This window comes from Pongo abelii, chromosome 4 (genome assembly GCF_028885655.2).
Source record: "Pongo abelii isolate AG06213 chromosome 4, NHGRI_mPonAbe1-v2.0_pri, whole genome shotgun sequence".
Classification (NCBI taxonomy): domain Eukaryota; kingdom Metazoa; phylum Chordata; class Mammalia; order Primates; family Hominidae; genus Pongo; species Pongo abelii.
The window spans coordinates 2,027,686-2,099,774 of NC_071989.2; the positions used below are offsets into that span (position 1 = coordinate 2,027,686).

General features: G+C 43.7%; 1 long non-coding RNA gene across 4 annotated transcripts; it reads left to right on the plus strand.

The window, feature by feature from the left end:
- Positions 1 to 1,857: 1,857 nt before the first annotated feature.
- Positions 1,858 to 43,190, plus strand: LOC134761376 (uncharacterized). Of its 4 annotated transcripts, none has more exons than XR_010139906.1 (5): positions 1,858 to 2,658; positions 2,942 to 3,141; positions 34,081 to 34,315; positions 36,477 to 37,694; positions 40,041 to 43,190. It is a non-coding gene; the product is annotated as an uncharacterized LOC134761376 (long non-coding RNA). The 4 variants fall into 4 exon arrangements; XR_010139905.1 differs by having other exon boundaries at positions 1,878 to 2,658; positions 36,477 to 36,593; positions 37,189 to 43,190; XR_010139904.1 differs by having other exon boundaries at positions 1,882 to 2,658; positions 36,477 to 43,190.
- The last annotated feature ends 28,899 nt before the right edge of the window (positions 43,191 to 72,089 follow it).

Here is a 72,089-nt window from a genome sequence, read left to right on the forward strand (position 1 = left end):
CTAAAAATTTCACATAACAGATTTTTCTTTTTTAAAATAGAAAAAAATGATAATAAAGAATAACACATTCAGATGAGAAAGATTTTCACTTGGAGGAAACATATACAAAATTAATCCTTCTTAAATCACTGTTACCTCTAAGTCTGGAACCGCTGCCTTCACACATTGTCTGCTGCCGATCTTGTCAATGACCCTTGTTAACGCCTCTCCCGACAGGTGGACGGCATCCAGACGCGGAGGGAAGTTTCCTCCTGGGGAGCAGCGCGCGTGCTGCCTGGAGACAGAAGCGAAGACCAGATTGCACGTGCATGGAATATGGCCGCAGCACCAGTTCTGAGCTCCACGATTTGCCAGAGCATGACTCTGTTCTTTATGAAAATTTTTATAAAGAGTGCTTCCAGGAGGCTGAGGCAGGAGAATCGTTTGAACCCGGGAGGCAGAGGTTGCAGTGAGTGGAGATCGCGCCACTGCACTCCCAGCCTGGGCGACAGAGACTCCGTCTCAAAAAAAAAAAAAAAAAAAAAGTGCTTCCACGTTAAATCAAGAAAGACATACACACAAGTGAACTGGAAGAGTATCGCACCCTCTTAGGCCTCAATGTCCACAACATCACTGGCCACAGCTTTTAGTTTCAGGAGGTGAGATATGAAAACAAACCTAATGGGCAAAGGAGATCTAAACAGGGTAAGACCCGGAGCCCCGGCCCTATGCAGCCTGCAGAAGGTGAGTGAGGTCGGCCTCCCCTCATTCCAGAGCTGCCTCTTTCCAGAGAGCCCCGGATGTCTGGAGGGATATAGAGTGATGTGGCCAGCGGCTGTGCCCGGGGAAATGACATTAAAATTAGTAATAGTAGGGGAAAAAAAAGAAATACTTTCCTTTACAGACAACAGAATGCAACTTGAGGCAAACCAGTCTATACAAACAGTCTCAGAAACGATTCCAGATTTCCGACCTGCGTGTTTTGTTTGTTTCTTTGTTTGTTTATGTCAAGACTTTACAATTTGCCATGAATCAAAAACACACATGAGCTCAGGGGATAGAAAGAAATATTCAGAAAGGGTTTGAGTGGAATTTGGATTAGGATGGGTGTTTTTTGACTCCGAGTTCTGTGTCCAAGTAACAGCTGCTGTGCTATAATGATAGATCAGCTTACAATACGTAGATATAGACAGGCAGACAATAGACAATCTATGTATGGAACAGGCTGCCTAAAAATGCTTATTATCTAAAAGCTTGTGAGCCTACTTCATCAAAGCCATCTCACCAGGTAAGTGTTCACTCTTCCCTCATCGGGCCCTCCCAGAAGTCATGTTAAGCAGTTCCTGACGGTATTCATATTTTAATCCTCAGAAGCCCTGGAGGCTCTCACCTCCCACTTCCGGCTGCCCGAAGTCACACAGCCTGTGACTCCAGGACTCATCTTTCAACAAACGCTTTGGTCGGCCAGAGCTTCCTCTTACCGTCAACCGCCCCTGCCCGGGACAGTTGCAGAGCTGCTCAGGGGACTTTGTGGGGCTCATTGAGGCTGTATTTGTGGATTCATTTATGCATTTTTAATTCCGCAAACATTTACCACTGCGGCCTAACCTGGAGCCTGTGTGTCCAGATCCTTTGATCAAAAGCCGCCTGCCTGTGGGTGAGACCCCATGGTGAGTGGTGACAGCCCAGGGGTGTGGAGGCAGATCACCCTGCCGGGTTGCTGGGAAAGGCTGTGGGGAGGCCATAGGGTCTGAGCAATATACTAAGACCTAGTTAAAGATTTCCAGCGAGAGAATCCATGAAAATGAAACACGGAGGCTGTGGGGGGGGTCGAGTTAGGACCCTGGATGTCCACATCCTGAACCCCAGAACTTGCAACTGCCGCCTTCTATGGAAAGGGTGCATTGTGGATGTGATGGGGCTGAGGCTCCTGAGATGGGTGATTTTCTTGGATGATCCTGGTGGGCCAATGAAATCACAGGGTGATTCTGAGAGGGAGGGAGGACAGCAGAGAGGGGAAGGTGATGTGGCCACAGAGCCAGAGGTGACGGAAGGGGCTGCCAGCCCAGGGGTCCAGGTACCACCGGAAGAAGGAAAGACAGAGACATGGGGTCTCCCCGTGCCCAGTCCTGCAGAGACCCTGAATTCAGCGCAGGGGTACTGATTTGGGGGTTGTGGCATCCAGAACTGTGAGAGAATAAGTCTCTGTTGTTTTAAGCCACCAAGTGTGTGATACGTGTTATGGCAACCACATAGCAGGTGTGAGGAAGCTGGAGAAGGGACTGAAGATGGGGTGCAGCTGGGACCACCCTGCTGGGCTAAGGCCTGTTCTGGAAAGAGATTGGACAGCTCTCCCTCAGGCGCAGGGAGGGAGGAACCGGTGTCAGTGGAGGGTGGGTGGAAACGTGGGAGGAGCCTCTGATATCCTAGAAACGCCGGGGTACAAAAGCCGGCACCGGCCTGCGAAGGGGAAAGCCGGCCTCTTACGCCCTGGAAGAGGAAACTCATTGAGATTCCCACAACTACACCCAGCTGTGCAGGAGGCCCACGTCCTGTCTCGTTTCATTTTCTCCTCTCGGTGAACAAAAAGAGAAGAAAATGCCAGGAGCAGAAGGTCAAAGGGAAGCATCGAGAGAAAGAGGATGAATTGACACCTCTGGCTAATTGAAGTGAAATCAGGTGGGGGAAAAAAAGCCTACTATGAGCCCACTTTATAACCTCATACCCGTCCCCTGCTTCGGGCTTGTTCTCTGCTGCAGGGGTGCAGGGTCCTCTCCACATTCTCATACCCGTCCCCTGCTTCCAGCTTGTCCTTTGCTGCAGGGGTGCAGGGCCCCCTCCTTGTTCTCATACCCGTCCCCTGCTTTGGGCTTGCCCTCTGCTGCATGGGTGCAGGGCCCCCTCCTAGCTCTCATAACAGCTCCCTGTCTAAGATAACGCTGCTTTTCTCTGGGCTTTCCAGATCACAGAGGCCATGAGACCCATGTCCAGAGGGGCCTAGGAGGGAGCTGTGGGCTCAGTTGAGTGATTTACTCTGGCTTGGGTCGCTCCTACTGCTCTGAGGACAATAAGCTTGGCCATCACCAGACACCACAGGATGCTGAAGTCACAGCCGGCTGGACTATTTCATGGACTCTCTGAGCATGTCCTATTGCAGTCCAGGTACAAACTTTCCTCCAGAAATAGACAGAGGGATGCTGCTTCCCAATTTCAGCAAAGGCAGTGGAAAGATCCCGGTCAAAAGCAGAGACTCTGAGTCCAGGCCCTCCGGCTCACACCCACTCTGATATGGTTTGGCTGTGTCCCCACCCAAATCTCAACTTGAATTGTATCTCCCAGAATTCCCACGTGTTGTAGGAGGGATCCAGGTGGAGGTAATTGAATCATGGGGTGGGTCTTTCCCATGCTATTCTTGTGATAGTGAATAAGTCTCACCAGATCTCATGGGTTTATTAGGGGTTTTCACTTTTAATTCTTCCTCATTTTCTCTTGCTGCCACTGTGTAAGAAGTGCCTTTCACCTCCTGCCATGATTCTGAGGCCTCCCCAGCCATGTGGAACTGTGAGTCCAATTAAACCTCTTTTTCTTCCCAGTCTCAGGTATGTCTTTATCAGCAGCATGAAAACAGACTAATACAGTAAATTGGTGCCACTAGAGTGGGCACTGCTGGTAAGATACCTGAAAATGTGGAAGCGACTTTGGAACTGGGTAACAGGCAGAGGCTGGAACAGTTTGGAGGGCTCAGAAGAAGACAGGAAAATGTGGGGAAGTTTGAAACTTCCTAGACACTTGTTGAATGGCTTTCCCCCAAATGCTGATAGCGATATGGACAATAAGGTCCAGGCTGAGGTGGTCTCAGATGGAGATGAGGAACTTGTTGGGAACTGGAGCAAAGGTGACTCTTGTTATGTTTTAGCAGACAGACTGGCAGCATTTTGTCCCTGCCCTAGAGATTTGTGGAACTTTGAACTTGAGAAAGACGATTTAGAAATTTCTGGTGGAAGAAATTTCTAAGCAGGAAAGCATTCAAGATGTGACTTGGGTACTATTAAAGGCATTCCATTTTATAAGGGAAGCAGAGCATCAAAGTTTGGAAAATTTGCAGCCTGACTATGAGATAGAAAAGAAAAACCCATTGTCTGGTAAGAAATTCAAGATGGCTACAGAAATTTGCAGAGGTAGCAGGGAGCCTAATGTTAATCCCCAAGACCATGGGAAAATGTCTCCAGGCCATGTCAGAGATCTTCATGGCAGCCCCTCCCATCACCGGCCTGGAGGCCCTGGAGAAAAAAAGTGGTTCCATGGGCCGGGCCCAGGGCCCCTGTGCTGTGTGCAGCCTAGGGACTTGGTGTCCTGTGTCCCAGCCACTCCAGTCATGGCTAAAAGGGGCCAAGGTATAGCCCAGGCTGTGGCTTCAGAGGGTGGAAGCCCCAAGCCTTCACAGTTTCCACGTGGTGTTGAGTCTGCAGGTGCACCGAGGCCAGGAATTTAGGTTTGGGAACCTCTGCCTAGATTTCAGAAGATGTATGGACATGCCTGGATGCCCAAGCAAACATGTTTCGCAGGGGTGGGACTCCCTTATAGAACCTCTGCTAGGGCAATGCAGAAGGGAAATGTGGGGAGGGAGCCCCCACACAGAGTCCCTACTGGGGCACTGCCTAGTGGAGCTGTGAGAAGAGGGCCATTGACCTCCAGACCCCAGAATGGTAGATCCACCGTCGGTTTGCACTGTGCACCTAGAAAAGCCACAGACACTCAATGCCAGCTCGTGAAAGCAGCCTGGAGGGAGGGTGTACCCTGCAAAGCCACAGGGTGGAGCTGCCCAAAATCATGGGAACCCACCTCTTGCATCAGCGAGACCTGGATGTGAGACCTGGAGTCAAACGAGATTATTTTGGAGCTTTAAAATTTTACTGCTGCACTGGATTTCTGACTTGCATGGGGCCTGTAGTCCCTTTGTTTTGGCCAATTTTTCCCATTTGAAACAGCTGTATTTACAAAATACCTGTACCCTCATTGTATCTAGGAAGTAACTAGCCTGCTTTTGGTTTCACAGGCTCATAGGTGGAAAGGACATGTTTTGTCTCAGATGAGACTTTGGACTGTGGACATCTGGGTTAATGCTGAAATGAGTTAAGACTTTTTGGGAAGGCATGATTGGTTTTGAAATGTGAGGACATGAGATTTGGAGGGGCCAGGGGTGGAATGATATGGTTTGGCTGTGTCCCCACCCAAATATCAACTTGAATTGTATATCCCAGAATTCCCATATGTTGTGGGAGGGTCCCAGGGGGAGGTAATTGAATCATGGGGGCATCTTTCCTGTGCTATTCCTATAATAGTGAATAAGTCTCATGAGATCTGATGGCTTTATCGGGGGTTTCCACTTTTGCTTCTTCCTCATTTTCTCTTACCACCACCGTGTAAGAAGTGCCTTTCACCTCCCGCCATGATTCTGAGGCCTCCCCAGCCATGTGGAACAGTAAGTCCAATTAAACCTCTTTCTCTTCCCAGTCTTGGGTATATCTTTATCAGCAGCATGAAAACAGACTAATACATACTCTTTGACATTTCTTAGCTGTGTGACCTTGGGTAAGTTTCTTACCCTCTCTGATATGGCTTAAATGTTTGTTCCCTCCAAATCTCATGCTGAAATGTGATCCCCAATGCTGGAAATGGGTGCTGGTGAGAGTTTGGGTCATGGGGGCAGATCCTTCATGATGACTTGGTGCCCTCCTCACAATAGTGAGTTCACATCAAATCTGGTTGGTAAAGAGACTGGGACCCTTCCCCTCTCTCTTACTCCCTTTCTCATCATGTGTCTCTCCCTGTCTTGCTCGCTTTCTTGCCATGTGTTGTGTCTGCTCTTCCTTCACTTTCGGCAACGAGTCAAAGCTCCTGGAGGCCTCCCCAGAAGCTGAGCAGATGTTGGTGCCATGCTTGTACAGCCTGCAGAACTGTGAACCAAATAAACCTCTTTTCTTCATAAATTACCCAGCCTCAGGTATTTATTTATAGCAATGCAAAAATGGACTAACACAGAAAATTGGTACTGAGGAGTGGGGCATTGCTATAAAGATACCTGAAGATGTGGAAGTGGCTATGGAACTGGGTAACGGGCAGACGTTGGAAGAGTTTGGAGGACTCAGAAGAAGACAGGAAGATGAGGGAAAGTTTAGAACTTTTTAGAGACTGATAAGGTGGTTGTGACCAAAATGCTGATAGAAAAATGGACCATGAAGGCCAGGCTGATGAAGCCTCAGATGGATATGGGACGTTATTGAGAACTGGAACAAAACTCGTGCATGTTATGATCTAGCAGAGAGCTTGGCTGCCTTATGTCTCTGTCCTAGGAATCTGTGGAAGGTTGAACTTAAGACTGATGACTTAGGGTATGTGGTGGAGGAAATTTCTAAGCAAAAAAGCTTTCAAGATGTGGCCTGGCTGCTTGTAATAATCTAAATCAGACGTGGGAACAAAGGAATATCCCTAAATTGGAACGTACAATTAAAAAGGAAGTAAAGCACAAAGGTTTGAAAAATTTGCAGCCTGGCTAGGTGGTAGAGAAGAAAAACACTTTTTCCGGAGAGAAATGCAAGGGGGCTGCAGAGAAACTACTTTCTAGAGAGATTGTCTTAACTAAAAGGGAGCCAAGTGCTAATATTCAAGACAATGGGAAAAAGGTCTTGAAAGCTTTGGGACGGTCCCCCCCATCACAGGCCCAGAGGTTTGGGAGGAAAGCATGGTTTTGGGGGCCCGGCCTGGACCACCACTGCCCTTTACCACCTTGGGTAGATGCTCCCCATGTCCTCACTGCTTTTCTTCTAGCTGTGGCTCAAAGGTCCCCAGGTATAGCTTGGGCTGCCACTCTGGAGAGTGTAAGCTGTAAGTGACGACAGCTTCCACATGGTGTTAAGCCTGCCAGGTACATAGAGTGAAAGAGGTGAGGCTTGGGAGCCTCTGCCTAGATTTCAGAGGATGCATGAGAATGCCTGGGTGCTGCAGGGGTGGAGCCCCCACAGAAAGGCTCTGCTAGGGCAATACAGAGGGGATATGTGGAGTGGCAACCCCCACATAGAGTCCTCACCAGGGAACTGCCTAGTGGAGTTGTGGGAACAGGGCCACCGCCCTCCAGATTCCAGAATGGCAGAGCCACTGGCAGTTGGTAAGCTCAGCCTGGGAAAGCTACAGGCACCAGACTCCAACCCATAAGAGCAGCCTCATGGGCTGTGCCAAGCAAAGCTGTCAGGGTGCGGATGCCCAAGGCCTTGGAGGCCCAGCCGTTACACCAGTGTGCTCTGTATGTGAGACATGCAGTCAATGACTGTTTTGGAGCTTTAAGGTTTAATGTCTACCCTGCTGGGTTTCAGACTTGTGTGGGGCCTGTTGCTCCTTTCTTTTGGCCAATTTCTCCTTCTTGGAATGGGAATGTTTACCCAATGCCTATGCCACAACTGTATCTGGGAAGTAAGTAACTTGTTTTGGATCTTAACAGCTCATAGGTCAGGAATGAACTTGCCTTGAGTCTCAGATGAGGATCTGGACTTGGATTGAGTTGATGCTGAATGAGTTAAGACCTTTGGGGGGACTGTTGGGAAAGGAGAATCATATTTTGCAATGTGAGAAGGATAAGAGATTTGGGGGACCAGAGATGTAATGATATGGTTTGGATGTTTTGTCCCTCCAAATCTCCTGTTGAAATGTGATCTCCAGTGTTGGGCATGGGGCCTGCTGGTAGGTGATTGGGTCATGGGGTGGATCCCTCAAGAATGGCTTGGTGCCCTCCTCACAGTAGTGAGTTCACGTGAGATCTGGTTGTTAAAGTCTGCGACCTTCCCTCTCTCGCGTGCTCCCTTTCTCACCGTGTGACACACTGGCTTCCCCTTCTCCATGAGTAAAAGCTCCTGGAGGCCTTCCCAGAAGCTGAGCAGAGCAGGTGTCATGCGGAACCGTGAGCCAATTAAACCTATTTTCTTTATAAATTACCCAGCCTCAGGTACTTCTTTATAGCAATGCAAGATGGACTAACACACTGTCCCTACTGTCCCAACTGTAAAACTACGATAGTGATGCTACCTGCTCCATAGGATTACTGTGAGGATTAAATAATAGAAATACAGCTCTTGACATAAGTCTGACACACCATAGGTGCTCAGAGACTTTGGATGATGAGTGTTTTCCCTGGATGGTGCAGGAGGAGCTTGAATAGAAATGAACGACCAGAGTCAGAAGCCCCTGCTCTCCTCCCCAGCAGAGAACTTCGTTGCTGACACCAAGTCCACAGGCCCTGCATTCCCTACGAGGCCCCAGCCTGCCCTCATTTGCCTAAGCTTCCCTGTTGGGTTCCGTGTGAAACCCTCCTTTTACAAACAGTGGCTTCTCTGAGTGCTGCTGAGGAATGGACCCCAGGCTCTACGAGGAGCTTCCCAGAGGGCTTGGCTGCTTTCTGGGAATCTTGGTTGTGCTCCTTTGTTGAGGTCATGGGACCCACCATTAAACACACTTAGGGCCCTCCATAAAGCTACATTTGTTCATTGGTAATGAAGGGTTCAAAAACTACCCTGAGATGTTCTTCCTGGGCCTTTCATGCTGGGTCACACTTTCTTCATTTATCCAAGCGAGGCTTGTGTTGTAAAGATGCAACTCTGCTCTCAAAATAGACAAGAAGACGGGGCCCTTACCCAGGGACACTGTGGCAATGTCTGCATGTGCGAAGGTGGCACAGACATCTGTGCCATGGGTGAGGGGTGGCCTGGGCAGGCGTTCGCACTGCATCTGAAGTTTGTTCTGACTTTTTAAGCAATTCCTTGAAGGTCCTTGAATGCATGCTATTCCTAAGCATCTTATCTGTCTGATAAGCTGGGCTCCACACAAGTCCACATTATCTTCTTGGCTGTCAGTGAACCCAAGTTTGAGTGAATTTCATTTTGGTCATGCTCTTCAGCAAAGAAATGCACGTTGAGTCCTGTGGGGATAAATGGGTGTGAGGGAAAGAGCCCTCCCAAACCACCTTGGCCTTCTGTTTGGGAAAAGGCTGTGAGTGCAGGGAAGCCAGTGGACAAGGCCCAGGCTGACGGAAGGCAGAGCTGGGATTAGGGCTGTCTTCCTGATTCTGCCCTTGTGAGGCCTTCAGGGCTAAGCCAAGAGAAACTTCTCACCAGAGCTGGGCTGAGGTTTTCTGCGAGAAATGTAGCCACAAACATCTCTTATTTATGGTGATGTTAGATGCTTTCTTACGACTTTTATTAGAGCAGCGGGCACCTGCTGCCACCAAGCAGGAAGCCATGGGCTCTTGCTCCTGCACTGGCCCCAGGCTGGGGAGAGCTGGAGGACAGCAGCTGTGGAGCAGGGTGGAGGGGAGGGGGCCGCTGCTGATGGGACTCCAGGCACATTCTTCTGGCAGGTCCAAAGCTGTGGGCGTGGGGAGGAGACCCCTTCTTTCCTAGACACCCTCCCACCCACCAACCATGCGATCCCAGCACCCATCCTTGGTGAGAGCTCTGAGGGCAGGGTCCACACAGGGTCCGCTCACAGGGGCAGCACAGCTTGTTGGCCTTGCCTCCACTCAGCTCTCAGCAGCGCCGACTGCTGCAGGACCTTCTATAAAGATCACCAAGCTCCTCTCTTCCTAGCTGCCTGGGGTGATAGGCGTCGGCATGGCAGCTTGGTGTGTTTGTGACCAAGGGAGGTCTCGTCCCTGGTGTGGGAGGAGGTGGCCTGGCAGCCTGGTCCCTTTGCCTGTCAGTGTTCAGATCGGATCCACCACAGCATGTGGTCTGGGGTTCTGACCTTTTCTCTCCAAACAGCCTCACACATGCACTACACTTTTCTGCCCCATTAGCCAGTGTTTAGAGTAAGGACTTTGTCCAGCAAATCCTGAGCCCTTCTGGCTTCTGGAAAGATTCATCATCGTGCTGTCATGAGCCCTGCCAGGCCCTAGATCGATGGACGGGAGCCCCTTCTCCATGCATGTTCATGGCCTCCTCATCCTGCTGCTGTTCATGGACAGCCCACAGCACTGTCCTAGGCACTTGAGTGAGGGACACCAGCACCTGGGCGGTCCTGCCGAGCTGCCAGGCTGTTTCCTTTGGGGTCAGCCTGCAGAGTAAGTCTTCACTGCCCCAGTTCAGGCAGCTCCAGGTCTCCCTAGTTCAGGCAATTTTATTATAATAACTTTGCAATTTATGAATTTCCACAATTTATAGTCAATCATAAATTTATGAAACTATACTACATGTAATAATATGTAATCACACATAATATTTGTTGATCAATACCCTAAACCTAAGTTAACTCTCTGTAAGGTACATTTCAATAACCTGCTGCTGAATGGCTATCGAAAACAGGAAGACTATTTGCCAAATGATTCCTCTTAGTCCTGAAACCATCAGAGTTTTAGGACTAAAACTCTTGCATTGACTTGCATTTTAGGACTAAAACTCTTACATTTACCTTAAGAGTGCACTATTCTCATCAGCTTGAAATGACTTAGAGTGCCTTACTTATTTTAGAACATCATCCTCCTAGTTTTTCAGAGAAATATGACTAATTTTTATACCAATACTAATTTGTGGATTTGTAAGTATTTAAAAAGCAATATGTATTGCTTTTTAATTCATTGTGGAAAGCAGTTAGGCAAATTCCAAAAGAACTTAAAACAGAATTATCATTTAACTCAGCAATCTTATTATTGGGTATATACCCAAAGGAATGTAAATCCTTCTACCATAAGGGCACATACATGCATAAGTTCATTGCAGCACTGTTCACAACAGCAAAGACATGGAATCAATCTAAATGCCCATCAATGGTAGACTGGATAAAGAAAATGTGGTACATATACACGATGGAATACTATGCAGCCATAAAAAAGAATGCAATCATGTCCTTTGCACCAACATGGATGGAACTGGAGGCCATCATGCTCAGTGAACTAACACAGGAACAGAAAATCAATACCACATGTTATCAATTATATGTGGGAGCTGGACAAGAAGTACACATTTATGCAAAGAGGGAAACAACAGACACTGGGGCCTCCTGGAGGGTGGAGGGAGAGAAGAGGGTGAGGATGGAAAAACTACCTATGTATTGGGTACTATGCTAATTACCTGGATGATGAAATAATCTACACACCTAACCCCGAGACACACAATTTACCTATATAACAAACCTGTACATGTACCCCTTAGCCTAAAAGTTAAAAAAATAATAAATAAAAAACATGTAAATAGATATTTCAGTGTAAAAGACTTGGACTTCTATTGTAAAATTTATCTCTGTTTCTTTCTTTTAATTCTATTATTAATATAATTTATTTTTTATTTTTTATTTATGGAGTCATTTACTTGGAATGTTTCTAAAGGAAAGAAAATGAACATTTATTCTGCATATCAATAAATAAGCCAAAGCAATTCTTCATACAGAAAATTAGCTATAAATTTGCCTCTTAAATGTGCTAAAGTATAAGCAAGTATCTTTTTTAGACAGAATTAATATACTGGCTGTTGTTTCTCAACCAGTATTCAAAATATCAATACATTAATATTCAAGCATGCAAATAAAAGCTATTTAGTTGATTATGCAAACTCCACCAGACTTCTAAAAAAGCATCTCACATTTCCACACTGGTTGAAAATATTCAACTATAATTTCAGTTTTCTTATAGAACAATTTTAACAACTACAGGGAATATCCCCAAGGAATCATGAATATAAAGACCAAAGCTTTAGTTTTCTTTCTTTTTTTTTTTTTTTTTGCAACGAGAATTTAATTTTTATTTATTTATTTACTTTTATTTTTTATTTTATTTTTATTTTTATTTATTATTATTATACTTTAGATATATCTCCCAATGCTATCCTTCTCCCCTCCCCCCACCCCACAACAGTCCCCAGAGTGTGATGCTCCCCTTCCTGTGTCCATGTGTTCTCATTGTTCACTTCCCACTTATGAATGAGAATATGCAGTGTTTGGTTTTTTGTTCTTGCGATAGTTTACTGAGAATGATGATTTCCAATTTCATCCATGTCCCTACAAAGGACATAAACTCATCATTTTTTATGGCTGCATAGTATTCCATGGTGTATATGTGCCACATTTTCTTAATCCAGTCTATCATTGTTGGACATTTGGGTTGGCTCCAAGTCTTTGCTATTGTGAATAATGCCGCAATAAACGTAAGTGTGCATGTGTCTTTATAGCAGCATGATTTACAGTCCTTTGGGTATATACCCAGTAATGGGATGGCTGGGTCAAATGGTATTTCTAGTTCTAGATCCCTGAGGAATTGCCACACTGACTTCCACAATGGTTGAACTAGTTTACAGTCCCACCAACAGTGTAAAACTGTTCCTATTTCTCCACATCCTCTCCAGCACCTGTTGTTTCCTGACTTTTTAATGATCGCCATTCTAACTGGTGTGAGATGGTATCTCACTGTGGTTTTGATTTGCATTTCTCTGATGGCCAGTGATGGTGAACATTTTTTCATGTGTTTTTTGGCTGCATAAATGTCTTCTTTTGAGAAGTGTCTGTTCATGTCCTTCGCCCACTTTTTGATGGGGTTGTTTGTTTTTTTCTTGTAAATTTGTTGGAGTTCATTGTAGATTCTGGATATTAGACCTTTGTCAGATGAGTAGGTTGCGAAAATTTTCTCCCATTTTGTAGGTTGCCTGTTCACTCTGATGGTAGTTTCTTTTGCTGTGCAGAAGCTCTTTAGTTTAATTAGATCCCATTTGTCAATTTTGGCTTTTGTTGCCATTGCTTTTGGTGTTTTAGACATGAAGTCCTTGCCCATGTGTATGTCCTGAATGGTAATGCCTAGGTTTTCTTCTAGGGTTTTTATGGTTTTAGGTCTAACGTTTAAGTCTTTAATCCATCTTGAATTGATTTTTGTATAAGGTGTAAGGAAGGGATCCGGTTTCAGCTTTCTACATATGGCTAGCCAGTTTTCCCAGCACCATTTATTAAATAGGGAATCCTTTCCCCATTGCTTGTTTTTCTCAGGTTTGTCAAAGATCAGATAGTTGTAGATATGTGGCATTATTTCTGAGGGCTCTGTTCTGTTCCATTGATCTATATCTCTGTTTTGGTAACAGTACCATGCTCTTTTGGTTACTGTAGCCTTGTAGTATAGTTTGAAGTCAGGTAGTGTGATGCCTCCAGCTTTTTCTTTTGGCTTAGGATTGACTTGGCGATGCGGGCTCTTTTTTGGTTCCATATGAACTTTAAAGTAGTTTTTTCCAATTCTGTGAAGAAAGTCATTGGTAGCTTGATGGGGATGGCATTGAATCTGTAAATTACCTTGGGCAGTATGGCCATTTTCACGATATTGATTCTTCCTACCCATGAGCATGGAATGTTCTTCCATTTCTTTGTATCCTCTTTTATTTCCTTGAGCAGTGGTTTGTAGTTCTCCTTGAAGAGGTCCTTCATGTCCCTTGTAAGTTGGATTCCTAGATATTTTATTCTCTTTGAAGCAATTGTGAATGGGAGTTCACCCATGATTTGGCTCTCTGTTTGTCTGTTGTTGGTGTATAAGAATGCTTGTGATTTTTGTACATTGATTTTGTATCCTGAGACTTTGCTGAAGTTGCTTATCAGCTTAAGGAGATTTTGGGCTGAGACAATGGGGTTTTCTAGATATACCATCATGTTGTCTGCAAACAGGGACAATTTGACTTCCTCTTTTCCTAATTGAATACTCATTATTTCCTTCTCCTGCCTAATTGCCCTGGCCAGAACTTCCAACACTATGTTGAATAGGAGTGGTGAGAGAAGGCATCCCTATCTTGTGCCAGTTTTCAAAGGGAATGCTTCCAGTTTTTGCCCATTCAGTATGATATTGGCTGTGGGTTTGTCATAGATAGCTCTGATTATTTTGAGATACGTCCCATCAATACCTAATTTATTGAGAGTTTTTATCATGAAGGGTTGTTGAATTTTGTCAAAGGCCTTTTCTGCGTCTATTGAGATAATCATGTGGTTTTTGTCTTTGGTTCTGTTTATATGCTGGATTACATTTATTGATTTGCATATATTGAACCAGCCTTGCATCCCAGGGATGAAGCCCACTTGATCATGGTGGATAAGCTTTTTGATGTGCTGCTGGATTCGGTTTGCCAGTATTTTATTGAGGATTTTTTGCATCAATGTTCATCAACGATATTGGTCTAAAATTCTCTTTTTTGGTTGTGTCTCTGCCCGGCTTTGGTATCAGGATGATGCTGGCCTCATAAAATGAGTTAGGGAGGATTCCCTCTTTTTCTATTGATTGGAATAGTTTCAGAAGGAATGGTACCAGTTCCTCCTTGTACCTCTGGTAGAATTCGGCTGTGAATCCATCTGGTCCTGGACTCTTTTTGGTTGGTAAGCTATTGATTATTGCCACAATTTCAGAGCCTGTTATTGGTCTATTCAGAGATTCAACTTCTTCCTGGTTTAGTCTTGGGAGAGTGTATGTGTCAAGGAATATATCCATTTCTTCTAGATTTTCTAGTTTATTTGCATAGAGGTGTTTGTAATATTCTCTGATGGTAGTTTGTATTTCTGTGGGATCAGTGGTGATATCCCCTTTATCATCTTTTATTGTATCCATTTGATTCTTCTCTCTTTTTTTCTTTATTAATCTTGCTAGCGGTCTATCAATTTTGTTGATCCTTTCAAAAAACCAGCTCCTGGATTCATTAATTTTTTGAAGGGTTTTTTGTGTCTCTATTTCCTTCAGTTCTGCTCTGATTTTAGTTATTTCTTGCCTTCTGCTAGCTTTTGAATGTGTTTGCTCTTGCTTTTCTAGTTCTTTTAATTGTGATGTTAGGGTGTCAATTTTGGATCTTTCCTGCTTTCTCTTGTGGGCATTTAGTGCTATAAATTTCCCTCTACACACTGCTTTGAATGCATCCCAGAGATTCTGGTATGTTGTGTCTTGGTTCTCGTTGGTTTCAAAGAACATCTTTATTTCTGCCTTCATTTTGTTATGTACCCAGTAGTCATTCAGGAGCAGGTTGTTCAGTTTCCATGTAGTTGAGCGGTTTTGAGTGAGATTCTTAATCCTGAGTTCTAGCTTGATTGCACTGTGATCTGAGAGATAGTTTGTTATAATTTCTGTTCTTTTACATTTGCTGAGGAGAGCTTTACTTCCAAGTATGTGGTCAATTTTGGAATAGGTGTGGTGTGGTGCTGAAAAAAATGTATATTCTGTTGATTTGGGGTGGAGAGTTCTGTAGATGTCTATTAGGACCGCTTGGTGTAGAGCTGAGTTCAATTCCTGGGTATCCTTGTTGACTTTCTGTCTCGTTGATCTGTCTAATGTTGACAGTGGGGTGTTAAAGTCTCCCATTATTAATGTGTGGGAGTCTAAGTCTCTGTGTAGGTCACTCAGGACTTGCTTTATGAATCTGGGTGCTCATGTATTGGGTGCATATATATTTAGGATAGTTAGCTCTTCTTGTTGAATTGATCCCTTTACCATTATGTAATGGCCTTCTTTGTCTCTTTTGATCTTTGTTGGTTTAAAGTCTATTTTATCAGAGACTAGGATTGCAACCCCTGTCTTTTTTTGCTTTCCATTTGTTTGGTAGATCTTCCTCCATCCTTTTATTTTGAGCCTATGTGTGTCTCTGCACGTGAGATGGGTTTCCTGAATACAGCACACTGATGGGTCTTGACTCTTTATCCAGTTTGCCAGTCTGTGTCTTTTAATTGGAGCATTTAGTCCATTTACATTTAAAGCTAATATTGTTATGTGTGAATTTGATCCTGTCATTATGATGTTAGCTGGTTATTTTGCTCATTAGTTGATGCAGTCTCTTCCTAGTCTTGATGGTCTTTACATTTTGGCATGATTTTGCAGCGGCTGGTATCGGTTGTGCCTTTCCATGTTTAGTGCTTCCTTCAGGAGCTCTTTTAGGGCAGGCCTGGTGGTGACAAAATCTCTCAGCATTTGCTTGTCTGTAAAGTATTTTATTTCTCCTTCACTTAGGAAGCTTAGTTTGGCTGGATATGAAATTCTGGTTTGAAAATTCTTTTCTTTAAGAATGTTGAATATTGGCCCCCACTCCCTTTTGGCTTGTAGAGTGTCTGTCGAGAGATCCACTGTTAGTCTGATGGGCTTCCCTTTGAGGGTAACCCGACCTTTCTCTCTGGCTGCCCTTAACATTTTTTCCTTCATTTCAACTTTGGTGAATCTGACAATTATGTGTCTTGGAGTTGCTCTTCTCGAGGAGTAACTTTGTGGCAGTCTCTGTATTTCCTGAATCTGAATGTTGGCCTGCCTTGCTAGATTGGGGAAATTCTCCTGGATAATATCCTGCAGAGTGTTTTCCAACTTGGTTCCATTCTCCCCGTCACTTTCAGGTCCACCAATCAGGCGTAGATTTGGTCTTTTCATATAGTCCCATATTTCTTGGAGGCTTTGCTCGTTTCTTTTTATTCTTTTTTCTCTAAACTTCCCTTCTCGCTTCATTTCATTCATTTCATCTTCCATCGCTGATACCCTTTCTTCCATTTGATCGCATCGGCTTCTGAGGCTTCTGCATTCTTCACGTAGTTCTCGAGCCTTGGTTTTCAGCTCCATCAGCTCCTTTAAGCACTTCTCTGTATTGGTTATTCTAGTTATACATTCTTCTAAATGTTTTTCAAAGTTTTCAACTTCTTTGCCTTTGGTTCGAATATCCTCCCGTAGCTCGGAGTAATTTGATCGTCTGAAGTCTTCTTCTCTCAGCTCGTCAAAGTCATTCTCCGTCCAGCTTTGTTCCGTTGCTGGTGAGGAACTGTGTTCCTTTGGAGGAGGAGAGGCGCTCTGCTTTTTAGAGTTTCCAGTTTTTCTGCTCTGTTTTTTCCCCATCTTTGTGGTTTTATCTACTTTTGGTCTTTGATGATGGTGATGTACAGATGGGTTTTTGGTGTGGTTGTCCTTTCTGTTTGTTAGTTTTCCTTCTAACAGACAGGACCCTCAGCTGCAGGTCTGTTGGAGTACACGGCCGTGTGAGGTGTCAGTCTGCCCCTGCTGGGGGGTGCCTCCCAGTTAGGCTGCTCGGGGGTCAGGGGTCAGGGACCCACTTGAGCAGGCAGTCTGCCTGTTCTCAGATCTCCAGCTGCATGCTGGGAGAATCACTGCTCTCTTCAAAGCTGTCAGACAGGGACATTTAAGTCTGCAGAGGTTACTGCTGTCTTTTTGTTTGTCTGTGCCCTGCCCCCAGAGGTGGAGCCTACAGAGGCATGCAGGCCTCCTTGAGCTGTGGTGGGCTCCACCCAGTTCGAGCTTCCCAGCTGCTTTGTTTTCCTAAGCAAGCCTGGGCAATGGTGGGCACCCCTCCCCCAGCCTCGCTGCGGCCTTGCAGTTTGATCTCAGACTGCTGTGCTAGCAATCAGCGAGACTCCGTGGGCATAGGACCCTCTCAGCCAGGTGCAGGATATAATCTCCTGGTGCGTCGTTTTTTAAGCCCGTCGGAAAAGCGCAGTATTCGGGTGGGAGTGACCCGATTTTCCAGGTGCCGTCTGTCACCCCTTTCTTTGACCAGGAAAGGGAACTCCCTGACCCCTTGTGCTTCCCGAGTGAGGCAATGCTTCGCCCTTCTTCGGCTCACTCACGGTGTACGCACCCACTGACCTGCGCCCACTGTCTGGCAGTCCCTAGTGAGATGAACCTGGTACCTCAGATGGAAATGCAGAAATCACCCATCTTCTGTGTCACTCACGCTGGGAGCTGTAGACTGGAGCTGTTCCTATTCAGCCATCTTGGCTCCTCCCTATTATTAATATAATTTTTAACTTAATTTTTAGATTGCTCATTGCTAGCATATAAAACTACAATTAAGTTTTATATGCTGTTCTTGTATCTTGTGGCCTCATTGAACTTATCTATTAGTTCTAGTAGATTTGTAGTGAATACCTTGTAAATATAAAAGATTATTTAATCTGCAATAAGATACACTTTACTTCTTAAAAAAAGCAATACATACCTTTTTTCTATTAAAAAATATGTTCCCTAACGTTGAAACTACGCTAGTGAGCAATTGCTTGCTAAGCCGGTGGGCAGGGTCAGCAAAGGTCAAAGCTCTGGCTGGGTTCCCTACACTGGGTCTGCCCCTGTCTTCCTGGTATGTAGGAGATGGGGACACAATTTGTGCTTTTAGTTTGTCTGGGTCAGAAGGAGCTGCACTGAGGAGGCCCCTTCCACTCAGATAGGATGCAGATCACAATATCATGGGCTGCCAGTCTGATGCTGTGACTGATGAAATTTGGGGGCCAGAGGGATCTCCCTGTGTCTCACACCAAGCCAGGAGGAGACTGTTGTTGTTGCATCAGTGGTCCCCAGCGAACCACACCTCCAGGATCCAGGCCCTCCTGATCCTCTCTCTCGGACTCTGGGTTTGGCAGGTGCCTTGCTTTGGACAGAGGGTCATCAGTGAGCAGAACACAGGGAGAGGCTGGCTGGGCCCTGCACTCTGGGCCTTGACCTCTGAGAGTGCCCTGGGCTGCCGTGCAGGGCCTAGGCTGCCTCCAGGGTCTGGCCACCCCCAGAGCCTGACTAATGTGCCCCATCTGACCACGTGAGGCAGCCTGAGAGAGGCCAGCAGAAGAGTGGCCCAGACATGAATTCTCTCTGAATCATGTGGGAGAAATGTGCTTTGCTTTGATCCAAGTTCAAAGTTCTGGGGTGGTTGTTGATGCAGGAATAGATAACTGAAGTGACCAACGTCAGAACTGAGTGTGTTTCAGTAAGAACTGCTGAATTCAGGGTTCAATGGCATTTTATGGCCACTAGATAGGATAAATGCATTGAAAAATCTGAATAACATTGCAACAATCCTCTAAATGTGACTGAATAAAGTGCATATTGGCTGGTTTTTATGCAACCTTGACTACAAATCATAATAGGCAAAGAAAATTATGACTACCATGTCAGTGTTTTGAGAGTGGCTGAGTCAGTATTTTCGTCTTCAGCCCCTGGAGCTGGAAGGATTCTGTGGACTTTGCTGCATTAGGAAGGCAAAGACCTGTCACAGGTGGATCTGATTTGCAGCCAATGGGCGAGCAAGTCTTTGTTCACATCATGTATTCATAGATTGTCAATAACAACATTGTTTTAAAGATGATGATTTTTTTTCTGTTTCTTTCCCTGAAAACAATGTTAATTAAAACCAGAAGTATTAAAAATATATATTTGTTATATATTTTAATCTGCTACCAAGCTGAGGGATGAGATGAAAACTCTTCAGTTTTTGGCAATTTTTAAGGCTTAGAGATTATGGTTTGATATAGTTTGGTTCTGTATCTCCACTCAAATCTCATCTTGAATTGTAATCCCCACAATGTGTCAAGGAAGGGCCTAGTGGGACCTGATTGGATCATGGGGGTGGTTTCCTTCATGCTGTTCTTGTGATAATGGGGGAGTCCTCAGGAGATCTGATGGTTTTAAAAGTGGCACTTACCCCTTCTCTGTCTCTCTCTCTCCTGTCACCTTGTGAAGAAGGTGCTGGGCATGGTGGCTCATACTTGTAATCTCAGCACTTTGGGAGGCCAAGGCAGGTGGATCACCTGAGGTCAGGAGTTCGAGACCAGCCTGGCCAACATGGTGAAACCCCGTTTCTACTCAAAATATAAATAATTAGCCAGGCATAGTGGTGCATGCCTGCAGTCCCAGCTAGTTGGGAGGCTGAGGCAGGAGAATCTCTTGAAACCGGGAGGCAGAGGTTGCAGTGAGCCGAGACTGTATCTTTGCACTCCAGCCTGGGCAACAGAGCTAGACTCCATCTCAAAAAAAAAAAAAAAAAAAAAAAGAAAAAAGAAGGTGCCTTCTTCCCCTTTGCCTTCTGTCATGATTCTACGTTTCCCAAGGCCTCCCAATCTATGTGGAACTGTGAGTCAATTAAAACTCTTTTGTTTATAAATTACCCAGTCTCTTTATAGCAGTGTGAGAACTAATACATGGTTCATCAACTTCTATCCTTGTAACTGATACAAAAATTATACAGTTAAGCTGCTAACTTATTTGCATTTTTTAACTCCAACCCAATTAATTCAACTGAAACAAAAGTCCATTGTAAAAAGCCCACTGAAGATGAGAAGTAAATTGTCAGGAACTTTAAATCATAAGCATTTTTTTCTGAGTTATTAATTATAAAATGCTAACACAAGGGTGATAAATCTAGGGTTCTGGGATGCTGAGTGAGGCAGCTGTAATCTGTGTGGCAGAAACCTAAGAGGAGGACCTGCACAGGTACAGATGGTACCCCGAGAACTACTAAGGGGCCTCCTGGAGTCTTTGGCTGAGGTCTGACCTGCATGTGAGTGTGAGAAAACAATTACACTCTAGAGAATGAGGCTGGAGAAAAAACATCACCAAAAGCACTCATTCAGAAAAATCCCTAAAATTTACACGGGACCAGCAAAAGTTTGTGTTCCTGCAAGCCAGTGGAAAGTTGTCTTAATAGAAGGGAGGTTGGATAGAGCCCTTAAAAGGCTGTTCCCCCAGCAAGGGGGAAAAATTAGCCTTATGCTGACAGCTCTTCTAGACCAACCCTAAGAAAGCATTAAAGCAAAGCTCAAAGAATAAAACTGATGCTAGATACCTCCACCTAAGAGGAAAAAAAAGGAACTCTAAACCTAAACCATTAAAAAAAGTAATTAAAATAATTTTAGAAAATTGAACATTAACAATGTAAAAGTCCCATGCCTGGAATTTAATTACAAAATACTAAATATGTGAAAGAACAGGAAAATATGTTAAAATATCTGTAACTAAGAGATAAATTAGTAAATAGAAACAGACCGAGAAATGACAGAGATGATGGAAATAAAGGACCTTAAAATAACAATAATAAATATGCCACCAATGTTCACAAAGTCAGGGGAAAACATGAGGAAACTAGTTCCAGAAGCTAGAGGAAAACATGTAACGTATATGTCACCTCATCAAGTGAGATACGCAAGTTACAAAAGAAGTTTCAAGCACACCATCTAGAAATAAAAATTATAATACCTGAAATCAAATATATAGAATGGGGCTAATGGCAGAGTAGTAACAAGTATTCTTAGCAGAAGAAAAGGTTAGTGAACTTTAAAACAGCAGGAAAAAGTATTTTTACTGGGAAAGGATGAATGGAGCCTCGGTGAACTGCGGGAAAATATTTCATAGCTTAAGATGCATGTAAGACTGTGGGAGGATCGCAAAACACTTAAAAATTATGGCTGCAAATTTTCCAAATAGGAGAAAATATAAACCCACAGATGACAGAAGCTCAGTAAACATCAAACAAAATAACAACAAAGAAAACTACACTTAATCACATTATAACCAGATTGCTGAACAAGTGATGAAGAGTTCATTTTTAAAGCAGCCAGAGGAAAGAGATGCATTATGTACAGAAAATCCATGGTAAAAATGACAGCTGCAAAACACACAAGCCAGAAGACAGTAGGACAGTCTTTCCAGTTTTGAAAGAAAAATAAATTGTCAACTTAGAATTTTAAAGCAAAGTTTATATAAAAAATGAAGGTGATACATTGCAAATGTGTAAAACAACATTGCAAAACTGGTAGGGAGAAAAAAAAGCTGACCTAAGTAACTTTGGAAATGAGTCATGTCTGTAAGGCTAAATGCAAAATAAACTGTACATAAGCACTGTCCTCTAGTTGATAAAGTTTGCTCCAAGAGGGTTACAAATGAACAATTCTGATCCTGCTACTAATGTATGCAAGAATTTAATGATCCAGTAAATGGATGGCAGATGATCAGAGCCAGGTTTCTTACTGTTGGAGTGGGAGTTTACGAATAGGCAAGGGAGGAATAGGCTGGAATAGATGACCATGTGGCATCTGTTAGAGTTATAGACATCAATATAAACTCATGTTTAGATTGGCATAAATATGGTTATGTATAGCGATATTTACAGTTATGTGACTATAAATGGGTTAGTATCTGCATGAATATTTCCCTTCTTTGTCAGGTGAGAGGGGCCAGGAGCAATGATAACCCAGTGGCAACGAACACGCCTAAGCCCAGATCTTTATTTATAACACAATTCTCCAGTAAAACGAACCAGAGCTTCTTGGAGAAATGGCTGATTGGAGAGCTGGGGCACAAAATATACAGGATGAGCCTGGAGCATCTTCTAATGCCAGAAAGTAAAAAAGTGCTCAAAACAAACAAACCAAAAACCACCCACAATGATGGTTGTATGTCAGAAGGACACAGGAACCAACTGCAAGGGCTCCCGAAGACCACCCACAATGATGGTTGTATGTCAGAAGGACACAGGAATCAACTGCAAGAGCTCCCAAAGACCAAAGAGCAAAATGAAGAACAGGGTGTTCATTCTGAGAGCAAGGAAACATTTGATTGTAACCCAAAGGAGCAGTCATCACTCGCATCCTTGCACATCCACTGATCCTGTTTCTGCTTCCTACTCAAGGGCAACTCTCAATGTATTCAGAGTTTCGTCTCTACTCTCTCTCGTTCTGTGTGTGTGTACCTCATCTCTGCTACTCTATCCTTCAATTTCTAGCTGTGAAACTCTCATCTCCATATTCTAAGTCCATACTGATATCAGTAAATGACTGGATCAATAAGTAAATAGGGGAAAAGAGACAAACTTCCCTTTCAGAATTCAAATAACTAGCATAGCTACTTTCCCTTCATGGAGGTGAAGCATTATTCCTGAATCCCCCGCATGTGAGCTGTGCGTAGTGACCTCCTTCCAAAGACTATGGCATGGAAAGGGGAAAAAAAGATGAATTTTGGCTGGGCGCTGTGGCTCACGCCTGTAATCCCAGCACTTTGGGAGGCCGAGGTGGGCAGATCACGAGGTCAGGAGATTGAGACCATCCTGGCTAACACGGTGAAACCTCATCTCTACTAAAAATACAAAAAATTAGCTGGGTGTGGTGGCTCACGCCTGTAGTCCCAGCTACTTGGGAGGCTGAGGCAGGAGAATCGCTTGAACCTGGGAGGCTAAAGTTACAGTGAGCTGAGATCTCGCCACTGCACTCCAGCCTGGGCAACAGAGGGAGACTCTGTCTCAAAATAAATACATAAATAAATAAGATGAATTTTATAACAGAGAAACCTGACAAGCACCACCTCAGCCAGGTGAGGGAGGTCAACTTGAACAGTGACAAGTCACCGGGATAGTATGGATGCTGGAGATGGCGTGATGGAAATGGCAACTTACCTCTGTAGATGTCCCTTCAAAAACACATAATCGTTTAATTATGAAAACAAAATAAAATACCTGACCAGTGCTCCCCAAAACCATCAAGGTCATCAAAAACAAGTAGAGTTAGGGAAATTTTCACAGCCAAGAGAAGCCCAAGGAGACATAATAACTAAATGCAATATGATATCCTGAATAGGAGCCAGAAACAGCTGAAAGAGGTGAGGTAAAAACTAAGGAAATCTAAGTAAAGTGTGGACTTTCGTTAATGATAATATTCATCAATATTGTTTTATTAGTTATAACAAATGTGCCTTACCAAACTAAGATGTTACTAATATGAGAAGCCTGTGTGAGGTATATTAGAATTCTCTACACTATCTTCATAATGTTTTCTGTCTGAATTTGTCCTCAGAGAAAATATTTGTTTTTTTAAAAATGAAGGAGATTTTAACTTCCTGACAAACAGAAATAACATGGACTGGACTTTTTCTTACACTTTAGAAAAAAAAAAGCAGACAAAACATATAAAATAGAAGTTTCAACAAACATCAAGCAATGAAGACCATGGATGCCGACAGATGGGAGACAAAGGTGGTGAGCCCTGTAGGGGCCTGAGCTGCTCCTTGGAGGGTGTTCCACAGTGTGGTGCAGGGAGGGATACCCTGGCAGAGGTGAAGATGAGGGCTTAGCAACTAGAAATAGGAGGACAGAGTAGCAGAGATGAGGTACACACATAAAGAGAGAGAGAGGGAGAGAGAAGAGAGGAAACATCCAGGAGATACTGAATCACCCCTGAGTAGGAAGGTGATAATGATGAATGAATCTGTAAGAACATGAGTGAAAGCTGGGGAAAGAACCACCCAGAGGGTGGAGGAACGATTCTTAGAGCTCGCACAGTGCCTGTTCCCCCAGCCAGAGAGAAAAACCTTCACAGGACACTGAGTAGGGTCCTCAGTGTGGTGTACTCACACCTGTAGCAGGAAATAGTTAGACTAAGCACTGCTCCAATCCTGCCTAACAAATCTTAAAAGAAGACCCAAAAGGATACAACGTTTAAATAAATTTAATGTGGTCTCACAACAGTGTCCAAGAGTATTTATAGTAGCAATACAGAAATATTCAGCATCCAACAAGCTAAAACTCACAGTATCTGACATCTAATAAAAAAATGAGCAGGCATGCAAAGAAGCAGAAAAATATAACTCAGGAAAAGTGTTAATTATTTGAAACCAACACAGAACAGACTCAGTTAGAATTAGCAGATGAGGATATCAAGCAGTTATAACTGGATTCCTTTTGTTCAAAAAGTCAAGTGGAAATATAGATGATATGAAGAGAGACCCACATAAATCTTCCAGACTTGAAAGATACAATTTCTAAGGTGAAAAATATATGGAGATGGGATCAACAACAGACTAGACATTTCAGAAGAAAAGATTAGTGAGTTTGAAGATAGTAATTTAAGCTAGCTGAATTAAAACAAAGTCAATTAAAAAGACAATAGTGAACACAGCACCTGTGAATTCTGGAACAGATTCAAGCAGCCAAATATACATGTAATTGAAATTCATGAAGAAGAAAGGAACTGGGGCCAGAAAAAGTATTTAAGAAATTATCCACCAAAGTTTTCCATTTATAAAGAAAATTATAAACATACAGTTCTACAAAGATCAACAGACACCAATCACAAGAAACATGAGAACTACAAGGCACATCAAAATCAAAATGCTCAATAGTAGTGATAAAGAGAAAATTTTAAAAGCAGCCAATAACAACAAAAATATACATTTTGCAGAAAGAAATCAAGATAAGGATGACTGCAAATTTCTCATTGGAAACAATGGAAGCGAGAAGATAGTGAAACAACATATTGGAAGTTCTGGAAAAAGAATAAATCGATCTAGAATTCTATATCAAACAATTATATCTTTCAAAAACAAAGTTGAGGCTGGGCACGGTGGCTCACACCTGTAATCCCAGACCTTTGGAAGGCCAAGGTAGAGGATCACTTGAGCTCAGGAGTTTGAGACCAGCATGAGCAACAGAGAGAGACTTCATCTCTACCCAAAATCAACAAAAACAACCAGACAAACAAAAACCCAAAGGTGAAATAAAATTTCAGACATGCAAAAGTTGAAAATATTCACCACCATCAGACTTAAAATGCAAAAAATGTGAAGGTAATTCTTCAGACAGTAGAAAGTGATACTGGATGGCAACATGGATGGGATGAAGTGTGCTGGGAATGGTAACTATATGGATAAGTACGTAAGCTCTTTTCCTATTATTGAAATCTTTTAAAAGAATGATTGGCTATGTAAGCCAAAATAACGACAAGTTTATTACTCTTATATATATGAGTAAAATGTACAAAAACAATTGAACAAAGTTTAGAAGGTGAGAAGTGAAAGGATATTATCATAAGATTTGTATATTATACATTAAGTGGCATAACATAACTTCAGGGTAGACTGAATAAGATAAACTCTATACTACAAATTCTAATGACCAAAATGACGACAATAGCAACAAAATATTAAAAGCAATAAATAAGAAAACCAAGGAGGAAAAAATGAATCATTAAAAATTTAATTAATCCAAAAAAGGCAAAAGAGAACACAAAACAAATGAAATAGAGGAAAAATTAAAATGAAGAGAGTCTCTATAATGTTCATGAAAAACATGTACTATCAAAGAACTATGCATGGATTTAAATTTTTTTTTGCACCAAAATAACCTTGTACTAACTTGTTATCATGTGTCTGAACAGGATCTAGTCTGAGGCACTAAGAAGGGTAAGAGATTAGTTTGAAAAGAACCCCCATCAGAGCAACATGATTTCTGCTAAAGTTCTGTTCTTGATCCAAGAGAAAACATCAAATTTATGGTGAAGTTTGAGTGGGAGAATGGTGAAATCATTGGTGCTTTACAAAAAAATTATGCAGAAAAGGCCTCAAAGAAATCGGCTGCTTACAAATGAATTAATTCATCTTAAGAAGAAATGAGATGATGTTGAAGATGAAGTCTGCAGTGGCAGACCATCCACATTAATTTGTGCAGAAAAATATTATCTTGTTTTTGCCCTAACTGAAGGAGACCAACAATTAACAACACAAACAATAGCCAACACTATCGCCATCTCAGTTGGGTTGGTTTACACAATTCTGACCAAAAAATTAAAGTGAGCAAACTTTCCACTTAATGGATGCCAAAGTTATTGTGCCTAGATCAGTTGCAGACAAGAACAGGACTTTCAGTGGAAATCTCAAACAAGTGAGATCAAGATGCTGAGGCACTTCTTTGAAGAATTAGAATAGGAGATGAGCTGTGGCTTTACCAGTACCATCCTGAAGACAAAGCACAATCAGAGCAATGGCTACCAAGAGGAGGAAGTGGTCCAGTCAAAAGAGGACCAGTCAAGAGCACAGGCCATGGCAACAGTTTTTTGGAATGCTTGAGGCATTTTGCTTTCTGACTTTCTGGAGGGCCAAAGAATGGACATCTGTTTATTGTGAGAGTTTTGAGAAAGTTAGCTAAAGCTTTAGCAGAAAAACGCCTGGGACAATTTCACCAGACGGTCTTTCTTCACCACAACAATGCTCTTGCTCATTCCTCTCATCAAACTGTTAATGGCTGTTGTAATACCTCAGTTCTTGTCTTCTTAGTTTAAAAGAATTTAAACAAGAAACACACAGTAAAGGAGGTGCAACATAGAGTAATTTATTGCAAATGAGAAGGAATATTTTGAAAGTTAAGTGCAGAATAGACAGTACCCCCTGAGAGAGAAAGAGAATTCAGGGTGGGTGGCTCTTAAGAGTGAGACAGCAAAGACTGGCACTAGAGAGATTCCCTTTATGGGAGTTTTACATGATTATTCATAAGGAGGTGGGAAGAGGCGTTAACAGCAAGCATGTTCTGGGTGGTCCTCTGGGTGCCCATGCGCTGTAGCTGTCCGTGTTTGTTCATACATCACATGCCTCATTAACATCTTAAATCTCCACCCCAGGGCCCATTCTTTACTATTATAATGAGCAAAGGGTCAATTTGAGGACAGGTAAAATCAAAGTGTGCATGTTCTCTAGAGAGGAAGTTCCCTGCTGAAGATAGCTTTATTTGAATGAGCTAAATCACAATGTAAATGCTGAAGTTTATTGTGTTGACTGGTCACCACAGTTGCTGCATCCTGAGGACATGGTCCTTTCCTTGATTACCTATCCTTCCTCAAAACCAGGGCAATTTTGTGAGGGTTTTAATGGTAAATATCATTAGGTATTTGCTTTACAGCTTTGATTTCCCTCCTTTAGAGTTTTCCTTTTTTTTCTTTCCTAATTTTAAAAACATTTAAAGATCACCTGTTTGTCTTCAGTTAACAATGTTACAAAGACTACATTGACATGGCTAAATTCCTAGATCCCTCAGTTCTTTAGAAATGAATTAAATAGCTGATGTCATCACTTACAAAAATGTCTTAGACTTAATGTTCATTTTGAGAAATGAACACATTTGGATTTTTACTTTTATCTTTTAATTCTACTTTTTCACTAACATTTTGAAGTTCCCTCACAGCAAGTTGATGGATTTGAAACTAATTATATTAATAATCATATTAAATGTAAGTGGTCTAAATACTCTAATTAAAATGCCATCATTGTTTGATTGGATTAATCCAACCAGTTTTCTTGGTCAAATTTTTCTTAATTCAGTGATTCTTCTTAATGCAATGATTGGATTAAGAAAAGTAAGAACCAGGCAGGCGTGGTGGCTCATGCCTGTAATTCCAGCATTTTGGGAGGCTGAGGCAGGTGGATCATTTGAGCTCAGGAGTTTGAGACCAGCCTGTGCAACACAGCAAAAACCCATCTCAACAAAAAATAAAAAAATTAAGACTAGTGGTGTACACCTCTAGTGTCAGCTACTTGGGAGGCTGAGGTGAGAGGATTGCTTGAGCCCAGAAGGTGGAGGCTGCAGTAAGCGTAAGCTGAGATCAAGCCACTCTACTCCAGCCGGGTCAACAGAGCAAGACCCCCATCTCAAAAAAAAAAAAAAAAAAAAAAAGACCCAAATAGATCCTCTCTACAAGAAACTACTTTAAATATAAAGGCACAAGTGAGCTAAAAGTTAAAAGTTATACCTTTAACATGTGTAAGAGATACAGCAAAATAACAGTTTAAAAATTTAACAATGCTATAATGGCTATAGTATATCAGATAGACTTCAGAACCAAGGACGTTACTATTTCATAAAGATAGAAGCATCAATTTATCAACGGATGAAACACTCTTAAACATGTACATATAATAACAATGCTTCAAAAGAGATGAAGCAGAGCTAATAGAACTATAAGAATCAATAGACAAAACCACAAAAATAGTCAAGGTTTCAATGACTCTCTCTATATGATTGATAGTAAAAGAAAACAGATACTGTCATTTAAATAACCTAATTTACATTTATAGAGCACTCTATCTAACAATAGCACACAAATAATTTACCAAGGTGGACCATGCTCTGGGTCATAAAACAAGTCTCAATAATTTAAAAATGATTCAAGTCATACAAAGTATCTTCTCTGTCTACAATGGAAAGAAGTTAGAAATCTACAGTAGGAGTGACTCTTGAAAAACCCCTTCATATTTAGAAAATCGCACAAAAAAATCAAAAGGGAAATTAGAAGTAAAAACACAACATGTTAAAATTTGTAGCATGAAGCAAAAGCAATGTTAGAGGGTTATTTATAGCATTAGATGCCAATGTATGATAAAAACATAGTCTTAGATCAATCAACTCAACCTCTATGGAAAAGAAAAACCTAGAGGAAGAAGAAGTTAAACCAACAGTAAGTAGAAGAAAAGAAATAATGATTACAGATGAATGAATTCAAAGTAATAGAAAACAGAAAAAATAATAGATGAATTTAAATAAGGTCAAATTCTACTAAATATTTAAACAGGAAATAATACTAACCCTACAAAAGCTCTTTCAGAAAACTGAAGCAGAAAGAACATTTTTTTTAGTGTGTCCTGTGAGGTCAGCATTACCCAGACACAAAAACCGGAGAAAGACATTGTAAGTAATGAACACAACAGACCTACAATTCTCATGAATGTAGATGCAAAAAATTCTAAATATTATTTTAGCAAATTGAATCCAGCAATATATAAAAAGGATAATATATCCCAACAAAGTAGTGCCTATTCCAGAAATTTAAGTTTGGCCTAACATAAAAAATAGATGCAAGTTATTATACAGACACCCTAGGGAAAAAAAAAAAACATGATTGTCTCAACATTCCAAACCATTTTTTTTTTTTTACCAAAACCAATTTCATTTGCTAATTTAAAAAATGTTTTAGCAAACTACGAATAAGAGAACTTTTCCTCAATATGATAAAGGGCATATAACAAAAAAATTAAGAATTAAAAAACCCCAAACGCAAAAATATAATTAACATCTTTAATAGTGAAACATTAAATTCTTTTCCCCCAAGACAAGGATGTTTTATTTGTCACTTGTACTTGACATTGTACTGGACATTATAACTAATGTAGTAAATAAAAAAAAAATCAATCAATGAAACCCCAAATGACACAAAAAGAAATAAAAACAGATGTAAGGCATCCAGATTGTAAGTGAACAGGTAAGACTGTTTTTCTTCTCAGATGACATAATAATCATCTGTAAAAGAACACTTATGGAATGTACACAAAAGTTACAAAAACTCATGAGTTTAGCAGACTGCTTAATACAATGTAAATATACAAGTAGCAATCTTTTTTATTCTTGCAATGAATTATTTTAAATTAAAATTAAAAATGACTATTAACAATAGCATTGGATCAAAATGTGCAAGTCCTGCGTACTAAAATCCATAAAACATCACCAAGAGAAATTAAGAAATATCTAAACAAATGGGGAGATATATCATGTTCTTGGGATTAAAAATTCAGTATTGTTTTAATTTCTTCCAAAATTTACATATTCAATGTTATCTCAATGAGTACTAGCAAGCTTTTATTTTTGTAGAAATTGATGAACTTATTCTAAAATTAATTTGAAATTGCAAAGGGCTTTTAATTGTGGAAACAACTTTGAAAACAGAGAATAAAGCTGAAGGATGAACACTAGTTTAAGACTTAAAACTACAATAATCAAGAAAGTGTGATATTGGTATCAAGCTAGACAACTAGATAAATGGAATGGAATAGAGAGTCCAGAAAATGACAACAGCCTATAGAGATAACTGATTTCTAAAAGGAATGCAAAGGCATTTTAGCAGAGAAAAGGTAGCCTTTTAAAGAAATGGCGCTACAACAATTAAATAGCCACATGCAAAGAATAAACTTTGATCCATACATCTCACAGAAATAGGTTATTGCCTTATATGTAAAGGCTAAAACCATAACATTTTTAGAAGGAATTAGGAGAAATTCTTTGTGACCTTGAGTTAGGCAACGATTTCTGTCTTGTCTTGTCTTCTTTCTTTCTTTCTTTCTTTCTCTTTCTTTCTTTCTTTCTTTCTTTCTTTCTTTCTTTCTTTCTTTCTTTCTTTCTTTCTTTCTTTCTTTCTTTCTCTTTCTTTCTTTCTTTCTTTCTTTCTTTCTTTCTTTCTTTCTTTCTTTCTTTCTTTCTTTCTTTCCTTCTTTCTTTCTTTCCTTCTTTCTTTCTTTCCTTCTTTCTTTCTTCCTTACTTTCTTTCTCTCTTTCTCTCTCTCTTCCTCCCTCCCTCCTTCCTTCCTTCCTTCCTTCCTTCCTTCCTTCCTTCCTTTCCTTCTTTCTTTCTTTCTTTTTTTTGAGACAGAGTCTCGCTCTGTTGCCCAGGCTGGAGTGCAGTGACCCAATCTCGGCTCACTGCAAGCTCCACCTCCCGGGTTCACCTCATTCTCCTGCCTCAGCCTCCCGGGTAGCTGGGACTACAGGCGCCCACTACCATGCCTGGCTAATTTTTTTGTATTTTTATTAAAGACAGGGTTTCACCATGTTAGCCAGGATGGTCGCGATCTCCTGACCTCATGATCAGCCCGCCTCAGCCTCCCAAAGTTCTGGGATTACAGGCGTGAGCCACCGCACCTGGCCAATGATTTGTTAAATATGATAACAAAGGCATGGTCTATAAAAGCAAATATGATAAATATGACTTCAGAAAATTAAAACACTTGCTCTTTGAAAAACATGGCTAGCATAATGAAAAGACTAGCCATTGGCTGGGAGAAAATATTTGCTTATCTTATATGGCAAAGGACTTTTATCCAGATTATGTAGATAACTGTTAAAACTCTAAAAAATGAAAAGAGACAGCTTGATTAAAAATGAACTATTGTTTTGAATGGACACTTCCCCATAGAAAATGTGTGAATGGAAAATAAGCCCATGATAAGATGATCAATACCGTTAGCTCTTACAGAAATGCAAGTTAAAACCCCAATAAGACATCATTGCACAGTTATTAGATGGCTAAGATTAAAAAGACTAATGACGCCAGGTGCTGGTGAGGCTGTAGAGGAACTGGAATGCTCACATATCGCTGGTTAAAATATTAAATGTTACAACCACTTTGGAAAAGTTTTATGTTTTTTTTAGTTGTGTATTTTCTATTTTTATTTAAAATCTCTGAATATTATTTTTTGAGCCTATTAATGGTATAGGGACTTATTGCAAAATTATATAAACATTTTCAAACAAAAGGTAAGTAAGTTTGGATCATACAATAAATGACAAAACACTACTGTGTAATACTCAATATGTGGGTGTTATACAAAGTGTTAGACTTCATAGAATTTCTAAGGCACCTTTGTTCTGCCTCTCTTTTCTACACACATTTCACACGTATTTAACATGAGTTTTCCTTTTTCCCACTGACCTCACCTGGCAGCTTGCTTCTCAGTCTTCCACACAAGCCACACACAGCTGCTTGGTTGAGCACTTAAGTGGCCATCAGGCAGCAGTGTCCCTAGACGTTCCTGCTCCAAAGCACGTTTTTAAAGTGAGTAGCTGCATTCTGTCCTTGAAAGAAAAGTGTGAATAACATCACATCAGAAAGGACTGGAGAAGGAGAAGCAAATCTTAGCGCGTGTTAAATGGCTTCCAGTGTGCCTGGCAGACTGAGATGAGACCACAGCAGAAACCAGAGGCACGAAGCCCACCTCAGCCTATTGTGAAGAATCTTTTAATATAATACTCCACACTTGTTGGTCAAAATCTTGTATTGGGTACTTTCGTTGAATTTTCAGTTATATTATCTTTTGTTTCCTGTAAACTAGGTCAAATTTCCCTGAAGGTCTGATATAGTATATTTCCTTTTTAAAACATGTATAATATGTAATAGTATTTTAATACACAAAACAGTCAGTCAAATGAAGACAGTTTTTACTATTTAATACATGAGACAATCAGTCAAATGAAGACAGCTTTTACTATTGATCTAAATGCTTGATCATACTGTGATTAAAAAGTGAAATAGCTGAATTTATTTATCTAAGAGCATTTATGGATCTTCAGAAGTATTAACTACTTAGTAATAGATGCAAATAATGGATATTATGGCACAATGACTAGTCTAAGAGAGGCGACGTGTTGTTGTCATTAATTTTTTTCAGTCATCTATTTGCTTTATTTTTATTTTTAAAATTGTAGTAAAAATCACACAACATAAAATTTACCATCGAACCTATTTTTAAGTGCATAGTTCGGTGGCATTAAGTATATTCACAGTTATGAATATACTGCAAACAGTTTTTTTTTCAAAAGTTAAACACATAACTACCATCTGACATGGCAATTCCATCCCTATGTACTTACCCAGGAGAAATGAAAACATATGTGTTTATAAAGACTTGAACACAAATGTCCACGGAAGCTTTACCTGTAATTGCTAACAACCAAAAATGACCCAAATGTTAATCAACAAGTGAATGGACAAAAACTAAATACATCCATTCAATGGAGTAATATTTAGTGATATAAAGGTTAAAAAAAACCTGTTGAGACATACAACACGGACAAATCTCAAAATAATTATGCTGAGCCAAAAAGCCAGACAAAGAATAACACATAATTATGATCTTATTTTATAAAATTACAGAGAATGCAAATGAATCTCTAGAGACAGAGGTTAATCAGTGATTGCCTAGGGAGGATGGGGGAGAGGGGAGGAGTAAGAAGGAACAATTTCAAAACATCACAAAGCAAATTCCCAAGGAGATGGATAATATCCTGATTTTGATAGATTCAGTGTTTTCTATGGGTTTTTACATCTTTAAAAATCTATCCAATTTTAAATTTTAAATGTGTATAACATGTATATCAATTGTATAATTGTTATATAAATTCAGCCTCAATAAGGCTGTTAAAAAATAGAAGCAATGTGAAAACTGTCTCAGACATACAAAAGTAGAGAGATGCCACTGTCAGCAGCCGGCACCACGAGGCACTAAAGGACATTTTAGAGTTGGTTTCCAGACAGAGGGAAATGATAAGAAATAAAAATGAGGGTCTACACAAAGGAACAGGAGTGGGTGTAAAATGCATCAGCAAATACAAAGCGTGTTTTACCATATTTTGAAATCTCTTTAATTGAACATTGTTTTAAACAGTAATAATAATACATTCGGGGTTTATAAGTAGAAGCAAAATGTCTGCTAACAATAGCACAAGGGCTGGGAGGTGGGAAATGGAACCAGGCAGTTGTAAGATTATTAAATTACATGGGAAGTGATGCCATATTATTTGTTATTCTTGGGTATTCTTGATAAGTTAATGCTGTGTATTGTCAACTCCAGAGCAACCATTTATAAAAACAAGCATAATTCATACACCACTTACAAAGCTAACAAAAATGTAATATAAACCCATGCACACTGTGTTCCAGCAGAACTTCAAAACAATTCTTAAATGATGACTTGGTGGGAATTAGTCACTAGAATTTTCCTTCGTGACCTTGCAGACTGAGGACTTCAGCCAGCTTTCACATGAGAGAGCATCCTGGCATGGGGCGTCGTTGACGTGGGAAGACCGAGGACTTCAGCCAGCTTTCACATGGAAGAGCGTCCTGGCATGGGGCGTTGTTGACATGGGCTGTGAGTTTGCACCTTTTCAGATGGTGGGAAGCCACTCACGCTTGACAGAGGGTGTCACATGATACACAAAACCGAAAGGAAGCCCTAATCCCGGGAGGAAAGGTCTGTGTGAGGATTCACCAAGAGTGGACGTCTAGGGGTGTGTGACGCCGAAGCTGGTGTGCCCCACGCACGTGTGGGTGCTCACAGGCACACGCCTGCACGGAGGGGTGTCTATCCTGGCCGCTGCTGTGCTGTAGCCTCACTGCTGCCTTAATGGCTGATAACACTAAACTCTTTGACGTATCCAATTCCTTGCTTTATTTTAACTCAGATTATTCCTTACTGTGCCTTGGCCATAAAATATTGGCTGCATGAGAACACTGTACTTCGTTTCTGTTGTCAGCGCATGACGGTTTCCACTCTCTAGGGAGTTCCACTGCCAAGAGAACACAACTTATCACCAGAGGAGACAGGATCGGGGAGGAGGCAGCCAGCCCTGGCCCCGGCCACAGGAACACTGGCATCCCCTGGCTGGGAAAGGACATGGTGTGCTCCAGTTCTGGCCACATCTGTCTGGTTTCCCCATCAGAGGTGGTGGCTTGTGAACTAGGAGCGCTAGAGTCCCAGCGCCGTGGCCCAGTCACCAGACGGTGGGCAGGGAGCCGGGCTGGGCCCTTGCCCTGGCCACAGTCCAGCCCGCTCCACTAGCTGGGACCCAGCTTTCTGCAAAACCAAAGCTCAAGGCTGGGCAGGGCAGCCAGCTGTGTCCCAACTCACCCCAAGTTTCTACACTTCATGTCGGAGCAGATGGGCTTTCAGAGAGGAATCTGCCCTAGGGTTTCACAGCCACTTATGCTGAGTGATGCCCAAACCTGTAACTCCCAGTCATTGATCCTAGGATCCTTAAACCACAGGATGCTGACCTCATTTCCCCACCCATTGGTGGATGCGTTCATGAGTCTTCCAGAAACCGTGGTGGGGGATTGCCCAGGCTCCCACTCAGGAATCCTGCCGAGGGAGCTCTGTGAATGCAATTTAGGCGACCGCAATTTCTAATGTTTGAGATATTGCATCTAAGAAGAGACATTTCTCTTAATGTCACAGGAGACACATGCATATTTAAGAAATGTACATTAAGAAATGTACATACTTGAGTATATGCCAAATATGATGACCTAGCTATGATAATTTTAAAAAATGTAGCAATCGTATTGTCAGAAACTATTATTTTAGAAGTTAGAATGTTGACCACTCATTTTTTTTTAAAATTTTATTATTATTATACTTTAAGTTCTAGGGTACATGTGCACAATGTACAGGTTTGTTACATATGTATACATGTGCCATGTTGGTGTGCTGCACCCATTAACTTGTCATTTAGCATTAGGTATATCTCCTAATGCTATCCCTCCCCCCTCCCCCCACCCCACAACAGTCCCTGGAGTGTGATGTTCCCCTTCCTGTGTCCATGTGTTCTCATTATTCAATTCCCACCTATGAGTGAGAACATGCGGTGTTTGATTTTTTGTCCTTGGATAGTTTGCTGAGAATGATGGTTTCCAGCTTCATCCATGTCCCTACAAAGGACATGAACTCATCCTTTTTTATGGCTGCATAGTATTCCATGGTATATATATGCCACATTTTCTTAATCCAGTCTATCGTTGTTGGACATTTAGGTTGGTTCCAAGTCTTTGCTATCGTGAATAGTGCCGCAATAAACATACGTGTGCATGTGTCTTTATAGCAGCATGATTTATAGTCCTTTGGGTATATACCCAGTAATGGGATGGCTGGGTCAAATGGTATTTCTAGCTCTAGATCCCTGAGGAATCACCACACTGACTTCCACAATGGTTGAACTAGTTTACATGGCACGCAACTACTACTCGACATTCATAACCTTTTCTTCATTAGAAATGACCAATGGGAACTTTAAATTACATGACGCAGCAGTTTCCTTCTTAGAAAGAGGAAGGTAAAACTCAGAGAAACCTATCAAGCCTGAATAAAGGAGTAAACACAAAAATGAAGCAGTTCCAACTCTTCTATGGGGCTCGCTACCTGGGGTCCTTCATCCTCATAATATTATTTTCTGAATGGCCTCTGACAGCCACGATTTCCCCAAATGACTAATGTCGTCAAATTATTCAGCATAGTAGATCCGGAAAATTGTCAGATTTATTTTAGAAAGAATTTTAAAGGACAGGTGGACTGTAAAGGAATGTTGTGCTTAGCTAGATATTCAAAAATGCAATTAACGAACACATTCCTTCTCCAGATACACCGAGTTTTCCTGTGTGTTCAGGTGTTTGTTCCGAGGGTGTGTTAGTGGACCAATTCCTCCACCTGCGCATCTGGAGACCTGGGGATGTCTATGCTCTTTGCCGCCTGCCAGGTAAAAGAGTAAACTTCTAATAATCAGCTCAGATTCCCTTTTGTTGGGTTAGGAGATGAAAATATGTTGTACTGGATTCTCTTTGAAATCTAAAATGTCCGTTGGTTTTGGAGTTTTCTAACAGAACCACCTTTCAGGTAAACATCCAAAACCTTCCTGTGACCCCGTGCAGAAGCGCCTCCCACAGCCCCCAGCGGAGACAGGTGACCTCGGCAGATGCTGAGACCAGGGAGCCACCTCTCTTGGGCTGTGCTGGAAGCATCTCTGAGCTCTGCTCAGGTGGGAGTTACTGACACGCATATCCGTGCGAGGGCTGGCGTTGCCTTCTTTCATCCAACTGCCCATCCCCTCTGCAGCCAGTGCGGGGGTCAGGGAGTGCCACCTTGGCTCCGGCCGCCTGAGGCCCTGCCGTGCTGGAGAGCGGGTCCAGGGGTTGACATCTCTATTCTTTTGTCTGACAAATCTGTGCACTGGCTTGTAAAAAAATCAATACTGTTTTTCCTTGGTTCTCTCTCCACAGGTGAGCTGATGGATCGTAGCGGCTCTCCCCATTCCCGCCTCCATTTCTGTTCTCAGTTTGTTTCTCTTGCTTCAGGGTTGAGCATGTGATCGTATCTCCAGCGGACGACACCAAAAGAATGTCTGTGACCTCGTCCCCTGGCGACCACGTCTACAGTGACTGAGTGCTGCCGTGGCTGGAAAGCCAGGGTCTGCATCTCCCAGGACCTCAGGACCCGTGATGAGGTGTTGTGGGGCCAGGAAGAGGAGGGGGTCCATGGTGGGCTCTGCCGCAGGCGACCCTGTGCACTGTCCTAGCACCTGTGTCTAAGGAGATGCCCTCTGTGGTACCAAGCATCTCCCAAAATGTGATTTGCTCTTCCTGTGATAAAATGGGGTGGGCTGAGGGGGCGATGGGTGCTGGAAAGCCACGAGGCTGCCATTGATCTGCCAGAAAAGGCACCTGCTCACCTGGCAGGAATAGCAAATTTGCTAGAAAAATGCAGGTCCCCCTGCTCTGGGTGATCTGTGACTTCTGCCACTCTGGGGATCCAGAGTGCGAGGATATCCAGAGAGCTGGAATGAGGATTTTGCTGAGCTGAGGTGGGTTGCTTTCCTCTCCTTCCCTCATGAAATCACAAACCCCATGCTCATCTCCCAGATGACCTAAGGGTGGCAGTTCCTAGAGGCAGGCGATAAATGAGGCACAGTGACCTCATGTCCAGCCTAGGTTCCTGTGTTCATTCCTGAAGGGACCTGAGTGTGGGAACAGAGTGCTCTCCTCTCTCACTTTCTCTCTCATTCTTTTTCTCTCTCTTTCTCTCTCTTTCTCTCATTCCTTCTTTCTCTTTCTCTCTCTCTTTCCCTTTCTCTCTCTCTCCTCTTATTCTCCCTCTTTCTCTCTCTCTTCCCCCAGCCCCCACATTTGTCTTTCTTCCTTGCAGTCTTGCTCTCTTTCATCCATATTCCCTTTTTCTATAAACTTGCTCATCTTCACTGAGGTTTAACCATGACCCAAGTTCTGGATCTTATGGGCTATTTATTATGAAGACCTAGGACTTCCTGTTTGCAGGTGAACGCAGAAAGGCTTAGGATTCTTAGAGAGCCTAAGCAGTCCAGATGGGAGACGGGCATTTAAGGAGAGAGATCTGATGGCCGCTCACTGGGGATGACGCCCTTTTTGGCCCACGATCGGCCCCTGGTGCCAGGTGAAGGGACCAGGCCTTGAGCTGGTCTTCAGACCTCAGGGCTCAGCTGCCACAGAGGAGGACCCATGAGGACCTCACACCCCTGAGGCCTCCCTGAGTTCTGCTCTCCACAGGCCTGCATCATTTCCAGCAATTTCCACAAGTACTTCCTTTTTAAAAGCAGAGTCTTCAAGATTGACCTTGTATAGTATTCATTTATTTTAAAAACCCAGCTTCTGCTGCGGTGCTCACTGAGCGACTGGAGCAGTGCTGAGCACTGCTTCCTTGGGTGGGCCTCGATGGACACCCATCCCTCTAACTGCTTAATATCACTAATGTGTCCTAAATTCACACTTAGAAAAGCTGCATCTCAAATTTCCGTACTGGGGTGGCAGCTGTGAGACTCCCACATCCTTTCTCCACATCAGTAGAGACAGACCCCTGTGTCAGCTCCACGGTCTGGCTCAACCTGGTGTGAGTGTGGGAAGTTCACACCCAGGCCAGTTTAAGGTCAAGGTTGAAGGTTTCTCATCAGAAGAAAACCCCATCACCACATCATTCTCTCCCTCACCGGGCAGTGCCTAGTCCACTTCTGATATCCAGGACGGATAAGCTCTCCCAGGGGGTTGGCCAACTCCTTCTGCAGCCCCACACCTGGATGTGACCCCAAGACCCTAACACACCTGGATGTGACCCCAAGACCCTAACACACCTGGATGTGACCCCAAGACCCCAACACACCTGGGTGTGACCCCGAGATCCCAACACACCTGGAAATATCCCTGAGACCCCAACATACCTAGGTGTGTCCCTGAGACCCCAACACACATGGGTAAATCCCTGAGACTCTGACATACCTGGATATATCCCTGAGACCCCGACATACCGACATACCCAGGGATGTCCCTGAGACCCCAACACACATGGGTATATCCCTGAGACCCCGACACACCTGGATATATCCCTGAGACCCTGACATACCCAGTTATGTCCCTGAGACCCCAACACACATGGTTATATCCCTGAGACCCCGACACACCTGGGTATATCCTTGAGACCCCGACATACCTAGGTATGTCCCTGAGACCCCAACACACCTGGATATATCCCTGAGACCCCAACACACCTGGGTATATCCTTGAGACCCTGACATACCTAGGTGTGTCCCTCAAACCCCAACACACCTGGGTATGTCCCTGAGACCTCGGCACACCTGGGTGTGTCCTCATGACCCCATCACAAGTCTCCTTGCACTTGGTTTTCTTGTTCTGCTCAGCTGGGGTCTCCAGGCCCAGCCCAGTGACAGGCGGACAGGGTCCATGCTCTACTCCTCCTGCATAGAAAGTCAAATCGAGATCAGAGAAATAAAGCTGAAGGGCCCAAGTCACAAAGCTGGGGGATGGTGGGGGTCGGGGGTGAGGCCTCAGTTCTCTTGTTCTGCCAACTACTCCTATTTCCTGGGTAAGATGATCACTAAAGGACTCTGGGTTTTAACTTGAAAACAAAGGAGAAAAAAGTTCTATCCTTCAGGTCCTCTTCCATTGTAAAAAGTATTTATAAAAATAGGGCTGAGTGTATGTGACCCCTCCTGGGACTCAGCGAAGTTCCTGGCAGTGAGTGGAACTCAGTGAACGTCTCTGGAAGTAACTGATGGGGTAGACCAGGAGTAAGTACTTAGTCTCTAGTGGAGACAAAGAAATAAAAAGGGGCTACAACTTTTTTGTTTTATTTATGCTTTTCTCTTTTCTTTTCCCTTTCTTAGGGCTAAGCTGGAAGCAGAAGAAACCACAGTAAAAACACTGGTTAATGTATAGTAATTTTAAAGTCATCTACTTCCTATACATGTAATTGTTGGCCAGGGCATTTATGATTTATGTTATATTTTATTTTCCTACGGTCTTAAGTTGTTGGTTATACTCTAGAACTTTGCATACATGCAGTTGTTGGCTGGGACATTTATGATTTATATTGTATTTTATTTTACAACGGTCTTAAGTTTTTGGTTATCCTCTAGAACTTCCTGTACATGTAGGGTTGGCCGGTCCATTCATGATTTATGTTGTATTTTATTTTGCTATGATCTTAAGTTGTTGGTTTTCCTCTAGAACTTCTTATACATGTAATTGTTGGCCAGGGAATTTATGGTTTACATTGTGTTTTATTTTACTATGATCATAAGTTGTTGGTTTTCCTCTAGAACTTCCCATACATAATTCTTGGCCAGGGCATTTATGACGTATGTTATATTTTATTTTGAAATGGTCTTAAGTTGTTGTTGTTGTTGTTTTCTAGAACTTTAGTGCATTTCACAGTAATATATTTTAGCGGATGGTGAGGTAAGGGCCCAAACCCCCCAAAACAAATTGTAAGTTCCAGTAAAAACTATTACCCAGTAGTTGGCATGGAAAAGTTTGGTGGCTCCTTACAAAGTTAAATGTAGAACTACCATATCACACAGAAACTCCACTCCTAGGCATATATGTTGGGAAGAATTGTGGGCAGAGGCTGGAACAGGTAATTGTACAGCAAAGTCATAGCAGCATTATTCACAATAACCAAAAGGCAGAAGCAACCATGCCCATTGAGAGGTGAATGGGTAAACCCAACGTGGTCTGTCCATACAAGGGAATGCTTTCAGCCTCAACAAGGGACGGAGTTTTCATACATGCTGCAACCAGGATGGACCTGCAAAACACATGAAGCGCAGTAAGCCAGACACAGAAGGACAGATATGACATGTCTCCATGGGCACGGAATACTTAGAATAGGCAATTTCATAGATAGAAGGTAGAGCGGAGACATTCAAGGCTGGGGAATGGGATGGAGGGGGTGTTGTTGGAGGTGCTGAACTTATGTTGGGGATGGTGAAAAGGTTTTGGGGATAACAGTGATGATAGCTACACAAATTGTGAATAGATTTAATGCTACTGTATCATCCACTGAAAAATGGCTACAATGGCAAGCATTCTATTCTCTATGCTTTACCATAGCAAAAAAAAAAAAAAAATTAATACCTAGTATTAATACCTAGTAGGAACTTTATGCGGTTATTTTGAAACATGGGTTAAATTCTAAATTTACTCTCCAAGATCACAATGATAAGTGTTTTGTGAATGGAGGAGCCAGTGATTCAGAGAGGACTGCTGACACTGTCCCTCAGGGGCTCTGAGCCTCTGTCTCCTCACCTGTGAAGCAGACGCAAGTTACTTGGAAGTATTTTCAAGCATGAACATGCATGACTGGTAAAATATCTAGACCACATCACTGCGCAACCACTAGTTAGTGCTTCCTAGGAGTCAAGTTTATAATGTGAACTTGATACATACTGACACAAGTTTCTGTCCTAAAGCTTGCAGTCACTCTGGGAGGTGGTGGATGGTATTACTGGGCCCATTTTACATTGGGGAAACTGAGGCTCCCACACTGAAATAATTCACTTCACCTGGAGTTGAGCCCAGATTCTCTTTACTCCAAAGCCAGCACTCCTTCTGAAAACAGGACTTTGATTTGGATAGAAGGATGTTGCTGGGGGCCTCAGCACAGGGTCTGTGGGCTCATGGCTGGACACGCAGCTGTTCAGTGGCAGCTGCGATCTGTCCACCCAGGCGGAGATTGGATGCAACAGTTTCAGACGGGGTTCTTCCCTCCCCAGGTGCCTGTCCACCTCTCCCTTACATGGGATGTCTCTCTTCTTCCTCCTTGCCTGGTCCCTAAAACACTTGAGTTTGTGGTTCATTTTTTTAAAAATGATATATTTTATTTAACCCAGTATATTAAAAATATCATTTCCGAATGTACATTTTACTTTTTTTTTTTTTTTTTGCAATTGGCTGTATATTTTACACCTTTATTTTATTGATTTATTTTTTTAGACAGAGTCTCTCTCTGTTGCCCAGGCTGCAGTGCAGTGACGTGATCTCAGCTCACTGCAACCTCAGCCTCCTGAGTAGCTAAGATTACAGACATGTGCCACCATGCCTGGCTAATTTTTATATTTTTGGTAAAGACGAGGTTTAGCCATGTTGGCCAGGCTGGTCTCAAACTCCTGACCTCAAGTGATCCACCCACCTTGGCCTTTCACAGTGCTGGGATTACAGGGCTGAGCCTCTGTGCCTGGCCAGACTAAGCAGGCTTCAAGTGTCCAACAGCTACGCTGGACAGGTGGCTCCGAGCTGGAGGGCACAGGTTTGGATGGAATACGACTGTGTGTGAAAGCACCACTGTGAGCCTTGCGGGGATGCAAAGCCTATGGCACAGGCCGCTCCCGAGTGACTTCTCCAGAACCTGCCTGCTGGAAGCGCTCAGGTGTCTCTATCTCTCTGCACCAAACCTTACTACTCTTAAAAGTTTTGAGAGACCAGTTTACTTAGTATACTAATAATTGTACCCAATTACTACCATTAGATTGGATAAAAGACCGTTAGACTGGGTTTTTACTATCCTTTTCATTGATTGCCTAACATTATTTTACATTTTAAATAAAAATTGTATATATTTAAGGTGCACAATGTGTTGTTCTCATGTACACTGACATAGTGACATGATTACTATGGTAAAGCTAATTAACACTTCCTTCTCCTCATATACCTCCTTTATTTATGTGTTGGGAGCAGCTTGGATCTACTCAGTGACTTTCCAGAGAGCCTTGTGGCCTTATTAATGACAGACATCGTGGTGCATTCCAGACCCCTGGGCTTGTTCGTCTGACATCACTGCAACTTCATGATTCCACTCAATAGGCCAAGACAAGCGGAAGCTCCAGTTCAGGGAGAACGTTCCCCAGGAAATCAGGGCAGCAGAGTTTTCCAGGAACGGAGGCTGTGATGGTGGAGGGTGGCCAGGCAGCAGGAGGCCAGGGAAGCGGGTGTCCTGAAGCAGAGGCCGCGGTGCCACCTGTGTGGCAGCTTGCAGGTGAGGAGCACTGCAGTGAAACAAATCAGACCCTGCAGAGGTGAGCGTAAGGGAAGGGAGCTGCCCCCTCCCGCCACCCCCCTGCTCTCCTGCAGCTGTAGAAGCTGGGGCCTGAGCTGTGTCACTCCCCTGAAGACCTCAGGGCAACATGTGGGCCAAGTTCCAGCCTGCTTCACAGTCCTTCTGGGGATTGCAGTGGTGAGAGGTTTTTCTAATTTTATGAAAGGTATCACTATCTTTTTTTCCTGATTATCTTGGTAGTTTTCAGAGAGAAGGGAGTGGTCTCTGCATTTTAATAAACCCACCATCTCCACCCAGAGTCCTGCAAAGTGGATCTTGATGCTGTGGCCCTTATGGGTGAGGCGGGAGCAGCCCATAGATGCCGGGGTCCGGCCGGCCTGAGCTTTTCTCTGTGCAGCCTACAGGGGAGGCTGTAAGGGCCTGCAGCTGGTGCTCTGATACAGTGGCTGGGAAGTGGAACACTTGGCAACTGCTGAGTCACCTCGCTGTGTTTTCTGAGGCACATGTGTTTTGGAACGTAGTGTTAGTGAATGTCCATCCATGAGGGCTTCCATCTCTCAGGTGGGTAGCAAGCATTCTAGGTAGGTCATCTTGCTGGTTCCTCATAATACAACCTTGTAAGCCAATATTGTTATGAACCCTATTTCACAGATAGGAAAACTGAGTTTTAGAGAGGTGAGCAATCTTCCCAGGCTGCCAAGCAGGGCTGGGATGCAGGCTTCCCTGCACCTGCGCTCACCTGACTCCAAAGCCAGGCTCTTGATCAATAGGATGTGGCTCAAATCTGTGGCACATCTGCTTGCCATCTCCCTAGGACCACCATGAGACCCTTGAGACCAGGCACCACATCTCTGTACAATGCAGTGCCCTCATTGCTAGTACAGTCCCTGGCACGTGGTCAGACCACAGTTAAAACCTGGCGAGCAGATAAATAAGTAAATGGATACTTGAATGGTGAATGAACGCGTGCATAACATTTCAAAACCCAGCTCAAACCAACTAAGATAAATACATTACTGGAGCACAGAAATTGGACCTTTCAAATTGCACCAAAATATTTCTGTGTTTATGTGCATAACTTTTTCACATTTGAATCTGCAATTTTGTATCAAGATGTAATTTTTTTAAAAAGCTAGTTTCATAATGTTGTTAGCAATGGTTTTACATTTTAGGCATCTCCACAGTGTGAGAGGCAAAGGGCATGCATTCTTGATTCTAACAATTTAACTGCAATCTGTCAATTTCAAGCAGGAAATCTGATCTGAGTTTTCAAACCCCCATGTCTCCCCGAGAGTCAATAATTCACCATTTTAGGGCAACGGGCCCATTAACACCGAACAGCTTGAGAATGCACTCTTCATTGATCAGATAAACAAGTCATGAGATATTTTATTACAAAATGACAAACCAATTTAGTCATCTTTTCACCAACAATGGACTTATATTAGATGTGAAATGGCAAGAAATTTTCTTCCTCAGGGAGCTATCATAAGAAACACAAACTGAAAGCTTCTCATCCAGATGGCTCATCTGACTGGGCTTACCCTGAATTCAACCCAAATTTAAGCCAGACCGCTGATAAGTTTTGCTTAAAAGTGATAGGTTTTTCTTTGTTGATCTTATTCCAAATTATATGCAATATTTTGTCTTATATTTATGTCATACATTTAGCTTTTTCTGGTAGTTTCTTATTGAAATACAGTAATTATATGGGTAACTTATACAAGTATTACTTGTCATAATTCTGAATTTTTAATTCATCTTAAGTAAATGATTGAGGCAATTTTAAATCCATTTCCATGAAGATTTTACACTCTTTTTTAGCTTACAAAATGGAACAGATATTGCCTTTGGTTGGTAAATAGAAATAAATTGCAGGCCAGGTGTGGGCATAGTGAGGCAGTGGCAGAGATGAGCAATGCTGACTGGGAGTCAGGGTATTTGGGGGAAAACAAGGCTGTGGAATTCACCTTGCCAGCACTCTTTCTGATTATATGTTCAGAGAAGTCCCTCTCACCCAGGGCCTCTGAAAATGCTGGGCTCAGCGAAAGTGTGACTGGGCTGCAGGAAGGCATGATGCTGAAGCTCTGGCTCTATGGCTCTTCCTGCTCAACCGAGGAAGGAACTGCTTACATCACAGGGTGTGTTCACAGCTCCCCGCTGCAGGCACTGCGAGTAACCCACTCAGCTGCCTATAGCGGCCCTAGGTCCCCTGCCCTGGGTCCGTGGGGTAAGCCACCGCCTTGAGGGTGTTCACTGGCGTCTGGCGGTTACAGCCTGAGTGTAAAGGGTCTCATTTGGGTGGGACAGGAGGCAGGGCCTGGGTAGGGTGAGAGGGAGGTCACACCAGGGGTGCCACAGAGCCCGGGCTTTGAGGAATCGCGTCCTTAGTGGCAGGTCTGGAAAACGCAGATCTGGAATAGAACCTGTCTTAATTTTGACTCCAATGGAGAGAATGAGGGGGCACATTCCTATTCATATTGTTACACTCGAGCAGAAACCAATTCAGGTCTTTTCTGGAGGAATATACTTTACATAAGGACAATGACCTCAAAGACTTCTCACTGATGAAATTCCATAAAACATGAGGTCAGAACAAGCCTTCATAGGACAAATGAGGAAATAAGCTGCCACAACCCAGGATGCACAGAAACAGCTACAAAATCAGAACCACACACACTCCAGACATTGGCATCTCCTGAAACGGAACATAAACACATGTAATGTATTTAAAAATCAGAAGAGGAAATGCATGAATGATGAAGGTAACAGAGACTACCAAGATTGACATGTGGAATTGACAAAGAACCAAATAGAATGTCTAGAAATGAAAAACGTAATAATTGAAATAAGCACAGTGGATGGGTCACCTAGACCTTTGAGGCTGAATTGGAGTTAAGTTACTCTATATAAAACATGGAAGGCAGATTTTAAGGACTGACTCAGGATGCACAACAGAGTTACAAAAATACAGAAAATACACAAGAGTGTTCAAAGAAAGGGCAGAGAGGTAAGGGTATGGTGAGGAGGTAGCATTAGAAAGGTAGGCTCCGAACTGTCAGCAACTGACAGTAGACACCGAATCTCAAGTTCATGAAGCCCAGTAAACCCCAAGCAGAGGAATTAAAAAGAAATCCTCAACAAGATATAGAAATGCAACTGAAAAACACCAGGGATAAGGAAAACATCTCTGTTCTCAAGAAAGAAAAAACAAAAATTTACTACAAATGGAAAGAACCATCTGATAGCAGTAGGCTGAAAATTTTCTCCAAGTTTACACAGAGCTGAGAATAGTTTGAATTCCAACAAGCCAATGTGGGAGAAACCCATAATACATACGGCATCTGATAGAGTCTGAAGATGCGTTGGTTGGTTCAGAAGTGGAGGTAAGTGAGCTCTAGACTGTGTAGCACTCTGACTTTCCCTAACAAAGCTTCAAATCCTCAAAAGATCAAAAGAATTTCAAAAATACCTAAGTACAAATAGGAAAAAAACCCACAATATTCTTTATAAGAATCTAATAAAATCTGGCATCCAACAACATAAAATTAAGTTTTCAACATCCAGCAAACAAACAAACAAAGCCACTTCCAGGCATGCATGAGAAGAGGAAAATACGGCTTAGGACAAGAATAAAAATCAGTCAAAAGCTGCCTCTTATTAGCAACCATGGAGGCCAAAAGAAAGTGGACCAACATCGTTAAAGTGCTGGAAGAAAATGAACGTCAACTCCAAATACTATATCCAGTGAAACTGTCATTTAAGAATGGAGGTAAAATAAAGACATTTTAAGATATAAGATAACTAAAAGAACTCATCACTACAAGAAATGTTGATGATAGTTCCTGGGGAAGAATAATAGTGACACCAGAAGGAAGCTCAGAACATAAGGGACAAACAAAGTATCAGAAATGGTAAATATCTGAATAAATTCAAAATACTATTTTTCTTTTTTGCCTTTCTTCACCTTGATTTCACAGAAGCTATAAACTGTTTTGAAAAAGGTAACATTGTGTCATGGGTTTATAATGTGTGTAGTTGTATTATGTATGACAATAATAACATAAGGGCAGGGAAGAAATATAGACCTTAAAGCTGTAAGATTTCAATACTTTACATAAAAAGTAGACCTACTAAAAGTTAAAAAGTGTATTAAATTGCCAGAGCAACCATGAAAGCAAATGGAATTCTGTAAAATCAGTAATAGTGCAATGTATGACAATAGTAGCCCAAAGTGCAGGTGCAGGGGAGGTGGATGGATAGACGAATAGAAGGACAGATGGAGAGGTAGACAGATGGATAGATGAATAAATAGAGAGGCAGATATATAGATGGATAGATAGTTGTATATATGGATAGACAGATGAATAGATAGATGGATAGATGGATGGATGAATAGAAGGACAGATGGATAGGTAGATGGATGGATAGATGAATAGATAGATACATGGATATATAGAGGGATAGATGTATATATGGATAGATAGATGAATAGATAGACGGATAGATGGATGGATAGATGAATAGAAGGACAGATGGAGAGGTAGACAGATGGATAGATGAATAGGTAGATACACAGATATATAAAGGGATAGATGTATATATGGATAGATAGATGAATAGATAGATGGATAGATGGATGGATAGATGAATAGAAGGACAGATGGCTAGGTAGACAGATGGATAGATGAATAGATAGATGGATCTATGGAGGGATAGATAGATGTATATATGGATAGATAGATGAATAGATAGATGGATAGATGGATGGATAGATGGATGGATAGATGAATAGAAGGACAGATGGATAGGTAGACAGATGGATAGATGAATAGATAGATAGGCAGATATATAGAGGGATAGATAGATGTATATATGGGTAGATAGACGAATAGGTAGATGAATAGATAGATGGATAGATGGATGGATAGATGAATGGATAGATGGATAGGTAGATAGATGCATAGATGAATAGATAGATGTATATAGATAGATGGATATGTAGATAGACTGGTAGATGGATAGATAGATGGATAGATGAATAAATAGTTGTAGAGATAGATAGATATATAGACAGATAGATAGTATATTAGTCCTTTCTCACACTGCTATAAATATACTACCTGAGACTGGGTAATTTATAAAGAAAAGAGGTTTAATTAACTCACAGTTCCACTTGGCTGGGGAAGCCTCAGGAAACTTACAATTATGGTGGAAGAGGAAGCAGGCCTATATTACATGGTGGTAGGTGATAGAGAGTGCATGAAGGAGGAACTGTCAGACACTTATAAAACCATCAGATCTTATGAGAACTCGTTCACTATCATGAGAACAGCATGGGGGAACCACACCCGTGATCCAATCACCTCCCACCAGGTCCCTCCCTCAACATGTGGGGATTATAAGGATTACAATTCAAGATGAGATTTGGGTGAGTACACAGAGCTGAACCATATCAGATGAATAGGTAGATGGATGGATAGATGAATAGATAGATTGATAGATAGACAGATGGATAGATGGATAGAAAGATAGGTAGATGAGTAGATAGATAGATAAAGAGATAGATGTATATATGAATAGACAGATGGATAGATGGATAGATAGATGGCTGGATAGATTGATGGGTGGATGAATAGATAGATAGATGGCTACATGGGTAGATAGATGGATAGACAGAACTATTGCATCAACAGTAGAGATAAAATTAAAACATAAAATATTAATCCAAAACAAGGCAGAAAATGAGGAAAATAGAAATCAAGTAGAAAACATGGACATCTTGCAAGGTGGTAGATTTAAATCTAACTGTATCAATAATTGCATTAAATGGAAATAGTTTAAACAGGGTCTTCTGTCAGAAGGAATTATTTAAGGGAGAAAGCTGAATCAAATTAATGTGTAGCATCACAATACTCTGAAAAAAGGTAATATAGTTTCTTGAGACTGAGTATATTAGATATAAGTAGTAAATGTGAATGTGTCTAGGTTTATGTACTAATGTTTATTATAAATTGGACAATTTCTCAAGGGATGAACAACATAAATTAATCTTGTAGTTTCTGCTGTCTTGAAGTAGAAAGAATGAGTTGAACAATAACTCATTGATATTTAGAAAATGCTAGACATATCCTGCTGTGCTTTTTTCTATTGCTGAAAACAATTGGGATTTGAACAACACTTTTTATTTTTTTTAAGTGCAGACAAAAAAGATTGTACTTCTGACAAGAAGGCTCCCTGGAGTCAGTGCCTCGAATGGAGGAAATGAGTCTCATTAAAGCTGGGATACCTTCCCACCTTCTCTCTGGTGGCTGTGTGGGTCTGTGATCCTTGGAGGCTAGCACTTAAACTCTTCCTTTTACTGGAAAAGGCATTTTGGTGTCAGTCATGGGATATGCCACTTTTAACTCTTGGAGTCCTGCTCAAATCTTCACCCAACCCCAGTCTTCAATTCCCTGTGGTAACAATAACTGAATAATCAACAAAGCTGGGCTTCCACATCACTCCTGGGCACCGTGTACTGTGGGCCCCCCCACACCCCACACAAACGCAGACATCTGGTTGGAAGTCCACACAGCACATGGTTTCTCCTAGCTACGGTTGTACTGACATCATTGTTGTTGATTTTGTTTTTGTGTTTGTTTCTGTTTTAAGCAACTGCCTGATCCAAGCATTGCAACTAATCTGGCTATTGTGGCTATTTCTAAGACCAACTAAGTTGGTTCCCTGTTTCAATGGCTTGTGGGAACCATTTAGATTGTGCAAATGATTAAACGACTACATCACATCGATTGCTCTAAATAAATACAGCCTAAAGCAGCCTGCCCCTAAAATAGCAAATAAGAGAGGCAAGATAGACTGCCATATAGTTCTTTAGATACAAAAATCAATAGGATAATTCAGGTTCTAAGGAGAAATACTTGATATGTCAAGTTTGCTTATTTTATCTATGAGCAAATGGAACACAAGACTAATTGCTCATATTTATTCTGTAGATTCCTGGCAGAAGCTAAGAACTGTCTTAAAATAAATTTTAAAAGTAAATAAGTTATAATGCATAGGTTAGCCCATTCATTAATGATTTTCAGAGTTTCAAGTGTAAATATTTCTTAATGATTACCAGTTGATCAGTGTAATGAAAACATTGAATAGACAAACTAAATGGACAGTATAAATGTGACATAAACACTGGTTTCAGTTTGTCTCAAGAAAAAAGAAAAAAAAAATTGGCCCCTGCAATGGCAAAGAGTGGCCACTATTGGGGTAATTCAAACAATGCACTGTAATACACGAAAGGCTTTGAAAACAGGAGGCGCAGAATATTTCCAATGCTCATAAAGGCAGAGAATTTCCAAATTGATTATTTTGGGAAAACTCTCATCTGGAGGTATTGGACCAGGGATACTTCTTTAAAAATACAGGTGCGTTTCTCTCCCAGTGAACTGAACGTGCTGTGCTGAGGCACTTGTGAATCATCACACCTGCAGGGACCACCCAATGGCAGACTCCCCGTGCTTCTGCACCGCTGCCTCCACGGGGCGGACTCCAGGCCCCTTGCAGTCCCCACCAGGCCCTGAAGACGCACTGACACTCAGCACAGCTCACCTCCTGAGGCCTCTCAGTATTCTCTTGTTCTCTGAGGACAGTGTCGCCCGGGTGATGCCCTGGTGTGCTGCATGGACATCCTGCGTGGGAACTCAGGAGACACACTGGTGGGAGCAGTGATTGCATTTGGCCAGGGCTCATTCACCAGGAGAGTGAGCCAGTGGTCATGTGCGGCAGGACCCAGGTGTGCAGCAGGACGCGGGCAGCTCTAGAAGTCCACAGGAGGAGCTACACGGGAGAGGTCGTCCTTCCCAACACTGACACGGGACGCTAGTGCGCTCTTCCAAAAGAGTTGCTTAGGAACAGAGGACTTAGAGGAGAAGGCATGGGTGGGAGAGGTGGGCAGAGGCCTGCGGTGGAGCCCATAGCTGGAGGCAGACAGTGAGCTCACTGGGGAGGAGATGGGGAGAACAGAGGAGACTGTGACCACAACAAGAAAGTGTGCATGAAGAGAATCCAGAGTTCCTGCCCCTGTGCTGTGGGCAGAGAAGCACTGGACTTGGCCAGCAGCAGAGCGGAGGCCGCCACCCTCTCCACCCACCCTCCATCCACCCGCAAGACGCAGGCATCAAAGGCGGGAGCCATTACCCTCATCAGCACAGGCCTGTCCTTTTCCCTTCTGGAGTGTGATGCTGTCCCGATTTCATGCACAGCTGTCCGGCCGCGGAGAGAAACGCAGAGTGCACGGCTTTCCCGTGCCCACTCTGGAAAGCTGCTCATGTGTGCTGAGTCGGCCACAAGATAAATGAGTTATTGTCTGCGGGGTGCTTGTACCCACTAGGGCCCTTTCAGAGTTGAGAGAGGCAGCATCTTGCAGAAAGGAATGTTCTAGAAACTTCCCTGTGAGCACCAGCTCCGCAGGCTCCTTCTGTGTGGTGAAGATATCTGTGACAAAAACACTCCCAAAGCCTAAGCAAGGGTGTGCGCGCCCTAGAGAGACTGTTTGCCCCACCCCAGAAACGTTCATTCCTGCCATGGAACCTTCCTGTTCATTCCACAGAGGGTGAGCCAGCTTGTGGGGCTTGGCAAGGACTAGGCGGGGGGCATCAAACCCTAAGGAGCCGAGCCACCGCTGGGGTCGGGGTCCAGTCCTGGGGAACGCGGGTCCCTGGAGCACAGCAGGGCCTGACCGCCTCCGCGCCGCCCTCCCCGCATATCCTCTCCTCCTCCCCAAGCCCATAGCTCAGAACACCGAGACCTGCCTCACCAAGAAACGCCCGTTTATTTCCTTCCTCATTATTTATTTATTTTGCAAAAGCCCCCTTTTGAAAGCCGGAGTGCAGTGCGGACTGGCTGAGGCCGGGGCCCAGGCGCGCGCCTCCTTCCTGCAGGCGCCCCGGGCATCGATCGCGCGCGGCGTAATGAACCCTAATAACAGCTCTATCACCGCCCGGCCGCCAATTGGCCCGGGTGCCCTCCAAATTAGCCACAAAGAAGCCAGTCTGTCAATATTAATTCCGCCGCGGAGATTACTTGTTATGGGAGAACAAAGGTGTTCTGGCTTGAGCTGAACAACTTAACTCCTTGTCTCATAAAATTTAAGCTGCTATTGATCGCCTCCTTGCATTGTGTGAGGATTAAACACGTGCGCGTGCACATCCAGGCACACGCGCGCACACACTCGGGGCGCCCGGCCCCACTCAGGCAGCCGCCCCACCTCCTCGCCTACCCGGAATCATTCAGCAACATGAAGCAAATTAAATCAATGAATTCATCCTAGCAGATGGCCAGTTTAACACTCAGTTAGCCTTTAGATAATTGAGCGTTGACTCCGGAATCATAAAATGGATGGCTCGTTTGTACATTTTACTGAAATAGATCACCGAGGTTAAATAAATGAAATCCCATTTGTCAGGCGGTAATAAATGGCCTCCCCTTCTGCAAACAGCTCTGTTTGGCCTAATAAATACAGGGACGTTACAGCGCTCCTCCCTTGATAGGGTTACAGCTTAATGAAATGGCCTTCCCTCTGCTTGTTTTTGCCGCCTCCTGCACCGTGTGATAAGTAGCAAACCAACGAAGCTTGTAATTACAATCTTACAGAAACCCGGCCAATCTGTATATAAATCTCACCCTCCAATTACAAGATGTAATAATTTTGCAGTCAAGCTGGTAATGAGGTCTAATACTCATGCCTGTGATAATCCCCCCTGGATGCTGACTCTATCAGATGTTAGCTTTGTAATTATACTGGCAGAAAATCATTATTTCATGTTCAGCAGAAAAATGAGGTTGGTGGGAAGTTAATTTTCTCTATGCTCTGTGAAGCATAGACAAAATTTTAATGATTTAATCATTATGGTTATCCCTTTTGCAATTGACCCACGTTACTTGTGTAGAAACATTGGCACATTTAAAAGTCCCTGTTACCCGATAAAGCTTGCCAGGTATGCTGCTTTTAATGTAAGAATAACTGTGTACGATTAAACTATTACCCTGCCGATAGGGAAAATTCATTTTACTTTTAGTTTCCGTTATTTACGTGGGTGATTCATGGAAATGTTTATGTCTTGCCCACACTATAATAAATGGCTAATTAAAAAAATTGAATTATGCCGCCCTGATTATGTCAACCCTGCAAAATAGCATCCCAGAAGAATATTCAGACCGGATAATTTTTGGGTATGGGCCTGAGAAGTGACAGCTTCTCTGTCTCCTGTAAAGAATAAGGACAAAAAATGGAAGAGTTGCCAATATCCCATTTGGGGAATGTGATTTCTCAAATATGAGCCTTTAATATTTCTCAGTCTGGCCAAAGGGCTGTTTATAAACAATGCACTTTTAGATACAATTGATGCTTGAGCATCATTTTTTCCTCATACTTTTGGTGACTCTTCAGTGACATAGAGGAAGACACACATCGCACACATGGCACGCTCAACAATGTCAGGCTAGTCATAGGTTAAAGAAAGATAAGGATATGAGAGTTGCCTCCCAGGAGGCCAAATTTAATGATAGACTTTGGAAAACATACTCCTGGTGCTATATTTTGTGGTAAAACTAGCTTTGCCCTGAAACTCCTAATAAGGTCGAAAGAATTTTTCTGCCTTCCTGGTCAAATGTTGCCCACAGCTTAAGACTGTCTGTTTCTGCACTGGTCTGCTCTGGTGTTGACAGAGCTCGCCGGCTGGCGCAGCCCCATGCTGGGTCACAGCAAGGGTTCCAGTGAGTGAAGAAGGTGCCTGGGGGATAATCATGTCCCTGGTTCTAGACTTACTTTATATTCCTGTCTGTCCTTTCCTGCAAAACTGAAGTCTTTGGAATCAGCCCTTGCCCACACCTCTAGGATCATGAGTGGGCTGCGGTGTGCCCTGCAGCTGGGAGAATCCACTCAGCATCCTGTGGGCTGTGAATGGGATGCGCTCAGCTCTACAAGGGTGGAGACTTTACAGCTATGAACCAAGGTCATTTTTTTTTTAAGGAAAATTCCATATTAGTGAATTGGCTTTTTGCTAAACTCCATACATATAGAAAGGTATCAGTATCTGTTGCAAATGGCAGATACAATTTTATGCACCTAATCATAATTTCTATAGATACTGAGATGAACTATGCAAATCTAGATTTAAGTGTATAATTAAACTGTGGCACTTGGTTTCTCCTCTTGCAGTTATAACTCTCAAAATCGCAACATAATTGATCATTGAAGATTTTGCCTTTTCAGGATAAAAGCCAAAGTGATTGCTCCAAATGGACATCCATGCCAGTCACCTGTGTAAGGATCACTGAGTGTCTCACAAAAGCACATGGGTATGAAGGTGGGGTTGACATCGATGATTAAACCAAGCAGTACAGAAGCATCGGTGCTGGTCACTTATCCCCGTCCTTCCCATCATTTGAGATCCCCTTCCAGTGAATGGTGAGTGAGAAGGAGTCAATACTCCCCGGACCTGGAGTGTGAGACTGCTGGTGGGTAGGTCGAGTGGGAGGTCTCAGGGCTGACCCAGAGGATTGTGTAAATGTAAGCTGTCCCCCACAAAGAGGCCCAGTTTGCACAGTGGTCTACATGAATGGCCCTCCCTGGAAATGTGGAATGAGTGGCCCGTGTGCTGTGCACAATGGCCTGAGCCCGTGGTGCCTGGCAGGTTCCTCCAAGTGCCGTTCCTCAGGCCCTGACTTCCCTGGGAGGGGAGCTGGCCTGATTCTGTGGAGTGTGGTCTCTCGCCCTGCCTCCCTCTGCAGATCATTTCCAGCAAGTTCTCCTGCAGGCTCTTTGTGCCTTCCCTTCTCGTCCCGCTGCAGAGGCTGCCAGCTCTTGCAAAGCTTGGTGCTCAGGTTTTGCATGACTTGGGTCTAGGTATGAGCCTGTGACTGTGGGAGAGCTACATAGAGGGAAAAATGAGGTCCTTTCATATCCAGGCCCTCCCCTTACCCAAGAGGAAGGAGAGATGCACAGACTTTTGTGCAAAGGCCACCACAAACTTGCTGGGATGTCGTCCTCAGAGGCCCCACTGCATGTGGCCTGGAGCTTGCACATTGCTGAGCAGGGGCCACTCCCCCCCCTGGAGGATGGCGTGGCCACATTGCCTGCCCTTCCTGCCAAGTCAGAGAGATCTTTTTGGTTCCCTTAAAAGTACCCTCAAAATCCCTAGAATCCTTGGTTGTTGTTGTTGATTTTTTTTTTTTTTTAAAGGAATGATTTTCTTCCTGCCCATGTTAAGTCATCAGGGGAATGGTGCGTTTCTGTCTCTCTGCTTCCCTTTCAAGATCAGGAATTGTCCTTTATTACTGTCTTGAAGATGGGAGTGGTTAACAAAATTAGACCCACGTTGGAGGGATGGGCTTTCTTTAGAAGGTTAGAGCAAGGTCAACCCCAGCTCACCTGCATTACAGGTGTTCTAGGTTACTGTATTAGTCTGTTCTCACACTGCTGGTAAAGACATACCTGAGACTGGGTAATTTATTAAAAAAAAAAGGTTTAATGAACTCACAGTTCCACATGGCTGGGGAGGCCTCAATCATGGCAGAAGGTGAAGGAAGAGCAAAGGGATGTCTTCCATGGCAGCTGGCAAAGAGAGAGCATGTGCAGGGAAACTCCTATCTATAAAACCATCAGATCTCATGAGACTTCTTCACTACCAGGAGAACAGGATGGGAAAAACCCACCCCCATGATTCAGTTATCTCCCACCAGATCCCTCCCACAACATGTGGGAATTATGGGAGCTACAACTTAAGATGAGACTTAAGTTTCTTAAGATGAGACTTAAGAAGAGACTCAGTTTCCAGTGCCGAGGGGCTCAAGCATCTCAGGTCACCTGTGAGATGAGCTCTGAGCACTTGCCCACACTCCTGAGCATGAACATAAAGCCCCATCACATGCAGTGGCAGATGGTTCAGACAACAACCAACCATCTCGTCAGATAAAAGGTTCACTCCACTTAAAGTGGATGATTTTTAAATTTGTTTGTAAAACCTTTGATATTTGACTACTAAGAAATTATAAGATCCCCATGGACAGGGAACTAATCTTCTACATTTCCTGGTTCTTTAAAAATAAATAATTATCATAGGTCCTTATTAAAGCTCTCAGAATTGTACTTTTGATTTCTAATAAATGCCAAAATATATCTTATCAAATATTTACAGTGCAGTCATGCATAAAGTCTACAACCTCAAGAACATGAACTGTCAATTTCTACTACTGTGGACTCAATGTGGCAAGTTAAGGGGTGAGGAATGGGATTTCAGGAAAAGCCAAAGGGTTTAATTGTTTATGATACATTATTTTAAGTATCTGTCATAAAATGTGACCAAGCCTGTCTTACTCTTTGAATAGCTGATTTCCCTGTTTTATCCCCTCTTTGAGTTATTTTCATACATTTTCACAGATAACTGCAATACTTTTTCTTAATCTGAGATTTCTGAATTTAATATGATGGAACTGCTCTGTGACACTGGAATTTGGACTGAGGGCGTTGAAGAAGAACAGGGCTTCCTCCCAGCCAAGGGCTCTTTAATGCGGAGCCTGGAGCAGCCCAGAAATCTTGCAGCAAATCTACAAGATGGGCTGTGACCGGGTCAAACGGAAATCTCTTTCAGTACTTTGTTCATGCCATGCAACACTCTTATTCTCATCATTTTGATAAGGAATAGGTTTTTTTTTCCCCTTTAGTTCCTCTTCCCTAGAGATATAGATTTTTAAGCTGATTTTGTGCCTCGGGTTCATTTAAGTTTTAAAAAATATTTTCCAAGATAGATAAAACATTTTTTTTCCTCTTGGAATACTGAGTATTTATTAAATGAATAAACTATTCATTTAGTGTTGTTTCAGCAGACTGCTCCCCGCTTGACCCCTGCCAGCCCCCAGGAGTGCGTTTTGGATTAGAGGAAAATTTGGAAAATTTTGAAGTGCTTTTAATCATAGTAAAACACATTGGGATGGTGTTGAACACATTTATAAAAAATTACATGTGTTTGCATTGGCAGGAAGCATTCCAGAAAATGTCAAGAATTTCCAGGCACTTTGTGGATTTTCCAGATGATAAGTGATAATTTTGCTGCTTTCATTAGCTGCTGAATTTTCTTAACTCACCCAGCATTGATACAGGCAGAGCAGGGCATGGCAGACCCCACAGTTCCGTTTCATCATACTTGCTGACTACACGATGTTGCTATGCATCCATAGACTGACAGGTTGTCTGGGGGATCTTGTAGGTACCATTTCTCCTCCTTCCAGTAAAAGCAATCCTAAAGGTTTTCAAAATAATCAATTGAGAAAGTACTATTGTTATTAGAAACATATATTTTTATTTTTTAAATAAATATATTTATTTTAATAATATATTATTGTTTATTATATTTATTTTAATAATATTTATTTTTATTATTTATAAAAATATACATTTTTATTTATTATTTTTTGAAACATTGTATCCTTTGACCAACATCTCCCCATTTTTGCCCCCACCTCCAGGCCCTGATAACCGCATTCTACTCTCTGCTTTTGTGAGTTCAACTGTTTCAGGCTCCACATATAAATGAGATCATGCAGTATTTATCTTTTTATGATTGGCTTATTTTGTTTAGCATGATGTCCTCCAGGTTGATCCATGTTGTTACAAATGACAGGATTCCATTCGTTTTTATGGCTGCATAATATTCCATCATGTACATATACCACATTTTCTTTAACCACTCATCTGTTGGTGGACATTTAGGTTGGTTCCATATCTTGGCTATTTTGAATACTGTGATGAACAGGGGAGAGCTGACACCCCTTTGACACACTGAGGTAGGTTGAAGAAATAGTAGTAGGAATCCTGGATCACATGGTAGTTCTGTTTTTAATTTTTTGAGGAACTTCCATACTGTATTCCATAGTGGCTATACTAGTTTAATTTTTACCTATAGTGTACAAGCGTTCACTTTTCTTCACATCTTCACTAATACTTATCTTCCATCTTTTTCATGGTAGCCATTCTGACAGGTGTGAGGTGAGAGTTCATTGTGGTTTTGATTTATATTTCCCTGAAAACTACTGATGTTGAGCACTTTTCCATATACCTATCCATCATTTGTGTGTCTTCTTTTGATAAATGTCTGTTCAGGTCTTTTGTCCATTTTTAAATCATCTTGTTTGGTTTTTTGCTGCTGAGTCATTTGAGCTCCTTATATTTTGGATATTAACCATTTATTAGTTGCATGGTTGGCAAATATTTTCTCATATTCTGTAAGTTGCCTCTTCACTCTGCTGATTTACTGTGCAGAAGCTTTTTAGTCTGATGCAATCCCATTTGTCTGTGTTCAGTTTTGTTGCCTGGGCTTTTGGGGTCATATCCAAAAAATCTTTGCCCAGACCAATGTCAAGAAGCTTTTTCCGCCTGGGCATGGTGGCTTCTGTCTGTAATCTCAGTATTCTGGGAGGGCCGAGGCAGGAGGATTGCTTGAAGCCAGGAGTTCAATACCAGCCTGGGCCACAGAGTGAAACCTCATCTTTACAAAAGCAGTTTTTTATTTTTAATTAGCTGGCCACAGTGGTGTATTCCTATAGCCCTAGACACTTGGAAGGCTGAGGCAAGAGGATCCCTTAAGTCCAGGAGTTAGAGGCTGCAATGAGCTATGATTATGCTACTGCATGCTAGCCTGGGAGATAGAGCTAGACCCTGTCTTTATTTAATATTTATGTTTTTTTCTAGTAGTTTTACAGTTTGGGGTCTTAGGTCTGTATATACTTTCTGTTCATTTTTATATATGGAGTGAGATAAGGGTCTAATTCCATTCTTCTACATGTGAATATTCAGTTTTCCCAGCACCATCTATTGAAGAGACTGTCCTTTCCTCATTAGGTTCTCTTGGCAGCTTTTTCAAAGATCAGTTGACCATAGATGTGTGGATTTATTTCTGTGCTCTCTATTCTGTTCCACTGGTCTATGTTTCTGCTGTCTTTATGCCAGTGCCATGCTGTTTTATTACTATAGCTTTGTTTTAGATTTTGAAATCAGTTCGTGTGATGACCCTGGCTTGATTCACTTTGCTCAATATTGCTCTGGGTATTTAAGGTTTTTTTTGTGATGTCACTGGAATTTTGATATAGATTACACTGAATCTGTAGATAGTTTTGGGTAAAATATTCTACTTTCAAGTATTATCACAATTAAAGAGATTCAGTAAAAACTTGCAAGATTAAATTTGCCAGCAACAAATCCTTTTAATTTTCCTTCCTCTGAGAATTTCTTCATTTCCTCCTCATTCCTGAAGGACAGTTTCACTGGCTATGTAATTCATAGCTCACAATTCTTCTTTAAGTACTTACAAAAATGCTGGGCCACTTTCTTTTTGCTCTAAGTTTTTGGGTAAAAAAAGCTGCTGTTATTCAACTTGGGGTTCCCTTGTAGGTCAGGTGCTGCTTCTTTTTGGCTGCTTTCAAGATTTTTTCTTTGTTTTTCATTTTCAGAAGTTTAATTGGGACGAGTTTGTGAGTTTCTTTTGTTGCTGTTGTTGTTTGTCTTGTGTATTTCATTTAGGGTTTGTTCATTTTGTTGTATGTGTAGGTTTGTGTCTTTCACCAGACTTGCAAAGTTTTCAGCCATTATCTCTTCAAATACTTGTTCAGACACTGTATTAGTCCATTCTCATGCAGCTATGAAGAAATGCCTGAGACAGGGTACTTTATAAAGGAAAGAGGTTTAATTGACTCACAGTTCTACATGGCTGGGGAGGCCTCAGGAAACTTACAATCATGGCAGAAGGGAAGCAAACATGTCCTTCTTCACATGGCACCAGGAGAGAGAAAAGTGACAGCTGAGCGAAGGGAGAAGCCCCTTATAAAACCATCAGATCTCATGAGAACTTACTATCATGAGAATAGCATGGGGGAAACCGCTCCCATGATTCAGTTACCTCCCACCAGGTCTCTCCCACCACATGTGAGGATTATGGGAACTACAATTCAAGATGAGATTTGGGTGGGGGCACAGCCAAACTATATCACACTCTGTTTCTCTCATCTGTCTGAGACTCCAATGGTATGACTGTTGCACCTTTTGTTATTGTCTCACAGGTCCCTGAGAGTCTCTTTATTTGTTTTCATTCTATTTTTCTAATAAACTTGCTCATGTTGGGTAAATTCTATTAATTTTTCCTCAAGTATGCTGGTCATCTCCCTTGTCATCTCCACTTTACTGTTGAGCCCATCCAATCAGTGTTCCATCGTTGGGATTTTTCAGTTCTACGATTTCGATTTGGATAGTTTTTGTAACTTCTATTTCTTTGTGGTGATTTTTAAAAATTTCTTTCCAATCAGTGTTCCATTGTTGTGATTTTTCAGTTCTATGATTTTGATTTGGATAGTTTTTGTAACTTCTAAATTTTTAAAATTTCTTTCAAGGCAACTTGTAATTTATTGCTGAAGAATTTTAATGACTGCAGCTTTAAACTCTTTGTTAGATAATTTTAACTTCGGGTACATGGTTGTATCAGAGAGCTGTCATCAACTGATTGTCTTCTAAAATTCAGAGTGTGATCTTTTGTTTATTGGTATCGTGGGTTGTTGTACCCTGGGCATTTTGTGTCTCATGTTAGGAGACACTGGGTCCTACTTGCTTTTTTTAAATTTCAGCATGCAGTCCCCCTGCTATATTTTGACATGCAGGTCCTGGCCTCCTTTGTGAGCTATGGTTCCGATGGTTTAATGTGAGGGCTTTGTGGGGTTGTTTTGATCTTGGTTTAGCTGCTGCTCGTGGCGCTCACACTGGTCTCTTCTGGGACTGCCTCTGGGGTGGAAGGGGCTTCCCCAGGCCAGGGCACTGGGTGTGTCCTAGCAGTGACAAGGAGTCTCCAGCCAGGAGGAGGAAGGGGCCTGACTTGGCAGATGTCACAGGGGCTCCCCTATGTGACCCCAGCTGTCCCAGTGTCCCTGACATGGGGGTCCCAGGGCTCACAGGGAAAGAGATGCTTCCCTAGGCACTGATTGTTACTGAAGGTCTCAATTGATCCTCTTTCCTAGCAATGCCAAGTCCTTCGTGTGGTGTCAGAAGAACTCCAGGTTGATCCCAAGAGCAATGAGTCTCCCTGGGCTGCCTTCTGCCATTGTGTTCGAGAAGTGCTGGGTCTGAGTGGTCTCCTTAGTTGGTTAGGGACGTAAGGTGCCCTGCCATGTGTTATCTTTTCAGTCCTGGGTTCCCAAGGCAGTTCCCCTTCTTTGCACTGCCAGCCAGAGTCCCCCTTGGGTGTTTCCTGCCTCCTGCCCGAGGTTCACAGTCACGCTCTGCAGGAGGAATGGGCAGAAACAGCTCGAAACCATGGTGTTCAGCCCAGACGTCTGCAATTTGGCACTTGACTCTGCGATGCCAGGGTGTACTCATGATGTGCGCTTCTCCAGCTCTTCTCCAGGGCAGCCTGGACGCGATAGTAATCCGGTACCAAGAGCGCCCTCACACCAGCATGCTAGTCTCCGAATGTCATCAGTTACAGGAATCCAGGGCTGCTTGGCCCATTGGCAGATTCCAGGTGTAGGGCGGGAAGTAGAAAGGACAGCTCTGGAGCATCTGTCACCTCAGACAGCGAAGAGGTGCTTGGTGACAACCAGAACCAGGTCACAGGACACAGGAGCCCACAGGAGAGGCCCCCACTGGCCCATCAGCGGCCAATCTGAACATCCATAAGTGTGGCGAGGCCATGGGTGGGAAAGCGTCACTCTCATTAATGCCTATGAGTTCCTAATTGTGCTAAAACAATCACAACCATCAGCATCAACCTTCAGAGGTTGCTAGGGCACCAGCTCATTATTCAAAAATCTGCTGCATAAAAGGTAAGAAAACTGAGCATTTATCTTGCTTTCCCTAAGGGACAAAGCCCTTCAGAGCATCCATGTAGTCGATGCATATATAATGTTGGGCAAAAGGAAGAGGCTATTGCCAGATCCAGGAGGCTGTGGGCTCTAGCAGCAGACCCCCAAGACACCCCAAGAAATGGGGCAGAAAATGGCTCTCGACATGCCCATGCCCCTTCATGCCACGTTTCTTGAGGAGCTGATATGAAGTGGAAGAGGGTGGGGATTCCCAGGACCGTGCCTGAAGAGCCCTGCGTTTTAAGGGGGTGGAGCAGAGGGAGCAGCCCAGGGGAGCAGCAGGAGGACACGCCGGGCAGGACGGGTGGTGAAGGCAGGGACAGGCAGGGTTTGCAGGAGGAAGGCAGACCGGCTGGCTGGGAGACCCAGGAAGCCCACAGGATGAGATGAAGCCATAGCAGCAGCTGGAGTATTAGGGCTGTCCTGATGGAAGGTGGGTGGGATACGGGTTGCAGTGGCCTGGGGCGTAAGGGGAAGGGAGGAGCATCTGTGATGTGGGGAAGCAGCTGGGATGGCGGAATGTGGCTCCAGGGAGAGTAGCTTTAAATCTTGATTCAATGCGAGAGACCACAGTGCACTTTGTAAGGTGGACCCTGTGAGGGGGTGTTGGGAGGAGGGCCCAGGAGGGGCCAGGCCAAGGGGAGGGCGGTCAGCTGCTGCTCCTCAGCAGGAAGGAGGGGAGGCAACTCCCATGGGTGTAGACTTCAGTGTGGGGTGTGGGTCTGTGCTCTGGTGGATTCTACTTTGTCTATGGTGTAGAGGCAATTTTCCAACATCGGTCTCATTCCTGAGAGTTATAAGAGAGATGGAACTGTCAGAGGCCAACAATGGAGGGGACATTTCAGAGTAACTTTTGCTAAAGGTGAGAGAGTGAGATGCCCAGACAGACAGTAAGCTTGCAGGGTGGTGGATACAGGTGGGGAGACTGGGCAGGGGACCTTTCTATCTTCAGAGCTTTGCTGCTTGAGGCACAGGCTCAGAAGAGGAAGAAGACGGTCTGCCCAGCTGGCACTTTCCCAGGATGGGGGGAAAGGCGTGGGGGCGTGTGTGAGGGTGCTTACAGTGATGGACCATGGACTCCAAGCCCAGTGTGAGGCTGTGGGATGGGACATGGCTGGAGACTGTGTCCCATGAAGGGGGAGCCCGCTGCAGCTCAGTGTGGAGCAAACACGCTGGGGAGCTGAGGGTGGGGGACCTTTCCACAGGTGACAGATTCGCCCCAACAGCGGGAGGTAAATAGGGCGGTGGGTGCCAGGAGGCCGAAGGACATGCTGACCGTGCTATTCTCTCTGTCGCCTCTGTTGGTGGTTATTAACTGAAAAACACATTTGTGTGGGCAGGGAAAATTTTAATGGATCTGGGCATGTTTCCTTTAATACAGATTTCACAAGAAACCAAAAGCAAATTAAATTACATTGTTATGGTATTTTCCTCACTATTTAAATTTGTGAAATGCCCACAGGTGCTGAGGATGTATCTGAAGGGGAAACTTTATTAATCTCTGGACAGGGAAGGAGGCGGGGTGCCTATGGGACCGTCTTGAATTGCTGTCCTACGACGATTGGGCCCTGCTGGAGAGAGGGTCCCTCCGAATTTGCCAGGGCTACTGAGAAGGGGACACAGTCCTGGGCCCAAGAGTGAGGCCAAGCCTTGGTTTTCCTCCTATCCAAAAAGGAAGAGCAGAAGGTGCCAGGTGGGTTCTGGAAGTTAGTCTGATTTGCCAGCTGGACTGGGGGCTCCTCTATTTTGTAGAAGAGACTCTGGCGGTGGGAGAGAGAATGCCAGCATAGGTGTGGAGGACCCCAAAGCACTGGCCTAGGGCCACAGCATGCTTTGGTGTGGGGAAAATGCTTCCTGAATTTCCAAGAAAAGTATTAAAGGTAAGATAAGTTGTGCATTAACAAATAATCAGTTTTTTTTAGAAGTTTTAGATTTATAGAAAAACTAAGCAGAAAGTGTAGAGTACAGAGAGCATCCTATATGCCCCACCCCTCGTTCTCCTATTATTAACATCTTGCAATAGTGCAGTACAGCTGTTACAATTAATGATCCAGTATTGATACGTTATTACTATTAACTAAAAGTCCATGGTTTACACGTGGGTTCACTCTAGGTATTGTGCAGTCTGTGGGTTTGGACAAGCCTACGATGACATGGACTCACCATTATGGTCTCATCCAGAGGCGTTTCCCTGCTCTGTGCTCCACCTGTTTCTCCCTCCTCTGAGTCCCTGGAAAACACTGATTTTTCCACTGTCTCTGTCGTTTTGCCTTCTCCAGGGTGTCATAGGGTTGGAATCCTACAGGAGGCCGCCTTTTCCGACTGGCTTCTTTCACTTTGTTGTATGCATGTAGCGTTCCTCTGTGTCTTTTTGTGACTTCATAGACCATTTCTCTTTAGTGCTGAGTAATATTCCACTGCGTGGGGGTAACCACAATTTGTCTGTCTACTTAACTACTGACAGGCATGCATCCTGCCTAACCAGCTTTTTTTTTTTCTTTTTTAGGGAAAAAACATTAAGATTAAAATGTGGACTTTTTAAGGGAAACATACTTTGTGGTCTTTGGACTTTGATTATGAGCTTAGGTTTTCCAAGGTGCCAGGTGACCTTGCAGAGAGATCAGAAGCAAAACGTAGCAAACCACCATGGGCCAGGCCACTTTTGGGTCCACCAGTGGCAAGACACTCCCAACCAGCAAGTCAAATAAATACGAGCCACCTTCCATTTCTGACAGAGGCATAGTTAGCCTGCGTAACAGCAACAGTAAAAGTAAATTTAGCATTCCTTAAATTTTGAACATTTGACCATGTGAACAGCTTCACCATGAAGGTGAAGGAGGTTTGCCTAAAGGCTCTCCTGTGCTGGGCTGTGTCCTTTCAGTAAGATGGTTTCTGACCCTCTATCTGATGGGGAGGACGGAACCATCTTCCTCTCTCTAATGGGAAGCACTGAATCTATGGCTGAGTGAGTGGGGAGGGAATTAGGAATTCAAGACCCAGAAATAAGGAAAATCCACAAAAATGTATGCTACACAACTCTGTTTTTATATATATATATATGTAAAACTTACCTTCACTTGGCTGGGTGCGGTGGTTCACACCTGTAATCCGAGCACTTTGGGAGGCCGAGGCGGGCAGATCACCTGAGGTCAGGAGTTCGAGACCATCCTGCCCAATATGATGAAACCCCATCTCTACTAAAAATACAAAAATTAGCCGGGTGTGGTGGCAGGCACCTGTAATCCCAGCTACCTGGGAGGCCGAGACAGGAGAATTGCTTGAACCTGGGAGGTGGAGGTTGCAGTGAGCCGAGATTGCGCCATTGCATTCCAGCCTGGGCAACAAGAGCGAAACTCCGTCTCAAAAAAAATAAAAATAAAAAATAAAAATAAAAAAAAATAAAAATTACCTTCACTCACAACAAAGTTTGGTCATTAGACTGAAACGTATAGGGTTAAAAAACCATTTCTCCTGTTAGCACAAATAGTGATGACACTACTTCTTTTTTCGTGCTATGTTTAATTTTATAGATAGAACAGACATATCACCACAGCTATGTTTTTAGAAGCAGAATTTTGGGGAGAAACATGGTTATTAAAAAAGCCGAGTAATTGGATATAAGCATTTAATTATTTCCTTCATTTTCATCATCTCTGTAGATGTCATGTCACTTTTATGCCCAAATAAAGCAAATGCAAATGTATTCTATAAATAAAACTAGGGTTATTCTGCAGATGAGAACACGGGAATGGCATTTCGGAAGGGAGGTAAAAACGTCTCCCAAACGCACCCGTTCCCATTACCCATCATTTAGGTGTTGTCCATCAGAGCTGTTTGCATCTGGCGCTGACACCGTGCAAAATTCATTTATGGAAACTTTCAGTCACACTTGAGAAGTTTGGCAGATGGTGTCTCTTCTCATTTAATTTTTTTTCCAATTTTTTTTTTTCACGTAACTCTCTCTCTGGGCCCTCGACCCTGCAGCTCGATCCCTTTTTTAAGGAGAGATCTAATCAGTGGCGTGTTAAACAGGAGGGGATCTTTTATGTCCGTGGTGTTGGGACAAGCGGAGCGCGGCTGTGGATCTCCAGAATAAACAACGTGGGCCGATTCAATTACAATGTGGCCCGGCTTTTATCTGGTGGTGACATCATTTCAATCAAAATGTAAAATAATACAATCCAACAGTTGCAAGAGGCAGAGATAGGACACAGGCGGCTGCACTTCGTCATTTAATAAAAGAGAGGGGAAGGGGACCCCTCCTCCTGACAGCAGCGAAGACTTCTAGTCCCAAATCTCCATTACCTGCTCTCAACGTGCTCACAGGAACCAAGTGCAGGAAATTGTCTATTACTTTTGGTTAGTGGAAGCCGTAATGTAGGCTACAGACTCCTGTCCTGTTTTTTCCTTTGTTCGTTTAATTAACAAAAGCATGAAATCTTCCTATTGGCAGCTTCTATTGCTTTTCCCCCTCCAAGCAGGGACTTTATTCATTTCCTTTGTCTCCTTTGAAATTTTTTTTTTTTAAACAGCGATATTTTTCAAGAACCGCAAATCATCATGAGAAGAAAAACATAATTCAAGGGCAAATATATCGTCTCAAAAGTGCTTAGGCTGCCGAAACAATCGGTGGTGCGTTTCCCTCTCCGCAGCACTTCGTGTGAAAGTTTCCTTTCAATGCCAAGACTTTCAGAGTCCTCAGGGAGAGGTGAGAGTGCCCTGCCTTGAGTCAGGACGATAAGCACAATAAAGCCAGTGCCGTCCACCCTGCTCCACAGCAAAGAGGGAGAAAAGGAGGGTGCGGCGAGGGAGACGGGGAGCAGAGCCGTGATTCCGCAGCCGGCCTCTGTGGGTGGGGAGCCGGCCTCTGTGGGTGGGGAGCCGGCCTCCAGCTGCCCTTTCCGGTTCATCAGTGTGTGCATTGTTTTTCCTTGAACTGTACTTCGTTTACAGCAATCAATCATTTTAAAAAGAAATGATCCATTACCCATCAATATTTTTGATCGTTCCATACAACCTAGATGATCCATAGAACAGAACTGGCTTGGGTGAGCCTCACAGTGCGGCAGCAACCCCTTGACCCCATCACTTGGAACCCAGGGCTCCTGCGGAGGCTGCGACAGCCCAGCCTGGGGCGACTGGATCTGGCCTTCCCTAGCAGAAGAGAGAGGGATACAGCTTTACATGCCCCCTGGTATCCTAAAGAATACAGCATCGTTGGAAAGGCAGTGTTTTCATATAAAAAGTTAAATAGCAGCATGTTCCATTGTGGCCGAGGAATAAAACAATAGGACGCTTGTGCAACCAACAGAAAATCAGGTGACTTGGGGAACAGGAGGTTAACTGGAAATTTACTCTCATTGTATTTCAGCAGAGGCTGTGAACAGGGAACAAGAGTCCTCATCCTAAAGAGTGGCTCGGCCTTGCCACTCAGAATCTACTCCCAGAAGGCACAGACCCTGTCTGCTGTCACTCCCACTGCACCCTCCGACCCACACAGAAGGCCAGGCACTTCCAGCCACCCCCCCACACAGAAGGCCAGGAACTTGGAAGGAGTTGATGAGAGGGGTTTCCTGGCTTTCTGTCTCCCAGCTCTGCCTTAGGGGAGGGCATGCTCCCCGACCGCAGGTCCGTGAGGGGCCTCCCAGGAAAGCAGGTATGGAGGTCAGGACTCCCACAGAAGGGGAGATGGGAAGCCCCGCCCCTTCCCAACGGAAATGGAGGGCGGGAAGTAGGTGGACTGTGTGTGATATTGAGGGTTTGGCTGAAGCTGGAGACAGGGGCCTTAGGCAAACTGTCCAGAACCCCCAGCACCACCGCAGTGAAACAGCGGAGCAGTGAAATTTGGAATTCCCTTATTCATTTACCGAATACTTGTCAGATGTTCCCTCTCTTCTCTGCTTCAAAAAATGTTCTTGAAGGCTCAGATTCTGAGTAGAAATAACAGAGCATGCTAGGGTTCCAAATACTTGGAGACATTTTGCAATATGTGAAAACTCTTCCTCCCTCCCTCCCTCCCTCGTTAGCTCTCTCTCTCCGATCGCAGTCTCTCCTGGTGTAGTGATGATGCCAGAATGCACACACAAGAAAAGCAAATCCACAGCAGACCAAAGCAACTCAGGGGTGCCTTAAATCTCTCAGTACGGGCATCCCCATTTCTCAGGAGCTGGCAAGATAACTCTGTGACCTGTGGGAGTACATGGCTTCTCCCCAAACATCCAGGACTCCCAGGCCAGTGTGGGCTTCCTGGGGTCCCTTGGTGCAGGTCCTGTCTCCACTCCTCCTTTCTGTTTCCCACTCTACGTGAATCCACCAGAGAAATTCAGCCTGTTTCTCACACTGCACATGCCCATAACAGCCACACAAAGCACCTGTGGTGAGGCAGCCTGGCGCGGGGTCACAGGACATGCAGGGGCCCCAGGAGTGGTCACCGTCACACGGAGTACAGGAGTGACATGAAGCATAACGGCCTCATAGTTTATGGTGATCACAGACGTCCCATGATCACATGACACAGGAGCCACATGAAGAGTGGTTGACACATGACACAGGAGCTACGTGAAGAGTGGTTGACACATGACACACAGGAGCTACGTGAAGAGTGGTGGACACATGACACACAGGAGCTACGTGAAGAGTGGTGGACACATGACACACAGGAGCTACGTGAAGAGTTGTGGACACATGACACACAGGAGCTACGTGAAGAGTGGTTGACACATGACACACAGGAGCCACGTGAAGAGTGGTTGACACATGACATACAGGAGCTACGTGAAGAGTGGTTGACACATGACACACAGGAGCCACGTGAAGAGTGGTTGACACATGACACACAGGAGCCACGTGAAGAGTGGTTGACACATGACATACAGGAGCTACGTGAAGAGTGGTTGACATACGACACACAGGAGCTATGTGAAGAGTGGTTGACACATGACACACAGGAGCTACGTGAAGAGTGGTGGTCACATGACACACAGGAGCTACGTGAAGAGTGGTTGACACATGACACACAGGTGCTACGTGAAGAGTGGTTGACACATGACACACAGGAGCTACGTGAAGAGTGGTGGTCACATGACACACAGGAGCTACGTGAAGAGTGGTGGACACATGACATACAGGAGCTACGTGAAGAGTGGTGGACACATGACACACAGGAGCTACGTGAAGAGTGGTTGACACATGACACACAGGAGCTACGTGAAGAGTGGTGGTCAAATGACACACAGGAGCTACGTGAAGAGTGGTGGACGCATGACACACAGGAGCTACGTGAAGAGTGGTGGACACATGACACACAGGAGCTACGTGAAGAGTGGTTGACACATGACACACAGGAGCTACGTGAAGAGTGGTGGTCAAATGACACACAGGAGCTACGTGAAGAGTGGTGGACGCATGACACACAGGAGCTACGTGAAGAGTGGTTGACACATGACACACAGGAGCTACATGAAGAGTGGTTGACACATGACACACAGGAGCTACGTGAAGAGTGGTTGACACATGACATACAGGAGCTACGTGAAGAGTGGTGGTCAAATGACACACAGGAGCTACGTGAAGAGTGGTTGACACATGACACACAGGAGCTACATGAAGAGTGGTTGACACATGAAGTGTAGCCTCCCATGTCACACAGTGGTCAGCACTTGGTGTCTCCCACGTGCCACACCATGCTGTGATTACACCTCCCTGGCCCTTGTTCCCAAGGAGCTTCCCTTGTCCCATCCTCTTTGCCAGTGTCTTCTCACTGGACCGTTCCTTTACAAGGAGCCTGTTTTTTTTTTTTTTTTTTTAAACACCTTTTTTCTTCTATTTCACAGAAGGAACACCGGACATCCCTCTGTGACGGCAGCAGCCATGCTGCCTCTGTTTCTGCTCATGGGTTCTCCGCCATCTCCAATTCCACCCAGTCTCTTGGCCTTGGCCAGGCTTTGGCTCCCGCCTCTGTGCCAAAAATTTCAATGCCCGCAGTCAGGGCGCTTTGCGGAGTCTCACGGCCTGCTGAGGCTTGATTCCCTCCTCACAAGCAGCAGCGTTTAATGGCCGGTGATGCCCCCCTTTCCAAGCACATCTCTCATGGCCTCTGAATGCCACTTAAAGGGCGTCCCTCCCTGTGCTAAGTGCTGCGTGGAGCTTTGGGTGTGGCAGGAGCAAAGGCCTCTACCCTTGTGGATGTTCATTTTAGGGTGGAAAGACAGGTAGCAAAGTTGGTCGTAAACTGTAGAGTGTGCTGGGAGGAAAATGAAGCAGGGAGGGCCTGGTGCCACTGGGTAGAGCTGCCCGGATCCCATGTGCTTCCCGGGCTCCCTTGGAGCCACATGGATGGCGACTTCCTCACCTTGGAGGCCGTGGTCCTCAGTCCTCATGCTCGATGGCTTCAGCCCCTCTTGGGGAAATCCAAACATTCCTGACCTGAAGATGCACCCACATCTCTGTCTCCAGCAGAGGACACCCCATCCCGGCTGCAGGCTCCTCCGTCCATTGCCCTGGAGGCTCCAGTCCCCTCCGAAGCATCGTGCACGAGGCCTGTTGGGAAACGGCATCTCGTTTCCCCCCACGCCTGCGCCTGGGCCAGCCCTTCTTTCTGTTCTCCACACTGCACGTCCAGTCTGACAGCAGCCTGCGGGGCCTGTCCGAGGACTGCTCCAGAGCGGGACGCGTCCTCTCCCGGCTCTCAGCAGTCCATGCTCGGCCATCCCTCACCTGAAGTGCTGCAAGGGGTCAGCTGGCCCCCACCTCAGTCCGTTCCTGACCCAGCAGCCAGGGTGGTCCTGTCATGATGGAAGTCAGATCCACTCTTCCTGCTCAGGATCCCGGAGTGGCCCCACGGCCCTCAGAGCCAGCCAGTGCCTTGGACGGCCCTCATGACGCTGCAGGCTGCAGACCTCGCCTCTGAGCCCCGGCTGTGCTCACCATTCCCAGCCACCCGGCTTCTTGTGTTGTGCACTGAGCTGGGCGCGCTCCCTCAGAGGCCGTCTCCACCCCTGGCGAAGGCCGGGCTGTGAGTTCCTCTTCTCCTGGCAGAAGGCTCTTCTTGCAACGTCCCTGGTCTGGCTCCGTCATCTCCCAGAGTCTTTGCGCAAATGCCACCTTCTGAGGGATTCAAAATGCCCCCACCTTCTAGTGCCTGCTTTCCTGCTTGAGCCTTCCTTGGCTCCAGTCCCTACAAGACATTTTATACCAATTCATTCCTTTCATGCTGCTTTCTCTCCTCGTCTGGTTGTGTGAACCCAGGGATTTTGGCCTAAGCTTTTCTCTCTGGTGTCTCTATTGCCTCGGAACCCATGAACTGTGCCCTGCAAACAGCAGCCACTCTTGACAAATGCACGGGGTGAGTGAATGTGAGTCATCCTTGTCTACTTTCTCTTCTCTCCCTTCCAGGAGCAAAATTTCAGAATAATCCGATGTTCAAATGTGCAGTTCCATGGCTACGCATTCAGCAGGGTTTGGGTTAATCTTTCTAATGATGTCTTGCAGTTTCACTTTCTAGCCATAGGGGCTTAGCAGTGTGGTTCCCCCAGCCCCTAAAAAGCTTTTCTCTCGTATTAGCTTGCTTAGGCTGCCATAACAGAACACCACCCACTGGGAAGCTTAAACAACAGACGTTTATTTTCCCACAGCTCTGGAGGATGAAAATCAGAGATTGAGGTGTGGTAGGGTGGGTTTCTCCGGAGCCCTCTCTCCTTGGCTTGTAGACACTGACTTCTCCTGGTGTCCTCACAGGGTCGTCCCTCTTGGGTGTCTGTCCTCTTCTCCTCGTCTTATAAGGACGCCAGTCCTAGTGGATTAGGGCCCCATATGACCTCACTTTACCTGAATTAACCCTGTAAAGACCCTGTCTCCCATCTGTCCCAGTGGGACCAGGGTCTCAGCATGTGGAGTTTGGGGTCACTGCTCAGTGCACGTGCCCTGGAGAGTGTTCTCTCTAGGCTGATAGGAGAACGCATGTTCCACCCAGAGGCACACGGTTAGG